Raw genomic sequence first — 60,948 nt, 5'->3', positions numbered from 1 at the left:
CTGTTCATTTTTTGTCAACGTGTAGATGATTGACAAAGAAAATTAGATAACACTCAAAGGGTATGTGTTTTTCCAAATGCCACTTAATGGCTGGTTAACGGTAGGTATTAAATAGTACATTTTGAAAGTTTGTGTACTGAATTGTTGAATTTTACCAAGCCCAAAGTACAGGATACTAATAGGGAATTTTTCCTTTATTCAAAATTTCAAACAATGACTAGTAAGTGTTTGGAGGCTTGGAGCAATGTGTAACTATAGTATACCTTTTGATAAGAACTATAACTAAACTTTTAGGCTGTTTGTGATTCGAAAGGAAAGGTAAGTAAACCTATATAAGGTTTGTATAGGCTTCCTTACCTTTCCCTATACTTCCTTTTTAAATCAATTATGACCTTACTGTTGAAAAAGTCACTTTTTTTTTTAATAATTAATCGAAAATGAACTTTCTCTACCCTAGCCTGATGGTCCAACTTAGGGGGTGCAAATAGATCAGATCATTCAGAAGTTTTCATCCTATCTTGTCGGATTTGGGTATTCCCATTTCGAATCTTCGGATCAGATATATGATTCAATCATAAATCAAATCAAATTCAGATCACCTCCTTATCCTATCCGAGAGAATCAAATCCGATATATATATATAATTTATATTACACTTCCAATTTTGTTATTTTATTTATTTATAAAAAAACATGTATATATATGATGAAAATGGTTGAAAATATACTTAAACTTTTATTTTTCTTTATTTAAATTGTTATATTTTATTTTTCTTTTAATAATTTATTAATTATTTTAAAACTTTCAATTGGATTGGATGAGATCCAAGACTTCCATATACCTCATGCACCGTACCTCTTACAACTTGCCAGTTGCCAATTATTGTACACATGCTAGTCTCTGAGAGTCGAAAAATAAAAAAATAAATAACTTGCGAACTTTAAGTTGCCGTGCCGTTTGAACAGGTGAAGTAGCTTAACTGAATGTCAACGTTGAATATAAATGCATAAAAGACCAAAGAAGCAAAAAAAAATCTCCCTGAAAGGTTACTGAACTGAATTACGCATTCATAAAATAATTTAACAATGCAAATTTTTGGCTTGTGAGAATGTATTTTATATAAACAAATGAATTCAAGGTATATGTACATATCCGGAAGAAGTAAATCAATTTTTCTCTTTCGGCTGCAAAGAAGCAGCAAAGTTAAAATTCTGACGAAAAGATGAAACTCGCTACTACCAAGTGCCCCTCAGCCAATCAGAAGCCAAGACGTCTGATATAATGGAAACAAATGATGAAGCACCACAAGACAGATAGAAAAATCAGTTACCACATTCTTGCTCTCAAAAATCATAATCTATGTCTGTTATGTTCTGGGAAACTGAGCGTTTAACAAGCCGTTCTTGCTCATCATAGCGATCAAAATTCTCACATGGAGCGGGGAAGATAGTCCCGATGACACGACCTTGAACAAACGCACACTGGAAAATATGCTTCTTCTTGTATGTTATCCCCACCGACATGTCACGGAAGGTGACATTTCTCACAGGGATCTCTTCGCTGCCATGGATTCGCACTGGGACACGGACACCCTGGCCATGGATTGCAGTGAAGCTTATATCTCCAAGGACTGGAAGGGCCTTGGGGTCATACCCTCCATCAGGGTGCTCGTTGTAGTCAGTCTTGATGACAATCCCCACCCGAACATTGTCAAAGGTCACATTCCGATAGGTTATATGACGAACATATCCTCCTCTTCCAGGACTTGTCTTGATCCGAACACCCCTTCTTGAATTCCAGACATAGAGGTTCTCCACTGTAACATTTGAGACTCCACCTGACATTTCACTGCCTATTGATACTCCAGCACTGCCAATAGTTCAATGAAGGTATATTTTAGTTACTACCCATGGATTAACCTCGAAACATGCTTGAAGTTGAATATATTCAACTAATAAGCACTAATGGGGCTAAAGTACCACAATGGCATGCAATAATCGATATAAATTGCACTACAATATATAAATTATACTCTATCTTGGAAGATGCTTTTTGTTGAGAGGAATTGAGTTTCTATGCAGTTTGAAGCTTTAAGAGTTGTGAAGTTTGTGAATGGAGAAACTAACTTTGTTGTTACTGTGGTCCAAGTTCTGCGCATAGGAGAGGTTTTATTAATTGAATATAATCCTATGTATTTCCGTGATCTTGTACATTGTGAAGCTACCTATGGAAGTAATCATTCCTAGCCTGACATGTCCGGGCCTGCACCAGGCCCAGAAATTAACAATCTGGGCCTGGGTCTATATTTTAGGTCCAGAGTGTGAACCGGGCAGGGCCTAGGCCTAGGCCTAGGTTTAGCCCCTTACCTAAGGGACTAATAAACGGAAAGTCCAAATTGGCCTTTAATTCCCTAATTTAAAACAAACTCTCCAAAAATTAAAAAAAAAAAAAAACACTGATTCCACTCCACGTACTAAGAAAGGGAGGAAAAAGACCAAATAGGCCTTCCATTCCTTGACAATTGCTGGATGAACAACTTAGTAACAATATGTTTGGTTGCTATAATCTATCACAACATTACGAGGGAGATTTTTTCACAGGGACTCTCTAGAAAGTTACAAAGCTTATTCCACCAAACTAAAGTGGCTGAGCCCTTAGCAAGCAAAAGTCCACCAGGTTCCATATAAACGGAAATTGTTTCCATCCAAGACCAACGCAAACTTGCCCATATGTGTTTCGGTATATGCACACATGCTTACATCTATAAATATTAAAATCAGATGCTTGTAACAGAAGACATAAATGGACATGGATGCATGCATATCTTATACCGATGCAATTACAGTAATAATGACATATTTTTCCCTGCCTCATCATATACATACCATGACATGAGTGGACCCATGCAAGTTTTGAAAACACCAAATAAGATAGGGACCCCCCTCTCCAAAATGTAAGGTTTACACAGTCCTCTCTCTGCCCCTGATGTTTTAATACAGGAGCCATTACCCTCAGGGCATGAATTTATGCATTTCCATGCTGACTAGAAAATGTAAGGTGGAAAGCTGCTCACCTCACCATGGAGCGAACAACAAGGTTCCTGATGAGAATGTTGGCAGATGGCTGACCATAATTAACTCCATATTGATCCCAACCACTTTTAATTGCAATTCCGTCATCTCCTACACTTATATAACAGTTCTCTATCACCACATTTTCACATGAATCTGCATAGACAAAAAAGTGATCTGAATTAGAAACAATGAGTTTAAAACTAAAACCACATTTTCTTCCTTGGGTTAGCTTTGTTTTCAGGTTCAGGCTTAGATTAAGCATATGGCCCAGATCGAAGAGACAATTATCAAGAAGCTTTGGAGTCAAAAGTAAAACTGAGGGGAGGAAGGTTCAGACCATATTGTTGGTCCTTTTGGAGGGAGGTAATAAAAGAAAGTTCAAAAATAAGGTCAGTCTTATGCTCATTATCTATGTCAGAGTCCTTTTCAGACCAAAAAGAAATTTGGTCAATGAGATTTAACAGAACATTCTTTAGATCTTATACTCATCTCTTTCCCTACCACTTACAAACATGGTGTAAGATACTGGACTGATTCAGATCAATTATTCACTTAAGCAAAGCTATTTGTATCAGTTTAAGTGCTAATCTTCAGGAATAATAGTTCAAGGGCAAATTGGGCAAAGATAAAATATAGGAAACTTCTAGAATCCTAAGAACCCAAAATCATTATAAATAGGGCCTATACCCATATGGGGACCCATTAATAACAAACCCATTATGGGGGAGGAGAAACCTGGATTTTCACTCTCCCCTCCCTCTTGATTTCGCACTGCCTCTCTCTTGTCCCCTGTAACCATTGCCATTCCCTGGACCTTCAGAGTCAAACCACCACCACCGCCTCACTGAAGCCAGTTGGCTTACACATGGTTTGGGACAGAGTCCTTAAGGGAGTGCTGGTTGAAATTTGATGGTATTTCTTAAGGCAGGGCATAATCACTGTCATAGTTGGCCATTGGATAAAAAATGAGCCAAGAGTGTGCTTTTCACTACAGATGATGAAATCAGAAATTGGCAATCAGTCACTTCTTCCTCTACTAGAAAACCAGTAGTCTCCAGGGATTAGTATCCTCCTTAGGACACCCATAAACAAACCTTTTGAGGTGGTTGTGTTGGTAATCTGGGAAATTCAGGAATAGTGAGTCATCAGAGATCATCAGGAAGAGGTTGTTCTCTGGTATTCTTGCCTCCATTGGAGTGGGCAACTCAATCCAGGCAGAGCTACTTTCTTCTCTCCAAAGCCTGAAGATCTGGCCCCATTGATTATAGTTCCTTAGGTAAGCAGAGGTCATCAAAGATTAGCAGTTCTGTTCCCAATAGGGCAAGGAACGTGCTTAGGGCTTTCTGGAATCACATAGAAGTTGTTCACTCCACTAAACAGATGCTATGCCCCTTCTAGTTGGACTTGGGAGTAAATATCTGGAGGTCTTCTCCTTTATTGATGGAGATTCTGCAAAAGGTATCAGCTAGTACAAGGATTGTAGAACACTTGGTGACTGTCTCATGCACTAAATGAGATACAATATCCTCATTGATCCAAGGGGGCTGAATGCTATGGCAACTAACTTAGCTAGAGCATGCATTTCAAGTAATTATGTGTATAGTAAATCCTCACCTTGGGGAGGCTTCTCTACCGTAGCTTGTACAACTTTGAGATGGGCTTTCCCCTTTTGTTTGATGCTCTTCTTATACATCATATTCTTTTCCACTAATAATTAATGCAATCCCTTTTCATTTTCATGATTCAACAAGGAAGAGGAAAAGGATACAATGCCTAAGACATCACTTCAGCATCATCATATATATTTATTTGTTGAAAAGGAGAAACTGATAGACAGTAAGGAAAAAATATGGACAAAGCATACTCACCAGGATCTATCCCATCTGTGTTTGGGGCTTCAAAAATAGGAGCCAAGATGGTAACATTTTTGATAATTACGTTCTTGCAATCATAGGGATGGAATGTCCAGAAAGGAGAGTTGCGCAAAGTTATATTGGATATCTGGATGTCACGTGAAAACATGATCTGCACAAGTGGGCCCCTAGTGTGGTTGAGAAGCTTTTGACGATACTTCACCCACCATGCTTGACCTTGTCCATCAATGGTACCATTATGCCCTGTTGTCAAAAGAACTACCCCTTTTAGATCATTGAATTCATGATGAGCACCAAACTTACCTGGCCATCTAATGCAACAAAGCTCTAAACAGAAATTTAATAGAAGAGAAACAAAAATACTCATCTACAGTCAATTGAAGAATATGCATAAAACCAGAGAAAATGGCATAATAAAATATGAGTGCACATGAGCAGTGTTTGGGATCTTTTACAGCCCTAAAACCTTACAAAACTCTTTACAAACTCCCTAAACTACCCTTGGCAAATTGACAGTAATAAATAACAAAACAGACCTCTTTGTCGTTCAAATCTAATTAACTAACTATTAGACTAAAGTTGATGAAACTTAGCAGAAATTACTGGATTCGTGGCCTACTCAACTGGTGGGGTCCAAATGGTCAAACTTTGATTTGAATGTGACCACTACCGACAGTCCTCAGTATCTGACATTCAAAAGGTGGCTTGATGAAGGCCAACCACTTGTCTGATCAGCCCTATGTTTGTATGGCTTATATATTCTTTCAACTTCAATATATCCAAAATCCAGCTCAATCCAAAAGTTGGATTGAGAAAAATTGGTTCAGTAACTACTGCCCAGTGCCCAAAAGTTACCAAGAATTTACCTTGAGCATGAGGGAATTTAATAATCTAACAGACTTCCTTGAGTTAAAGGAACCACCTCTTTTACAAGCCGATTTTACTTGGTCAAACTTCCAAGCCATCCCAATTTGCTCAAAACTGGACGGTTTCTTATTTTCAGTAGATTGGGAAGAATTGTGGGGAAATATAGTTGCAAGAGCTTTGCCTAGAGTAACCTCAGACCATTGCCCTATTTGCATAGGACAGGAGAGTTCGTTTCGTGGCTCTTCACCTTTCTATTTTGAAAATATGTGGGTGGGTACCCTTCCTTCAAAGAGAGAATCAACTCTTGGTGGGGTGATGAAAGACCATACAACAGGAGAAAGGGTGTAAGGTTTACAAGAAAATTGAAAAAAAAAAATTAAAAGAAAAGATCAAAGATTGGAATAAAGATCAGTTTGGAAGACATAGAAGATGCCCAAAAGAGAGTACTTTCAAAGATTGAGGTTTTCGATAAAAAAAGAAGTTTAGAGAAAAATTACTAAGAAGGAAAGAGAAGAATGGTGGAAGTTGAAGATAGGGTTAGAAGAGATTTTAAGAAGAAATTTCTTTTTTTTTTTTTTTTTTGATAGATGGAAAGAAGAAATTTCTTGGAGACAAAAATCTAGATGTAAATGGCTATTGGAGGGGGATGAAAATACAAGGTTCTCACTCCCTAGAAAATGGGAGGAGGAAGAACTAAGATTTTCATGGATCACTTTAAGGGTATCTTTTCAAGATTGGAAGAAAGGAGTATAGAACTCCCAGATCTAGAATGGAATAGGGTGACAACTATCCAATCTATGACCATGGAGAGAAATTCAGTCTTGAGGAAATAAGAGAGGCTGTTCTCTCTATGGAAAGATAAAAAAACCTTAGGTCCCAATGGATTTTCTGTGGCCTTTTATCAGGACTGTTGGGTAACTTTGAAATATGATTTCTCTTTGATGAATTCATTTTTCCACCAAAAGGGGAGATTTCTCCAGAAGCAAATGCCACTTTTATTCCATTGGTGCCTAAAAAGGAAGCCAAAACCCCAAAGGATCTTTGAGAAGTCTTTATAAAATCATAGAAAGAGTTTTTTCTGGCAGATTGAAAAAGGTTCTATCCACAATAATTTCAGAATTCCCAAGGCTTCTTTGTTGAGGGTAAGGGTGTCAATGGACCGGTTTTGGATTGGACCCCGTCCAGTCCAAAATCAATTTGGATGGACCAATAAGACATATTGGATTGGACCAATCCGGTTCAAAATATTTATTAGATTAGATTGGACCTGGTTCGTCCGTAACAAATTTATATTGGATTGGGTTAGATTAAGCCAATATCTAGTCCATTGATATAAGATAAGAATATATGTGTCAATGGACCGGGCTTGGGTTGAAACAATCTAAATCAAAAGAAATTTGAACAGATTGGACGGTCCAGACATTGAATTGGACCGATCCAAATTGGTCCAAAACATTCATTGGATTGGACTGGACCTAGTCCATTTATAATGGACTCACATTGGACTAGATCGGATTGGACCAAATCCGGTCCAATTGACACCCCTAGTTGAGGGTAGGCAAATTGTAGACCAGATTTTAATGGCAAATGAGCGTGTAGTAGAGAAAAAGAAAGGTGGGGAAAAGGGGTTCATTTGCAAACTAGACCTAGAGAAGGCATATGATTTAGTGGATTGGTAATTCCTTCTTAAAATCATGGAGAAAGTTGGATTGGGCAAAAGGTGGAGATTGTGGATAAAAGGTTGTTTAAGCTCAGTGCATTATTTGATCCTAATAATGGAGCTACTAGATATTTTTTCCTAGTAAAAAGAGAATGAGTTTTGAGACAATGAGATCCTTTATTCCTTTTCCTATTCACTTTGATTGAAGAGGTTCTAAGTAGAATGATCATCAAGGCTGACCCAGATAACTTGATTAGAATGATCATCCACTTTGATTGAAGAGGTTCCAGTAATACACTTGTAGTTTGCTGACAATATAAATCCTTTTGAGATGGATACAAACAAAACTCCCTAAGAAATCCTAAGGAACTTATTTGCACCTTTGAGAGTGTCTCAAATTTAAAGGTTAATTTGGGGAAAAGTTGTGTTCTAGGGATAAATGTGCAAGAGGAAGAAATTCATAGGATAACAGCGCTCTGGGCTCTTAGTTCGTGAGGTTAGAAGTGGGCCTCTAGAACAGCTAGGCCTTCCCTTGGGTGGGAACCCAAGAATAAACGGATTTTGGAAACTGGCAATAGAGAGATTTGCTAAAAAGTTAGCCCTTTGGGAAAAAAAAAACAAAAAACAAAAAACAAAAAACAAAAAAAAAACTAAACTACATCTCAATGGGTGGGAGAATAACCTTAATCAAAGCTACTATGGATAATCTTCCTATCTACTTTTTGTCCACCTTTCGTATTCTGGTTAGAAAGTTAGAATAGCCAGACATAGAAAAGTTTAGAAGGGATTTCCTGTGGGAATTAGGGGATGAGAAGAAAAATCACTTGGTGAAATGGGAACAAGTTAGTAAGCCTAAAGAAAAGGGTGGGCTTTGAAATAGGCAATATGATCCATAGAAATACAAAACTTCTAGGCAAATGGTAATGGAGATTTCCTATAGAAAGAGAAAGGTTGTGGCACAGGGTAATTGAAAGAATACACGAGTGGTTAGATAATTGCTAGGATGCAAAGGTGGCTCCTCATTCAACTTCAACTTCTCCTCTTGGAAAGCAATACAAGAGGTTTACCCAATATTTCTTAACCATAGTCATTTTGATGTGGGGTGTGGGAACAGAGTTCTGTTCTGGGAAGATTTATGGATAGGTGAAAACCCACTCAAGATTCAACTTACTTTGCTTATGCTCTCTCTAACGACAAATCTAAACCCATCACAAAATTTGGGATTTATTTTGTTTCTGGAATAAACCAGGACTTTAGGGTTTAGGAGGGGTCTTAGTCTTAGGGAAATGGAATGTGAATCCCTTATTTATCTATTTACCAGGTTAGAATCAATTTTCTTGGACCAAAACACAGAAGACACTATGGTCTGGACAATATCCTCTAATGGTTTCTTTACTTGTGCCTCCTTCAATAACTTCACACAACCTAGTCCCATGGAGGTGAACTTCTCAGTAAAAGATCTTTGGAGCAAGCCAATTCCTCCTAAGATTTAGGCTCTGTGTTGGGAAGTCTTCCTTGGAAAGATAAACACCTATAACATGCTGCAAAAAGGAAGGCCAAAGACAAACAAATACCTTTCCCCTCTTTTTTTTTTGATAGATAATGATAATGAAAATTTTATTAATTAAAGAACTAAGTATACATCATACAATTCCCCACTAAGAGGCATGAGGTGCAGCCTCCAAACTACATCATAAAGCTTACAATTGAGCCCAAAAGAGCTGATTCCTATGTACTCCTTGTTTAGCTAGGTCTGCCAGCCCATTTGCCGATCTTCTTTCCCATTGAACTGTGACTGAAATATTTGAGGTCAGCCACTTAAATCTTCTCAAAGCCCCCCTGTACAGCCAGGCTGCCGTCTCTAGTTCTTTTAGCCATCCAACAACCAATTTGGAATCACCTTCAATCATTAAATACTCCACTGCATATTCTGCTCCTTGTAACACATTTCAAGTTCTGCATTTACGGAGTCTCCCCACCCTATAGGACCAGAAAATAGAACTACAATCTGACCCTCATCATTTCTAAAGACTCCCCTTATTCCAGATGGCCCCGGGTTGCCCAAACTACTGCCATCAAATTTTAGTTTAATGACACCTGCATCAGGAGACTTCCAATCCACCACCGTCTTGCTTCTGACTGCGGAACTTTTAGCTAGTTGTTCCCAATTTCTCTTTATGTCATCGAAAGTGTAGGAGAACAGATCCAAGGATTTTACCCAACTTATGGCCCTACATAAGCTACTTTCTAACACATGTTTGATCCCTCTCTTTGTCATTAAAGATTCTAGCATTTCGTTCCACCCACACAGTCCACACCAAAGCAGCTCTAACACACCTCCACAAAACTCTTCCTCTTCTCTTTGGCCACCTAAAAGTTGTAGGCTCAAAAAGATTGCAAGTCTTCTTTGTAAAGCAAGCGGTGAGACCATTCCCCATCTTCTAATATTCTGTTCTTTTGTGCTCTGTGTTTGGGAGCATTTTTGTTCTCTTTTTAGATGCAAGTGGATCCTTTCTTAGGATGTGGTGAGTCTTTTCAATCCAAACTTCTTAAGGCAGCCAAAGAAAAGAGGAAGGACAATGAGGGAACTATTAAGAGTTAGTGTGGTAGTGGTTTGGAGCATATGGGAAGAAGGGAACTGGAGGCTGGAGGATATTCAATGAGAAGAGCAGGATCTGAGGAAACCATAGATTCCATAAAGATAAAAGCTGCACACTGGGTAAAGACAATGGAAGTCTTTCAAACTTTCTTGGAAGTTGGAAGTGAGAACTTGGACATAAATGACACACTCTACTAAAGAAGAGAGTAATCATGGAACGGAAACCTCCAACAATCAACTTATTTTATAAGTGAAAGAAGGGGATTTTATTAGAAGGACATCAGAAAAGAGTCATACAAAGATTTCCCAAGGGGAGGCACAAGAAGTTGCCCACCCAAGCATCACACCGTTACAACTGAGCCCAAAACAGATGATTCCTTTGTACCCCTTGCTTAGCTAAAGAATCAACTATACCATTGGTGAACCTCCTTTCCGATTGAATTCTTACTGTCATATTTGATGTCATCCTTTTGAATCTTTTCATTGCATCCCTATATGCCCACACAACAGAATCCGGATCTCTAAGCCAACCAATTATCAGCTTAGAGTCCCCTTCAATTGACCTCCTACAATCAACTTAATAAAACTGGATTTTGATGGGAGCTCTTGAGGTATTCAAGGGATGGCTGGTATAGGGGGTTGTATTTTGGGATTCATCTAGTAAGGTGTTGGCTTTATGTTCAGGCCCCATAGGATGAGGTAACTCACTGAAAGCTGAGTTGATGGCACTATTGCATGGGCAAAGGTTTTTCATAGTATGGGTTCCGGCAATTGGAGTGGAGGGAAACTCCCAGGCGGTTGCCTGGACAAGATGCAATAATCAAATTACTTGGATCTACAAGCGCGCCTTTAGGGTAATTGAAAGCCTATTAAGGAAGACAAGTATTGCTTTTAAGTGGGTGAGAAGAACTGCAAATGGGATGGAAAATGATGAAGGAAGATTTGGCCCGACCTCACAGTTATGCGACACGTGGCAGAAACAACAGCTCGGCAAAAAGGCCAGCCTAAGGCGTGAACACCAAGGGGAGACACCAGCGGACCGAACTCCCTACTGGGGGCCCGAACTCACCCTTGGCCCAAAACCAGAAAGTAATCCGAACTGGCCTACCTTCAGTTCGGGATATACCTCACCGAACTGGCCAACCTTGTAACAGTTCGGGATATACCTCGCCGAACTGGCCAACCTTGTAACAGTTCGGGATATACCTCGCCGAATTGGCCAACCTTGTAACAGCTCGGGATATACCTCGCCGAACTGGCCTGCCTTGTAACAGTTCGGGATACACCTCGCCGAACTGACATGCCCTATAGATACCTCCGAACTCAAGACTTTGCCTCGCTCACCACTCCGCATCACCTTCTGGGCGCCAAAACCAAACAAGTCGTACCATGCCTGACACTGAGGAAGTCCGTGCCCGAGGGCGCCGCACCTGACTGACTTGGGATCTGATGCTTAGCGGCCGCACTCTAAACGGCCACCTGCCACCGCCACTGACACCGCCATCTCCAGTTAGAGAGACGGTTAGGCAGTGACGGTTCTGTCCCAGCAGAAAGGACGACGGCCGAATTGACAAACGCAAGGGTAATCATACCCGACCTGACAAGGGCCTCGGAGCGAGTGCGCGAAGTGATTATAAGAGCCCCTTGCCCCCAACAAACAAGGTATGCAAACTTTGCGCTATCTGGTTTTATCTTGCTTTTGAAGGATTCTAACTTAAGCTTCGGAGCCGTTACACCGGGTTCCCCCCGGAGCTTCCTCATCTCCTCCATTTCAGGTTCCCTGCTATTCAGTTCAGAAGCAAGGTCGTTGACAGCTAAGACCGGCCGGATCGCGCTTCATCAGAAAATACTCTAGCAAAACAAGAGGTTAATGGGCAACAAATGTTTTGGGCAAAAGTGTAACTCTTTTTGTATTATGGGAAGGCTGAATCTTCCCAGATTGTTGTAATCTTTTAATTTTCATAATTAATAAAATCTTCTTTGCTGATAATAACAAGTTGGATTGCTGACTTTAATTGCAACAGCTACTTGCAACCTTCTCTTGAGTTTATTCTTTTGACTTTTTTGTCATCGCTTTCTTAAACCTATCTGCATTGCTATCCATGTGAAAATACATTACCAGCCAACAACCTAGACTGTCTTATAAAGAGTTAAAACGCAACTTAGACCCAACATTGGCCAACCATTGCAGTTTGATGCATAAGACACTTTAACAGTTTCTGGTACCAAGATGATACTTTTATCAGAATTATTAGAAAATAATTTTTTTTTCCTTTCCTGCATGCATGTTTTCCTCTCTCCAAAATTTTGTGCTTAAGAACCAGAAGCTTAGAAAACTAGGTCCACCCAATCAATGAAAAGAGTAATGTTGAATTTATACTTTGTCAGGATTTCACATGCATAGCTCTGACATATTCATGACACCATGAAAGAAAATACTTGTTTTAGAATTCTAGTTCTGTCATCTTCCAAGTCAAGGCTGGCTGACAATACAAAAAAGGCTGTCATAAACCCAAGTGAAATAGAAAAACTAGAAATGATAAAAGAAAACTGTCTAACCTGTTATGACAACATCTTTTAGATTTTGGCCATGGATAAGACTTCCATATCGGGGTCCAGGATGCTCTCTCCCATATCCATATGATGGCAATGGAGGCATCAGCGGCCACAGTTTCTCATCCTGTTAAAAAGTGTGTTCATAGAATAATACTAGAGCAAGCAATAACTTGTATACAGCTAAGATAGAAGCAGTTATAATCCACCCAACTTCTTCTTTCTTTTTTCTGTTTTTTTTTGGAGAATGAATGCATTAAAATAAGGTATGGAGATATATTTCAGATCCTATGTACCATAAACATCTATAGAGAGTTTTACCTTTCCTTGTTACTTTCTCATTGGGATTTTTTTGTCTTTTTGAGCCGGACCAATTCACCCTTTCAAACTTAGCAAGCTCCCTTAAGTTTTTTTTTTCTTTTTTTCTTTTTTTTTGAGAAAAGGTAAAGGTAAATTCATTGGTTCTCAACAAATCCCTGTTCAATAAGAGGCTGTACAAATGCAAAAAAAACTGCCCCTGCAGTGTTAGTAAGTGTTGAGCGGGAGACCAAGAAGAAGAAAACAAGGAGAAAAGAAGAAGAAAGGAGAAGAGGAAGAAGAATAAGAGGCAACTGAGTTAAGACCTCAACAAAACTTAGCTTCAGTCGAGTGAAGCTTTCTATTTATACTGTTCTGACCGTACATAACAATATGTCTATAGAATTACGAAAATACCCCTGTGGGTACTAAGCATGTGTACAGTACATATAATACACCTGTTAACACTCCCCCTCAAGTTGGGGCATAGATATCAATCATGCCCAACTTGTCACAGAGACCTTGATGTCTGGAATAGTTTAGCCCTTTTGTAAATAAGTCTACAAGTTGATCTTCAGAGCTGATGTATGGAGTGCATACTTCGCCTGTGATGATTTTCTCTCTGATGAAATGCTTGTCAACTTCAATGTGCTTTGTTCTATCATGTAGTACCGGGTTGGCAACAATACTGATAGTTGCCTTGTTGTCACAAAGTAGAGTCATGGGTTTACCAATTGAAAAACCCAACTCTACCAATAGATTCTTTATCCACATACCTTTGGCTACTTACCTTTGGCTACTACGTGTGCCATTGCACGGTACAAAGCTTCAGCACTGGATCTAGCTACCACGGTTTGCTTCTTACTCCTCCAAGTAACAAGGTTCCCTCCTACAAAGGTGCAGTAACTACTAGTAGACCTTTTGTCACTTTGAGATCCAGCCCAATCTGCATCTGTGTAAATTTCAACCCTCAAGTGTCCATGTTTCTGGAATAATAAACCAGCACCCGAGAACTTCTTAAGATACTGTAGTACTCTCTCTGCTGCTTCAAGATGGGTGGACCTAGGTGCATGCATGAACTGACTGAGGACACCAACAGCATATGCTATGTCTAGACGAGTCATAGAGAGGTACAACAATCTCCCTACAAGCCTCTGAAATTGCTTCACATCCTTAAGTAGTTCACCTTGACTGTCACTTAACTAATGATTGGGATCAATGGGAGAGTTAGCTGGTTTAACCCCAATCTTTCCAGTGTCCTTAAGCAAATCTAGGACATATTTCCTTTGAGAGATGAAGATACCCCTTTTTGATCGGGCAACATCAATCCCAAGGAAGTATTTGGCGGGACCTAAATCTTTCACCTTGAACTGAGTGACAAGGAAGCCCTTCAAACTTTGAATTTCATGCTTCTAGTCACCAGTAACAATTATGTCATCCACGTATACTATTAGGGCACCCATTTTACCTTCTACTCTTTTTACAGTGTGTGATCTGACTGACATTGCTTATATCCCCTCTTTTGGATTGTAGTATGAAATCTGTTGAACCAAGCCCTTGGTGATTGCTTCAGCCCATATAAAGACTTCTTCAACTTGCACACCTTTTGTTCACCTCCTTGAGCCAAAAAACCGGGGGGTTGAACCATATAAACTTCCTCTTCAAGGTCACCATTCAAGAAGGCATTCTTGATGTCGAGCTGATGTAGATCCCAATTTAGATTGACAGCAAGAGAGAAAAGGACTCTAATAGAGTTCATTTTGGCAACAGGTGCAAAGGTTTCTGCATAATCAACCCCATATTCGTGAGTGAAACCCTTTGCCACTAAACGAGCTTTATACCTCTCCACGGTTCCATCAGCCCCGTGCTTAACAGTGAACACCCATTTACATCCAACTGGATCATTTCCCTTAGGAAGATCAACAAGTTCCCATGTGCCATTCTTATGAAGAGCATCAATTTCTTCCTTCATGGCTTTCATCCATTCTGGTACTGAGAGAGCTTCTGCCACATTCTTGGGAATAGGAATATTGTCAATGGAGGTAAGAAAAGTACAAAATGAAGGTGAGATGTTCTCATAGGAAACAAAGTTGGAAATGGGGTGTTTGGTGGTGCACGACCTAACACATTTCCTGTGGGCAATGGGAATGTCAAGATCATTAGCAACAGGGAGGTTGGGAGTCAAGTTACCTGAGTGAATATGATCTTCCCCCAAGGAATCTGATGGCATTTGAGATACAACTTTTGGATTCTCCTCAGCTCTTGAACCTAATTGGCCTTTACGACGATGAGAAAAAACACGGAAAGGTGGAGGATCAGAAGGAGGAAGGCGAGAGGGAGAAGGAGAAGGAGTAGGAAGAGGAGGAAGTTGAACCAATTTCTCCAAAGGAGAAACAGGAAAGAAGGGCCCATCCTCAAAGAAGGTAACATCCATGGAGACATAGAATTTCCGTGAAACGGGATCAAAGCAACGATAGCCTTTCTAAGAGATTGAGTAGCCAAGAAATATGCACGGGATAGCACGAGAGTCCAATTTTCCCCGGGTGGGGGAAAGGTTTTGGGCAAAGCACTGACAATCAAAAACGCGAGGAAGTATAGAAAGAATAGGGGCCTTAGGAAAGAGAAGTTGATGTGGAGCTTTGTACTCTAACCAACGAGAGGGCATTCGGTTGATGAGGTATGTAGAACAAAGGACGGCCTCAAGCCAAAAACGTTTGGGAACATTCATGTGGAGTAGTAAACCCAGTGCCACTTCAAGAAGGTGACGGTTCTTCCGTTCAGTCACACCATTTTGTTGTGGCGTGCGGGCACAAGAGCTCTGGTGAAGTGAGCCATGTGAAGCAAAGAACTCCGTGAGGTCACTATGAAAAAACTCCTTTGCATTGTCTAATTGAAATATTTGAATTTCATACTGAAATTGGGTGAAGACTATCCGCTGAAAATCTTGGATAATTTTGGTACTTCCTCACGGGTTCGCATTGGATATACCCAAGTGTATCTAGAATAATTGTCAATGAAGTTAATAAAGTACTTGTAGCCACTCTCAGAAGGTAAAGTAACAGGGCCCCACACATCCGAATGCACAATGTGAAAAGGAAACTCAGATTTATTATTTCTTTGAGGAAATTGAGTTCTACAATGCTTGCTTAACTGACACGTTTGACAAGAAAAACTGGAAACGGACGCGGACTTACACAGTTCTGGGAAAACAACTTTCAACGACTCAAAAGAAAAGTGACCCAAACGACAATGCCATAAATACATTTTACTCTTTCTGAACTGACTCATAGTCTCTGTAACAGTTTAAGGAATTTGTAACACTACTAACTGAAAACAAATTCATAGGAAATTTTGAAACATGAAGAACATTAGAAAAAGTAAGGCCAAGGGGAAGAGAGAGAGTTCCTTGACCAGCTATGGGAGAGTATGATCCATCAGCTAGTCTCACTTTATCTCTTCCGGAAAGAGGGTGATAAGTTTGGAAGAAAGAGGACATACCAGTCATGTGTTTTGACGCTCCAGAATCAATGATCTATGGAGAGTCAAGGTCGTGAGAAGCAACATGGAAAGCTGTGGCAGGATTACCTGATGTGGATGCAAAAGAGGTGGTGGGAGGAGCATCCATCTGGCGAATTGTTCTACCATAAAGCTCCAAATGGTCACGGAAGGAGTTGACAATATCCTCCCTTGGGTCGGATCCAGAGTAGTTATGTTGGCCATGTGGTGGTTGAGTCACAGTGGAGGTGGAGGGCTGATTCTCCCGAGTAACCATATTGGCCATGTGGTGTTTTTTGGTACCTTGCTGCCTGGGTCTTCTAATACCATCTGAGCCTTGCTTCTTAGGTAAATCCTGAGCCCACTTCGGTTTCCCATAGAAATCCCAACAAGTATCTTTGGTGTGTCGGGGCTTTTGACAATTAGTGCACCACAATTTTTCCTTATCTTCTGATTTCTTCTGGAGATCCCCTCTCTTGAAAGAAGGTCCGCCACTAGTAGAGGGACCCCCCTTTGCCGCCAACAAAATTGCATCCCCTCCGGTGCTGTTCATCAAGTTCCTTCTGCTCTCTTCAGACTGGATAAATGCATAGACCTCCTGAATTGAAGGAAGATCCTTAGAACTTAGAATTTGTACTCTGATGGGTTCATAGATAGGATTGAGACCATGTAAAAAGGCAAACACCCTTTGCTGTGAGACAAGTTTCTTATACAATTTTGCATCTTCCTCACACTTCCACTCAATATTCTGGTAATGGTCTAACTCCTTCCAAACAGTTGTAAGGTCAAGAGTAATAAACTGATAAACTCCTCTCCCCCTGTTTACAAGTAGATGAAGCTGCTTGCAGTTGATAAATTTTGGCATAGTGTCGAAGTTCAGAATATGTGGACTTTGCCTGATCCCATATCTCATGTGCAGTTTCAGCCCACATGAAGTTCTCCTTATTTGCGGTTGCATGGAGATCAAAAGCCATGACATAACCATACTGTTCTCCTGATCCCATTTATGATGTTCTGCATTTCCAGAAGGTGGTTCTTTGATTCTTCCATTTATGCAGCCTACTTTTCCCCTTGCAGTTATGTATAGTTTGATCCCCCTTGACCACTCTAGATAGTTTAACCCGTCAAGAGGAACAACAGCCATAGGGAAGGATAGATCACTGTTCCCACTCATTCCATTCAGCATTGTGGAGATTCTGGATGTAGTTGAATCTTCACTACTCATGATTCTCAGTTCAGAAATACACAAAAACAAAGCACAGTTTTACAGAACTGCAACAGTCCACAACTAGACACTTGCTGATTTTCGTCCTCACAGAGAACCAAGCACAAACACTGCAACTGCAGTACTAGGGTTTATCACCTACACTATGTAGGAGTCCACAGAACAATATACGAACTGCACATGCAGTGTAACCAGGTCTGAATGACCTACAGTTCACAACTTTATACAGCTTCTCAGCCCCCCCCCCCAAAAAAAAAACATAGTAGAAGCAGCAATACAAGTGGTGAGTTACCACACCTAATCGGCTGATATCCACTTTCCAGGGCAGCCGAACAGTCAGTCAAGTTCTAGGGTTCATCAACAGCCCCTTAGAGTGCAGACTAGGGCAACATACAATCGGAGGAAGGGGAACAGTCCCTACTCAGATTCTGGAACATTAACATCGTGCAAGAAGCCATAAACAGGGAAAAAAAAGTTCAGTACCAGCAATAGGCAGTACAGTCATGAACTCAAACTTCCCTTCAAGTCAGAACCTTCCTTCAAACATCTGGGATGGATTTCTACAGTCCTCTTAGCCGAAGCAACCCAGTTACCAGCAAAAAATACATGTAGCCGAACCCTTTTTCTGTGCTAGGAAGTTGAACAATCAGCATACTTGTAGCAGAGCCCTACTCGGCAGTGGAGACTAACCACAGCACTAGAAAAGCTTCCTCTTCCTTGTCTTCAAGCATCAGTACTATAGCTCCTTCGCAGGAGAAGAGAGAGACCTCAGCTAGTTGTTTTCTAGGCCTGGACGAACCTGCTCTGATACCATGTTGAGCAGGAGACCAAGAAGAAGAAAAAACGAAGGAGAAAAGAAGAAGAAGAAAGAAGAAGAAAGAAGAAAGAAGAAGAGGAAGAAGAATAAGAGGCAACTGAGTTAAGGCCTCAACAAAACTTAGCTTCAGTCGAGTGAAGCTTTCTATTTATAATGTTCTGGCCGTACATAACAATATGCCTATAGAATTACGAAAATACCCCTGCGGGTACTAAGCCTGTGTACAGTACATATAATACACCTGTTAATAGTAAGATATGCCATTGCAATTTACAAAAAAAAAAGTCATTAAAAAAGGGCAATTTCCTTAAACTACCCCTACTGTTTGCGAAATTGACTAACTGTACCCTTACTGTTTGACTATTGTCTAACGCTACCCCTACTGTTTCTAACAATTGACTAGCTCCACCCCTACCGTTAGCATCCGTTAATGCTCCGTCACAATCTATGCACATGTGACTCCACTTGACCTATAAAATTTTTTCAAAACCCAATATTACCCTCGTCCCCCTCATCTCAACACCGGCATCGTTCAGAAAACCTGCTCCAGCAGCACCTGCTGAACATTGATCCTCACTTCTTTGGCCATGCTTGATCTTCAAGAAAACAACCAGTAGCACCCACTGCAAATAAGTCCTGGACAGTCCTCTGAATAGGAAACGATACAGTACTTGTCGTTGAAGTTCTCAGACCTCCCCCTCTTCCTCCGGTCTCTCTCCACTCTCCCCCCCCAACCTCTGCTCTCCCCTATTTCACAAAGAGTCCCTTCTCTCTTAGCCTTCTTTCTCTATAATAAAACCGGGATAAATGAAAATCAGTGGAGAACCGATGATCTATCAAATGGAGCACCGGCTTTAGCTCCCAGATAAACACAAAGAACAAGACAGTGTTTTTTTTTTTTTTTGGAAGAGGTAAGGTAATTTTATTCAAATCAAAAGCACATACAAGCTGGATTCAGACCCAGAAGGGCAGCCTGAAAACCACAGCAGTTACATTCTCCACCAGGAGTTAGAGAAAGGGAAAGAAGACAATTTCAGACTTTTGAAATCCTCAGATACAGACACCCAGATATCAGCTTGCCCACAGCACTCTGAATGATATCTTCAGGACTTTTAGCTTTATTACAGAAAATTCTACTACCCCTCTCAGCCCAAATGGACCATAAGACAGCAGCAGGAATAGTCCTCCACACCAGGCTCCCTTTCTTGCTTAGGCCTTTCGCATTCCAACAACAGAGAAGCTCCTTAACCGATCTATGCATTACCCAACTGAAATCCAAGGCTTTGAGAAAGTGTCCCCAAATCTGAAAGGAAAATGGACAATGAATACACAAATGATCTGTCGATTCAGCATAGTACCCACAAAGACTACAGGAAAGATCCATAACATGGATGCCCCGCCTCACCAGATTAACTCTGGAAAGACATTTGTCAAGGGCCATCGTCCAAATCAGAAAGTTGGCTTTTGATGGACTTGTAGAATTCCAGATCTGTGAAGCAGGAAAATCAGTGAGACCCAAATAGCAGATTTTAGAGGCAAGGGATTTGACAGTAAATTCACCATCTGAATTCCATTTCCAACACCATTTGTCTTCCGACTGCAGATCAATCTTCTGCTTCTGAAGAAGAGCCATCAGATCCACAATCTCTTCTAATTCCCAATCAAATAAATCCCTCCTAAAGATGGGAGTCCAAGTAAGAGATCCACCAATCGAACAGCCACAGAAGTTTCTTGGTTAGAAGCACACTGAAAAAGTATAGGAAAAGACTCAGTTAGTGTCCCATCCAAACACCAAGGATCCTTCCAAAATTTTGTTCTATCCCCTTTACCAATCTTGACTGAAATCCCTTCCATGAAAACAGAGAAATTTTTCATGATAGCTTTCCAAGGGGAACTACCCCAACTTAGGGGAACACCACTGTCTTCACCGTCTTCTGGCGGCAAAACACACAGTTCACCAGAAAAAGGGATCAGGCATCATCATCGGAACTGCTCATCAGTTGGGTTTTATTTTGAAATTTGAGGAATAGTAGAGGGCAAATTCGATATTTTGTTTCCTTCCTTTAGCACTTAACGGCGATGTCAATTTTTAGAAACAGTAAGGGTACAGTTAGTCAATTTTGCAATCGGTAGGGATAGTTTAAGGAAATTGCCCCAAAAAATGTATTATGACTCCATCATTTGAAAGACTTATGAATGGCTAGCCAAGAGTGTAGTTTGCCCAGAATCCTTTGGAAAACTTTGTCTACTGAAGCTGCCTTATCCTTGAAAATTCTGGAATTCCTTTCCTGCCATAGGATACAGAAGACAGCTGCTGCAACCATATTCCAAGAAATTCTTCTCCTCTTGCTCAAGCCATCCAACCTCCATCCTTTTAAAAAGTCCACTACAGCTTATGGATGATAACCCTTCAATTCAAACAGCTCCAAGCACTGCCCCCAAATGGCCTGAGCAAAACTGCAGTGCAAATGATAATTCACAGATTTGGCTTCCTCCCCACTAGGGGTGCAAGTTGCCAAGTTGGGCCAGGTTAGGTCAGGTTGAGGTCAACCCTAACCCAATCTGAGTTGTTAAATCCAAACCCTAAAACTTTGGGTTGGGTTCAGGTTAGGCTCAGGTTGACCCAACTTCTCTACTTCCTTTTGCCAAATGTACTTATTTCCTAGACTCTAAGGCTGTGTTTGGTTTGAAGGAAAAAGTAGGGAAACGAAGGGACACCTTTACAAACCTTGTATAAGTTTCCCTGCTTTTTCCTTCAATCTAAACATAGCCTAAGGGTACATGTTAATTCAGTATTAGCATAATAGCATTATTATGTATAAAAGAACATAGTTATGATGTTTTAGAGGAAAAAAAGAATAACTTTAAACTTAATATTTTGACATACGATATACATGCAAACATGTATGGATAGATAAATGCATTTTTACAATAAATACTTGAGGTGAAAATACATAACTATATGGATGCATAACTATATAGATATATACATTTATGGATGCATAGAAGCATATCCATACATGCATGAATAGTGAACACACATATACATAAGTACTTAATGTACAAATACATATTTGTATAATATTTATATATGCAAATGGTTAAGTCAGGCTCGGGTTGGTCAAATTCTCAACCTTAACCCAACCCAAAGTTAAAATCAGGTTCATATGTTTCTACCCTAACCCTATCCCGTTTTCAGAGCTGGGTTCAGGCTAACCCGGCTCAAGTTGAGGCCTTACTCCCTACACAGCATGCATTAAATGGACACAGACATATCCTTCCTTGATAGATTATCTTTAGTAAGTATTCCGTTCAGGTAGGCGGTCCACACCAAAAAAATAATAATAACAATAAAATGCAACCTTTGATGGGATGTTACTACCCCTGACTATGTTATTTAATAGGGACCTCTGTCCATCTTTTGTTTCCAAATGATCAGTAAAGGATTTTAGCAAAAACTTTCCTGACCTCTCCCATACCCAAACGCTACTCTCTGCCGTGGAAGGATTCACCTGAGTGCTATGATGTTTTTGTAGCAGCTCCACCATAGATCTAACTTCCCAGTCATTTAAATTCATTCTAAACTGTGGCACCCACACCAAATTTCCCATTCAGCCGCTGAAAGCACTCAGCCACACTTACCTCCTTCTCAACTGCCATCTCCCATAACTCTCCATTATAATTTGTTGAACCAAGTCCTAAACCAAACTTCCATCTAGAACCCAATTTTTAGAACTTTCAGGTTTTCTCTTACGAAAAAGTGTGTCCATTATTTGGTGCCCAAGCGTATCAAAACCCATTCAAATTGATTTGCTCCATAGTTTTCACAATTCTAAGATTGCAGACAAAATTTTATAGAAAAATTCCCACCCTAGATCTAAGTAGCACACCTCAGATGGTTCTTACCTCCTACATCTACAATTTTAGTTCTTGAGTAATTTGCAGGGGCTGTTGCATGGTGAATGGTAAACTCTCGGGTTGACAAATATGAGAATGCAGGGTTGGATCTAAGAGTAGCTACTTTGTGTAAAAGAAATGCCATGGTTGGGACCGTATCCAGTTCACCCCTCTCAGAACTCCAAATGGCTGTGACCAACATTGGGCTCCCAATAGGGCCTACCTGTCTTCCTACATCAACCAAATCTCTCAAATTCTCCAATACATTTTTCTCTCGTTTCCTGTTTACATACCGACAATACTCCGGATGTACCAAGCAATCAAGCATATCAGTCAATTTAATAGCCTTAAACAATTATTTCTTCATCCATGCCATTCAAGAAAATTTGGACCCAAACATCTTAGGTCTATAGAAAGTGAAATAACAGGTAGCCAGTAGCCACATTACTTTCTTACCTTTTTTTTTCCTCTCTTCCTTTTTCCTTCTCAAAGCAAAAAATTCAACAGTCACACACAGGTAAGGCTAACGTCAATTATCGTTGTGTCAAGACATCCCTCATCCCATCCTGTGGAAACCACTCGTAACCTAAATACCTCTGAGATTGAACAATTACCTATGGATTCATGTCTACCAATTCTATTAAACATTATATCTCTTCAAAGACTCTAAGAGAACCAACTTAAGTAACCCTCACTAAACTAAATCGCAAAGAAGGGGCTCCAATCCTCAGACCAACCAAATCAAAGACACTTACAGCAGCTTGTAAGAAAATAAAGGAGGAAAAAGAAAAGAAAAGTCCACCTGAATCCCAAGGATAACAGCATCTTCAGCGAGAAACAGAGTCATATGACTAGTGAGATTGAAGGGCCCCGTAAGCCATCGGCCAGGCTGCACATTAAGCTGGCCACCACCTTTGCTTCCGAGCTTCGAAATAGCAGTGACGGCCCTGTCGAACGCCTCAGTATTCACGGTCACGCCATCTCCGACGCCACCAAAATCCGTCAAATTGAAAGCCACGGGGCGCAGCCTCGGGATCGGCCGAGCAGGGTGGGCCCGACCGAAAATCCTGAGCCCATCGACGATGCTCCGCTGCCAGACAAAGATCGAAGCGAAGGCAACGATCCAGAGGACTGTGAAGAGCGTCTTGTGCGAAGATATTAGCGCCGAAATCCACCGTTTGAAGTCGAGCCTTCGATTGTCGAAGTGGAAGTGGAACCGGCCCAAAAAGGTCTCCACCATGATCAGAGCAAGCGCTTCTACGGGGTTCTCGGAAACTGAAATTGGAGGGAGGGGAGAGTCAAGAGGGTGACAGTGTTAGTGATTCTTAGTGCAACGGACAGGTTTCAATGAGGGGAATGAAAGGTATGGCAGTGGGAGAGGAGAGAGCCGAGGATTAGGAATTGGGGATCGAATTAGGGTAGAAGATGCGTCTGTATGGGGAGAGTTTGGAGATAGAGTACATGGAATGGAAGGGGAGATATAACGAGAGAAAACCAGAACGAATCGCTGGTATGGTTTGAACTGAAAACAGACTGTACTGTGTGTGTGGGAGAGGAATTATATTACGAAACTACTCTTATCATTGCTTAGGAATATAGAAGAATACCATTCCCTCTCGATTCCAGTGGAACTCGAATTCAGATAATTGGCCCTGCGACAATTTGGAAACCGCCCACTGATGAGCTTCTAAAATAATAGATCCAAATTCCAAATATAGATCCTTACTCCTCAAGACACCACCTAGACCTACTTACAGTTACAGATTCAGCACTCATCTTACACAGCAGACATCACAGCTAGATGATAGCTTGTTGTGGTTAAGTGAAACCCATGAATGGGTGACTCCGGGTCTGGTCCAAACAACAATCAACTAGCTATAAGATGAAAGATACATATAATCAGACAAAAGAAAAAAAAGAAAACGAAAAAAAAAAAAGATACATATAATCAGACCAACTGTAATAAGAAAAGAAAACAAAAAAAAAAAAGATACATATAATCAGACCAACTGTAATAAGAGGCAGGATTAAGTCAGAGCAAAGTCCATTGGAACAACTATAGCCTTGCATTGGGAATATCTTCAAAATAAAGCATATTAAACCTTTCTATCTTTTTTACCATACATATATATTTGGGCCTTTTTGTTATGATCCATTTTACTTGGGGCTTTGTTGCATTAGTGGAATGAAGTTAGATCCTGTTTGATAATTAATGTCTGATGAGCCAATGGTTTTAAAGTCAACCGAATGAGTGACCTCAGCCTTCAGCCATTAGGGATCATTATTCTTTCCAATTTGATAATAAAATAATGCCATGCACATCACCATTTTGCTCCACTTTGCCGGTATATTATCACTACTCACTAAGAGCGTGTGTTAACCATGTGATTGGTTTTGTTTTTGAAAAGAATTTACCTTGTATTTGGGGTTGTGTTAAGTCAGTCTTCGGTTATACATTACTCTGAATTTTCAAAATGTGTCTAATAGGTTCTTATTATTATTATTAATTGATCGTCACTCAAGACATAAGTGCACATTAAATAATTTTAAAATGATAAAATTATCATTTATGGTATTTTTTTACCATATTAGAGGGAATACCCAAATGATGCAAGTTGCGATAAAGTAACTTGCGATAAACTTTACTCCTGCGCTAAAGCTGCGACGAACCTCACTCAAGAACTTATGCGATGAAGCTGCGATGCACCTCACTCGAGAAGTTATGCGATGAAGTTGCGATAACTTCATTTGGGACCTGAATCTGGTGAGCCAATTGCTCAACCCAATCAGTATAAACGACTTGTGGGTCGTCTCCTCTATCTCACCATTACAACACCAGAACTCACTTATTCAATTCACATTCTAAGTTAGTTTATGAGTGGTCCTAGACAACGACATTTGGATACTGCAATGCACGTCCTCTGATACCTGAAAGCTACACTTGAACAAGGTATACTTCTTCTGGTTGATTGTGATCTCCAATTGCGACTTTATTGTGACTCGAAGGTTGCCCAACCAGTCAGAAATCAGTCACCGGCTATCTCACAACTCTAGGACAATCTCCATTGTCATGGAAGAGCAAGAAGAAAGCAATAGTGGCCCGCTCTTCTACTGAAGCAGGATACCATGCAATGGCAGCCACTACCAGTGAACTATTATGGCTGAAGGAAATCTTCTCGGATCTTGGTCTTTCTCATCCACAACCGATGCAGTTGTACTATGATAACAAGGCAGCACTCCACACCGCTGCTAATCCAGTGTTCCATGAGCATACCAAACACATCGAAATAGATTTCCACTTCATATGATAACACCTTCAGTTCAAAGCTATAACTATTGTTCATCTACCTACATCAGCTCATCTTGCAGATATTTTCACTAATGCAGTTGGTCGAGATAGACTTGCATCTTTGTTACCCAAGCTGGGCATTTTTAACCCTCATGCTCCAACTTGAAGGGGGAGTATTAGAGAAAATTCCCAGATGACGCAAGTTGCGATAAAGCAACTTGCGATGAACTTTACTCCTGTGCTAAAGCTACGATGAACCTCACTCGAGAAGTTATGTGATGAAGCTGCTATAGCACTGAAGCTATGATGCACCTCACCTGAGAAGTTATGCGATGAGGCTGCGATAAACCTCACTCTTGAGAATGAGTTTGTTATCATCCGTTAATTGGTCACTGATTTAGTTGCGAATATGTTTTGGTGGTTTCCTTTGTAAATGCCATGTCACCTCCTTGTAATAATTGCCTATATATACTTGATTATTTTAATGAAGAAAAACAACATTTCTCTTCGTCAATTCTACATCTCTAAGTTTTATAGACCACTTTACCAATTTCATCTAAGTGTTAAAAGAAGGAAAGGAGGATAAGGGTTATGAAACCAGACACCGATCAATTGTTGAAGTTCTTGCTCCCTAGACATTGAAAAGAAGACCGTAGGAACTCAACATTAATGAATGCAAAGATTCTCCTTCACAATCGTTGCATCTTAAGTGCTACCATTTCAAGTTGCTAAGCTCATGAATTGGTTTATGTGGAAGTGGTAGAAAAAGAAAATTAGATGGTACCTAATGGGTATTTTTGTTATTTCACTTATCTATTAACATCTGTTAACGAATAGGGATCTATTAGACACAATTTGAAAGTTTAGGGTACTGTAGATACACGTTTTGAAGTTTCAGGGACTGACTTGACACAACCCATAAAATTCAAGATACTGATCATGAATTTTCCCAAATAATTTTAATAAAAACAATACAACTTTAATGATATAATAGTTGTTTTTGTTCTTAAAAACAAAACCAACCATGTTGTCAAACATGCAAGCAATAGTTGCAATTTCCAATAGAGTAGTGAACACCAAGTAGTTGAAAGAAAAAGAAAACCAACTTACTCAATTGTTTGAAAACATGACCTGTTATGCACACGAAGGAAGAGTTATCACATTGGTCTACCAATGGAGCTGAACTGATTCTCAGTTCTGCTTCTAAGTTTTGTTTCCCAAATATAATTAGGTTGGGGCCGGTTTTTTGTTATTGATTAAACAAGGTTTTCGAACCATTGTTGGCCTAAATGGTTGGACCATTTAGACCGGAAATCGGTCGCTTGAATGGTTCCATTTTTACCATGAATCATCGTCCAGTCCAAAACCATTGAAATTGTTTAAAAAATTATTGACCTAGATAGTCGAATTGTTGACCTGTTCAACTTGGGCAACAGTTAGCGGTTTGACATTTAAATTTATATTGATTTATTATTTTATCTTAAAACTAAAATAAAACAAAAAATAAAATGACAAACATGTCCCAACTTCTAAACATTCGACCAAAGTCCGAACAACCACTTGCCAGCGACCAAGATTTGTAGCATCAATTGACGAACACAATGGAAGACTCTGGTTTGGGGTAAAAATCCATACTCCACGGTCCAACATCTCTTGAAGGGAACGATAACAACACTAACACCTATGCTTTCGAACATCCAACCTTTGGTGACCAAGATTCGCTACGACTGTCAGCGACCACTGTGGAAGGATTACAACAACGATTATTAGGTAAAAAAACTTGCATTTTTTGTGTTTTTTTTTTCATTTTTCTCTCATATGATCATATCCAAAAACCACCACTTATATCAGCCAATAAGTATTGAGCTGTGGAAACTCCATTAGAGTCGAGAGCTATTGCAGAATTGCATCCCCCTGTTTTCTACTTTTCTTTGATGCTTAAACTAGTATATTATTGTATTCTTTGAAGCTTAAACTTTGTATTTATATCATACCACATGCTTTGTTCAAAAGGTTAAACTAGTATATTACTGTAGAATCGCATCCTCTGTTCACTATAACTTGTGTTTGATGGATGGGTATATATTTTATGTTTCATAATGCATATTATTTATTAGTATCTAATGTATTTCTAATTTCTTATGCCACTACATCTTACTTTTTCATTTGTGATAATAACTTGTATGAGACAAATTCAAAAGTTTGACCTAATTGAAGATGATGATCATATTGATATTTTGGTAGATTGGGTGATACATGAGGACAAGAATCCTCCATTACTTGACAATGCTGAAAATGATAATATGTTTTGTGGTGATGGTACAACAAATCTAATATTGGAATTTCAAGCAAACAAAAGATTTATGGATGAAAGTAACTTGGTTAATATCATCTCATATTCTTGGTTTTATATTCTAGCCTTGAGTCTTGAACCTTATGACTAATGTGTATAGAATTCTAAATTTATCTATTTATTTATTTTTAGATGACTATAATTTTTTCAATGAGAGTTGGGGAAAAATTCAGGACATGGCCATCTAGATGCAGATGAAGATGAAACACACCCTAAAGAGGGAGTCATAAAAGGCATTTTGACCCACTGATGCAACTCACCGTGAGCCATTACTTTATGGAAAATTGTTGGCGTAAGGTGAGTCTCTTTGAATACCATTTTGTCTTATTTTCATATTCTGTATTTATGAATCTCATGCATAGAACATAAAAATAAAAGCTTTGAGTGAAAGTAAAGCTTTTAGCAAAAAGAATAAGAGGGTAGATTCATGAGGATGCTATTTTAATTTTAGGTCATCAAATGAAGGTATACAATACTTCATTTGAAATAATCCAACTTTTGAAAGGAATGGAATATCATTTTGTTTCACTCCATTGAAATGATATGATTAGTGGGTTAAATTCAAAGTATGAAACTAATATGATTAGTGGGATACGTGATACTTCATACACTTGGAATTATGAAACATATCTGTATTTTTTTCTTTTCTTTTTTGCAATTTTTGTGGGATACATTTTATAGGTTTACTTTTGCATAAGATTAAGGCATGAATCATGAAATTCATCATATAACCTTAGAAGGTTAAAACCTCAAAATAATACTTCATACACTGGAAACATATCTGCAATTTTTTATTTTGCAAATTTATGTGTTTTTTCTATATTTTTTTGGATTTTTTATTTTATTAATTTTATATTTAGACATTTTTAGCTTTTCATATGATGCCCTTTTTCTTATATTTTCTGAATTTTATTTAACTTTTATGGTATTTATTATTATATATAAATATTTTTTGTTTTTTAATTTATTTATGATGTCATGAGTCAAATCATTTGACCTGGATGGTTGAACCACCAAACCAAAAATGGTGCCTAGAACAGTTCCATTTCTGAGTTGGTTTCTAAAACCTTGCGATTAAAACCTAAACTGATAATGTAATTAATAATATATAAAAGTCTCAGTTCATTTTGTTATATTTTATGTCTAAATGTTAAATTTTATAGTGTATATAAGATACTTTTAGAGTTAAAACTTAAAAGAACTTGGTTTATCAACATATAAAGTTATTATTTTTTATTAAGATTATATTATTAAAAATGAAGTTCCATGTTATCATATTAAAGATATAAATTATAATTAGATCAGGCCCGATTGTCTCGATTCATAATTGATTCCGTTCATATTTTGAGTCTTGTGTTCTCATTATAATTGGGTCAGTACTGGTTCCATCGTTGTCTAGGACCCAATCCGACCGATTGGCAGCTTAAGTAAAGGTGCAATTTGGATATCCGACTTGAGAAATTTACAAAACATCAAGCCTGAGCCCATTCAAGTTATAACATATCCCTAACTCGAGCCCGCCCATGTTGCAACCCAATTTTACTAGATTTTCTTTCTTTGTACCTCTACCTAAATGTTATTGAAGCGTTTGAATATTTGTAGTGTAATATTTGAAAATAGAATGTTTTAATCAATGTTTTAAAAATTGTCTCAAAGGCCGAACTGTTTGTGCCTTCGGGTTGTTGTCACTGGTTCAATCGGCTGGGTTGAATGGTTCAGATCATGCCATATCAGCACATATATGTGTGTGTATGTATGTATGTATATACATGTATATATATGTATGTATAAATATATATTTTAACAATAAATAATGTATAAATATGTTTTAGATATATTATATGTATTATTTTATATTTAATTTAATTTTTAATTATTTATTTATAAAAATATTAAAAATTGCAATTTGAAGCTAAAAAATGGTTTTTTTTTTTGTGAAAATAGTAGGGAAAAGTGCCTAGGGCACTTTGGGATGCATAGATCTCGAAAAATTATCCAAAATAAAAAAAAAAAAATCAACCCAATCAAACATTGGAATGTAAAGTTATGACCCCTAAATATTTTGCATGCATTGAATGTACAACTCAACTTAATCATTGGGTCGAATGGATCAAAGGTCAAACTGGCTAAATCAAATAATTCTTGACCAAATCAACAATTTTTGATCATTTGACAGGTGTTGACTGAACCGTACCCAAAATCCTGACCAGATAACAATCGAACGGTTTCACCGGCCGAATCAAAGGTGGATTGAAAACATTGGTTTTAACATATAAGTTTGATAAATCTAGCAAAATTAGCCAGTGATCACTTAAAGAAGAGGTAGGCAAACAAAGTAGCCCATGTGCGCCGATCAGCGAATAAAATAGCCCATGAGATCACTTATCAGAAAAGGATTCATATGATTGGCTCAATTTAATACTTCGGAAATCATGGATAGAGATATAAAAAAGAATGAGTAATTAAAGAAAGACATTGGAACGGTAGAGTACAATGTACAAGCTCCTGCGGTGGGCGGTCCATTCCAACTTCCAACAACAAGCGAAAATAAAGAGAGACGTTTGAGAAAAAAAAATGTAAGCTAGGTTTTTACTTTTTAGTAAAAATATAGGCACATCTACGATAAGAACAAATGTGTAGTGTGCTGGAATTTTCATAAATAAAAGTATAAAACACATGAGCCTCAAGAAAATGTTAAGTTATTAATGGTGATTGGTGATGATGAGCCCTGCCCCAGGGCCTAATCCTAATGATTGAGTAATGAGGTTGATGAGGGCTGAAGGTTATTGATCAGATTTGAGGGTGGGTAGGTGGGCGGGGCCACAGCCACAGCCACCACACCAAAATTCTACCAACGTTAATCAACCGTTATTTTAGTACTTGTTCGCTGACTTGGTCAGAGGCAGGTCCTCCTCATTTCTCTCTTGCCTCAAACCCCGTCCTATTCTTAGTTTGTCTTCTACTGGCCACCTCCTTCATCACAGCCCTTCCAAAAACCACACCACGACGGGAATGGAACAAGATAAAGAAAACCAAATACCCACCGGGAAAGAATTTCTGATCTGCATCCCTTGGAACAGCGGCCCGTTCCTTCCCGGGGAGGACGCAAATTTCCGGCCAAGCAATGGCCGCTGTTCGCTTTCTTTGTCAGTCTCTTTTTCTTTTCTTTTCCTTATCTCGTCTAGCATTAGGATCATCGTCGGATGTGGAGGCGCTCCTCAAACTCAAAAAATCGTTCGTCAATACTAAGGCACTCGATTCATGGACCACTGATTCATTTCCTTGCACTGGGAATACCCCGTGGGCTGGTGTAGTTTGCTTTAATGGCTTCGTCACTGGCCTCCGGCTAGCCTCTATGGGTCTCTCAGGAAATATTGATACAGAAGCCTTGAATGAAATCCCTGGCCTACGTACTCTTAATTTTAAGAGCAACGCTTTCACGGGCCCGATTCCCGCTTTCAATCGCCTCATTGCTTTGAAGGTCATTTACTTATCTGGGAATCGGTTTTCGGGGGGAATACCCTCCGATTACTTCTTGAATATGGATTCCTTAAAGAAGCTCTGGCTATCTGGAAATGAATTTACAGGGCAAATTCCAGAGTCATTGGCTAAGCTGTCTCATCTCATTGAACTGCATCTCGAGGACAATCATTTCTCAGGGCATATTCCAGATATCGGACAACCATCATTGGTATCCCTTAACATGTCGAACAACAAACTGGAAGGAGAGATTCCAGCAAGCCTATCAAAATTCGGCAGCAGTTGCTTTGCGGGCAATGGCGGGCTTTGCGGGTCACAAGTGGGCAAGAAATGTGGTGTGGATGCAATGGCGGAGGATTCAATCGGAGCAATATCGAACAGATCAAACCCAAATAATGCACCAAAACACAACAATGTGGCAGCTGCGGCGCTGACGTTGGTTATGGTGGTTCTTTTGCTTGGGGTGGGTGCAATTTTCATCCTGAGAAAAAGGGAGGATAAATTCAACGTTCTGGGGAGGGAGAACCTAGATCACGCAGTAGAAGTGCATGTCCCGTCATCGGTCCATAGCAAAAAGGGCGATTCTGTTCGGAGAGGGGCAGACTCATCAAGCAAAAGAGGGTCACAGAATGGTAAAAGTGCAGCATCAATGGGCGAACTGGTAATAGTGAATGATGAGAAGGGTGTGTTCGGGCTACCGGATTTAATGAAGGCGGCGGCGGAGGTGTTGGGGACGGGCGGATTGGGGTCGGCATACAAGGCAGTAATGAGTAATGGGGTGACGGTGGTGGTGAAGAGGATGAAAGATATGAATAGAGTAGGAAAGGACGGGTTTGACATGGAGATGAGGCGAATTGGGGGACTACGCCACCCCAACGTCTTGACTCCCTTGGCTTACTATTATAGAAAGGAGGAGAAGCTGCTGGTCTACGAATACATCAACAAAGGAAGCTTGTTATATTTATTACATGGTATGGTATATAATATTAATATATGCCTCTTGATCTTCTTTTGCCATCATCATCAAATTAATTAATATTCATTAGTTATTCTTCTTAATTCTCTTTTAATTTAGATTATCTTATTCCAATTCATGTTTGTTGTTTGGTTGGAAATTGATCAGTATCAATAGAGAAAGAGAGAGAGAGTGAAATTAATCTGCAATCTCCATACATAAATACTTTGTTAACCAAATGCACATATGCATTTTTTGTTTTTCGTATGTATATATATCAGGCGACCGTGGACCTTCCCATGCAGAGTTCAACTGGCCTGCCCGTCTAAAGATTGTTCAAGGAATTGCTCGAGGAATGGGTTATCTCCACACAGAACTTGCTTCGCTTGACTTGCCACATGGCAACCTCAAGTCTAGTAATATTCTTCTCAGCCCTAATGACGGCGAGCCACTACTGTCCGACTATGGGTTTTGCGCCGTGGTGAGTCCCACTCAAGGCGCGCAAGCCATGTTCGCCTACAAAGCCCCTGAGTCCTTACAATATCGCCACGTCTCTCCAAAATGTGACGTATACTGCCTTGGCATCGTCATTCTTGAGATACTAACAGGAAAATTCCCTTGTCAATATCTAAACAATGGAAAGGGTGGGACAGATGTGGTGGAATGGGTGCTATCTGCAATGTCTGAGAAGAGGGAACGTGAGTTGTTCGATCCAGAAATTGCGAGCGCTACAAATTCGCTTGGTGAGATGGAACGGCTCCTGCACATCGGTGCAGCTTGCACGGAGAGCGTTCCTGAACAACGGCCTGATATGAAAGAAGCCATCAGGAGAATAGAGGAGGTGCAGGTTGAGGGATCCAACAATGAAGGTAGATCACTGCAATTAGCTACTACTCCATCATCATTATCAATGAGGAGAGATGGGTATGCCCAGTTGCCATTGTTGTCTCCTTCCGGTGCACCAAACCTCCTGCACCCTGCTGGTGCTGGTGCTGGGCATCAAAATCATACCTTTGCCTTCACCATTTCATAGTACCACTCATTGCTGGAACAATGGCATTTGGCATGCACTATAATTAAGGAATTTCTTTCGTCCTCCACGGAAAACCAGGAAAATAAAAATAATTAGAAATGAAAGTAAAAACAAAACAAAAATTCCTTCAAATCTTTGCCTGATATCAAGTCAAATGAAATGTAAACATGAGGAGGACATGGATTCAAAACCTGCACAGATGATAAACTAGCTAGTAACTGCATGTGAATTGCAAAATAGATAGGGATAAGGCGACGTATATATTTGGGAAAACCAAACAATAGGAAGGATGTCCATCCAACCAAAACTGGTTTTATTTGGGCATTTTCTTTTCTTCTTATTTGCATTAATCGTATCAGTGGATTAATGGAGAAAACCGGTTCTGAATAAAGGCTATGTTTGTCAAATGTTGAAAGTGGAATTAGATTTATGCCGTTTATTGGTTTAGGCAATGCTTTATTTTATTGGCTTTCCTATAATTTTGCAAGTTTAGATTTTTCTTGTATTTATTTTTGCAATGAAATTTCTTTGTAACTTACATTTATCTACTTCTTTCAAAGGTATAGAATTCAAATTATTATTTCCTTTTGCTCGTATAGTTTTAATAGCAAAATTTTTCCTTCTCGAATGCTTTTTCTCTCTATTTATTTTCTTAATTAATTTCATTCTTGCTTTAATTAGTTTTTATTAGCTAGCTATATGTGCCTTAAAGTACTGATGGATCTGTATCTCAGATGAACCACCAGTGTTATTTCCCTTTGCTTAATTTTATTTTTTTAACTAGTAGAGAATAATGAATCCTATAGGTCAGGAGTGCTTCCCTTAATTCATGTGTTATATCAAACACATGAATTATATCACTATAGGGCTTCAGTTCACAACTTCTACTGTATTTTCTTATTTTTTGTGAAGCCAAACACTGCCTTATATCCCATTTGGTGGAACCGAGTTGCAATTAATAGCACATGTCAAATAGGCCAAAGCCCATACTTTCACACAACCCTACCTATGAAGATTATTACTCTAACTTTTATTTGAGAAAGGCAAATTAAAAACTAAGCATAGCATAGTTATGAGTTGTTCTTGGTCTAGAGGATTAAATTAATTGAATCAATTCTTACATATATATATATATATATATATATATATATATATATATATTTTTTTTTTTTTTTTTTTTCTTTTCTTCTGACATACAGGAGGCGGTCTGCAGTCTCAGTGGATGGTCTAGGCGGTGTACATATGCTTGATGCTTCCACCAACTGGGCATATCTAAGCATACAGAAGGCGAAGCTATACTAACAATCATTTTTGAGCTGGTGCTTCCATAGATGCGACCAAGTAATTAGTTAATTAGATACACGTCAATATAAAGGTAGGAAAAACGAATGCACACAATTTCTGATGGGTTTCTTACATTACATGACTGTATAGAAAATTCAAAGCTCGCTAGCCACCTCTATCTCAAACAACTCAAATTCTGATGCTTCCTTTGTTTTCTTCAAAATAGACATTTTTTTTCTTTTTCTTTTTCTTTTCAGGTAGAAATACTTGATATATCATTTAGTTTCCGCTCCTTTCAATGAGACAATGACATAGACATACAGGATGCTGAGAACCTGCATTTCTATGGGTTCGAATCCGCACCTCCTCAAAGGGAGGAATTAATTAATGCAAACTTACCATCTAGACTACACAGTCATTGGAAATATTTTAATTGTTTTTTATGTAAATGAAAAGCAGAGCAATGAGCAATGGTTGGTCAGGGATGAAAATTTAAAAGTTTTGTGCCCATCTTTATAAAGAAAAGAAATGTAGGCATGCATCATCACTATTGTCTCCAAGAGCAAGAGGGCATCAATCCAACACTTTGCCAACTTCTGTTACCCTGTCTATCCCTGTTCGATACATTGTGAGCATTTTTAAACAGAGTGACAAAATAGAGCACTTGGCATGAACTATATCTATTCTAGGATTTAAATGTTGAAAGAACGCATCGTTTCTTGTTTCCCAAAGGAATCATAACGTACGCATAACAAAATTTAGTTCTATACTCCAGTCTAGACTATCATGGTTTAAAGTTCAAACTTCCTTGGATTTGTGAGATCGGAGCTGATGAATCAATTTTTGGCTAAGTATCTCATCATTTGGTCTGTTTTCAAGTGGCCGATGACTCAGAGGCCGAAGTAGAGAATTTTGCTGGGTGAGGAGGCTAGGTGCCAAGCTGAACAGGCTGAGTTGGGGGCAGGCTAGGTGTCGAGTTGACTGGGCCGAGCTGCAGATTAGGTGCCAAGCTGACCAAAGGGTCGAGCTGCATGTTAGGTGCCGAGCTGACCAGACTGCCGAGCTAGATTGATTGTTGAGCTTCGTAATTCTTTAGAGACCTGCAAGGAATCAATGTCAAAGGACCCGGGGTGGCTAACCCGACGATGTCGCTCCGATGCTTAAGTCAATACTCTCGTAATAGATTGCGAGCTAAAAATCATAAAGTATGATGGGTAGAATATGCTTACTTGCCCCCCCTCCATGCCATTGGGGTTGGTGCCTTTATATAGGCATTGTCTGGCGTGGGCTTCACGCACCGTATCCGAGATTTTTGAGAGGTCGCCTAAGTGGTCCGAGATTCCCGGAGGCAATCGCCATGCACATTGACCACCCTCCGGATCGTTCGGTACGTGGGCCAACTTCCAAGGATCGTGGGAGTGTTGGGATATGCATGCTGAATTTGTCGGCAAGCACGTCTCGTAGGTTGCCAGGTCGGCGCCTGTGCCAGGCTGCCAGGCTGCCAGTTCGGCGCTTGTGCTAGGTCGCCAGGTCGGCGCCTATGCCAGGCTGCCAGTTCGGCGCCTGTGCTAGGTCGCCAGGTTGGCGCTTGTGCTAGGCCGCCAGTTCGGCGCCTGTGCCAGGCTGCTAGTTCGGTGCCTGTGCCAAGTCGCCAGTTCGGCGCCTGTGCCAAATCACCAATTCGGCGCCTGTGCCAAGTCGCCAGTTCGGCGCCTGTGCCAGGCCACCAGCTGTGACACCATCCTCTTGGCTAAGGCAAGTTGTTGCCTAAGTGGTTCCGGATGTCACCTAGTTGTTCTGAGATGCCATGTGTCACAATGTCATTGGAGGGCCAAATCCGCCCTCATCATTTGCCCCCCACTCTCAGGATGAAAGTAAATCGGCGAAGGGAGTAGATTACTCCTTTTGTCCTGGAATGACTAATTCGATGAGCTCGTAAGCGTCAATCCAATTTGCTTCTCAGGTCGGAAGAGCCCAAGTGTTTGCAGCCTTGGAATCTGGGAGCGGCTCGTAGTCCACTCTCCTTACCCTTGATTTTGCCCATGCTGAAGAGGTGACTGGGTCTTATGTGGTGACGAGATCTTTTATCAGCTCGGTACTTTAGCCCTTGGGCTATGGGAGCGACTCACAGTCCACTCTCCTTACCCTTGATTTTGCCCATGCCAAAGAGGCAACTGGGTCTTATGTGGTGCCGAGGTCTTTTATCATCTTGGCACTTTAGAGTTATGGTTGCGCTACATCAGCCTCGTTAGTGACGTCGGTCACCCACTCCTACAAAAAGCTACTGGGAGCTCGACCTACGGGGGCAACACTACTGACGTTAGGTCACCATCTCGCGTGGGAGCCCTCGAATGATCGACCAGCAAGGGCGTCCGTGCTGTCCGTTGGCTGCCAACTCCCGTGGGAGTCACGAAGAGCTCATCTTGTAGAGGGCACCTTGCAAAGATGACTGATGAGGCTTTATCCGAGTTGAAATAAAGTCGGCAGAGCTATTGGCCATCAGTTTCCTACTTAGTCTTTGAGTTCATAAAAAATGGAAATTAGAAAGTAAGAGCTTTAGTTTCTAAAAGGTGAGAATTTAGCTTTTTGGAAGAAGAGGACTTAGCCTTTAAAAAGATGAGAACTTAGCTTTTTGTAGCATTTCCCACAGATGGCACCAATTGATAAATCAAATTTTGGCTAAGTACCTCGTCATTTGGTCTGCTTCCAAGTGGCCGATGACTTAGAGGCCGAAGTGGAGAATTTTGCTGGGTGAGGACCTGGATGCCGAGCTAGGAGTAGACTAGGTGTCGAGCTGACCAGGCCGAGTTGGGGGCAGGCTAGGTGCTGAGCTGACTGGGCCGAGCTGTAGATTAGGTGTCAAGCTGCATTTTAGGTGTCGAGCTGACCAGAGCGAGCTGGGAGTGAACTAAGTGTCGAGCTAACCAGGCTGAGCTGGGGGTAGGCTAGGTGCCGAGCTGGATTGATTGTTGAGCTTCGTAATTCTTTAGATACCTGCAATGAATCAATGTCAGAGGACCCGGGGTGGCTAACCCGGTGAGGTCGCTCCGATGCTTAAGTCAGTACTCTCATAGTAGAATGCGAGCTAAAAATCATAAAGTATGAGAGGTAGAATATGCTTATTTGCCCCCCTTCTCCATGCCATTGGAGTTGGTGCCTTTATATAGGCATTGTCTGGTGTGGGATTCACGCATCGTATCCAAGATTTTCGAGAGGTCGCCTAAGTGGTCCAAGATTCCCGGAGGCAACCACCATGCACATTGACCACCCTCCGAATCGTTTGGTACGTGGGCCAACTTCCAAGGATCATGGGATTGTTGAGATATGCATGTCGAATTTGTCGATGAGCACGTCTCGCAGGTCGCCAGGTCGGCGCCTGTGCCAGGTTTCCAGTTTGGCGCCTATGCAGGTTGCCAGGCCGCCAACTGGGACACCATCCTCTTCGCTAAGGCAAGTTGTTGCCTAAATGGTTCTAGATGTCACCTAATTGTTTTAAAATGCCATGTGTCACAATGTTATTGGAGGGCCAAATCCACCCTCATCAAGAGCATTTTTGAAAAGTCTAACGCCATTAGCTCTTAATGGTTGTTAATTTTAAGGACTTAGATCAAAGTGTGATGTTTTCATTCAACCCAGCCCAGCAACCAAGTGTAAAATTTTTGCAAGGCCTAGCTTATTAATCCTTTCCTCCCACATGTATGCGGCATCTAGCACTAGCTCTAGCAGAACTGTCACATTAAACAGCTTTCATCAAAATTTCCATCCACTTGCGGTTGGGCTTTTTTGAGAAATTTTATACTTTGATCGTCAGCCCATAGGAGATCGAGGCAAGAGGAGGCCCAATGGCCCATGCAGCGTTTGTGAATAAGGAGGAGGAACAAGGGAAAAAAAAGGGTCCTTTTTTTTGGCATTCACTTGTTTATATTAAAATAAACGTGAGCATTCTAGTCCCTTCAACCTCACCTCCCGCGCCTTAATTAATTACTTGTCCGTCGAGTTACAACTTACAATAAAGCATGATGAATTTCGATCTACAACGAAGCTCGAGCAGTGCAATATAAATATATAATTGCCTGTGACAATGGATCTGGCTCTATAAAGGTGAGCGAGCGATGATCATCATCTCATTTTAATTTGCAATCTCTTTTTTATTCTAAATTAAGTCGTCAACAATCCAAAATTAATAGCTAGTAGCTAATGAAGGAATATAATTAATTTTAATTCCGGTGTGTATACGTAGGCTGGTTTTACCGGAGGTGACGGGATCTGTTCCTGACAAATGGGCGCCTCACAGGCACCTCCTTCAATCAGGGTGAGACTGGTGGCTAGCTCCTCCTGATCGAGCTGGAAGTAGAAGTACAGTGCGTGTGTGGATCGGTGCCTCCATTTTGGCTTCACTCAGCACTTTTGAGCAGGTAATTTAATTTCTCAGTTTCAGGCTGTTTTAGTATTATTAATTTCTTGTTTTAAACTATTAACCGATCCATCATCAACTGTTTTTTGGTGGTGGGGGTTGTTGCAGATGTGGATTGTCAAAGATGAGTACATAGAGTCTGGTCCTTCTATTGTGCATATGAAATGCTTCTAGTATAATTGGCAAAATTATTCCTCCTTGTAATTCCACCATTTACTGCCTGCGCCCTTCGCAAATCACTGAATTTTGAATATTACTGATCAAGTGGGATGAATTACAACCCTTGGATCAGAAACCTCTGGTTGATGTGGGCAAGTGCCAATATGCCATCTGGGTTCAGAGTAGTCAAACGTGAGGGTGGATGGTTATGACTTGACCAAACAGACCCCCTTCAATATTGATGAATGATTTACATTGCTTATTGTATTGCATTAGCGCAAGTGTAGGGGATCTGGACTGAACATAAATACCCCTAATTGCTAACCATCTCTCTCTCTTCCCTAACCTCAAAATACTTGTACAATCAATACATTTTCATCTATTTTAATTTTAGGGTAAATTGCAGATTAGCACTCTATAATTTAGGATAAATTGCATATTAGTACTCTATAATTTAGGGCTAGTCTCAATTTAGTATCAGAATTTCAAAAAAGGTGCCACTGTACGTAGTATTTCAACTCCTGAAAACGGTTAGTTTAGTCCAAAATCGCTAATTAACGTTATGTTATATATAAAAAGACAAAAATGTCCTTTGAGTGTCATCTAATTTTTATTATCAACCAATTAATCATATTGAATTCATTTTATCCTAATTCTTTTATTTCTCTCTAGTATCTTGCTGTTGCTTCTGCTCATTTCTTTACAATCTCATATCCAGAGAAGAAGAGAAGACCATTACCAGAGGTAGTAACCAGAGAATTTTTCCTTTCTCATTTTCTTGTTTCTTCTATTGTTAATGGTCCTTGTGATTAATGAATAAATTCTTTTTTTTTTTAATAAGTTTATTTATTTGAGAATGACACGAGCTAAAAAAAAACATATTAAAATCCATAGGGGAAACATTTTTTAGGTAATGGCTATAAACAATGATGGTTTGGGACTTTTAGGTAATAAGTTTAGTCTCAAAGAAGAAGATAATGAATAAAGTAAGTTTAAATTTTCGAAATGTTATAAATCACATGTGACATCACGTGCATCAAATAACTAACGAACTACTAACACTGGACACTAAATTGATAGTTTTCAGGAATTCACGTATTATAGTGGCACATTTTGAAATTTGGTTTGAAATTTGGATATTAAAATGAGACTATCCCCAAAGTAGAGGGTATTAATCTACAATTTACCTATATTTTTATTTATCAATTATTCAAAACACACTCATATATCATAAGAACAATAAGCAGTGAAAACATTGAATTGGTTGTCCAATGGTATATTCAAATAATTAACTGCCCATTAAAATTTAATGCACTGATGGAATCTGTTCCTCACATACAGCACCTCACAACAACCTCAGACACATCTCACCGTGCATTGGAAACATCTTCCGTAAATAATAATACATAAGTACGAAAGATGTTCTCAATGCACGTTGGGATGTGCTTGTAAGGTCATTGTGAGGCGCCCTATGTGAGGAGCAGATCCGGTCTCCTAACATTGATATTTATATATATGTCGTCGTGCTCTACGATTTGTGACTTTCAAGTTTCAACAATTCACTTGTCTTGTATGTTAGTAGCACTATACGTAGAACTGTTATTTTGGGGTTCCTTCACCCCGCATATAGGTAAAATAGAGTAGTATAAGGATACCTTTTGGTCCACTTTCTCCTTTTTTTTTTTCATGGAAAAGTACAGACAGGCCTATTGTAGATTTCTGATTTCCACTATAGATCTATAAATATTCAAAATGTCCATTACTCCCACTCTACACACCATTGCCCGCCCATGAATTGGCATCAATTCCGAGCTGACACCTACCCAAATGTATTTTGGGCCTAAAAACTCTGACCCTGGACTAAACCGTTATTCTCCCATTTTTTTCATGCTTGTACGACGACCACCCTATACTATGGGGTCTATGACAAAGACCCCATTGTACTATGACCGTGAGACAAAGACCCCCTTCTGTTAGCTTTTCGTTGAAATACGCCGTTGTAATATTTTTTAATCCCCAAACTACCCTTGTAATAACTATTCAGACAATTGGGAGAAAAACATTGTTCATCTTCCCAGACATCACTACTTCTCTCCCTCTCTCTCTCTCCCTCGATCTCTCTTCCCCAATAGGAACAACGTTAACACCACCATCAAAGCCTGAACTTGTAAAGAGATGAATTAAGGAAGAGAAAAGAAACCTAGAAAACAAAGTTTCGCAACCACATTTGTATTCTCTGGTTCCGCGTGTCTTCGAATGCGCCTTCCAATCGGACCGGATGGCGTATTTCTTCGAACACTTGTTGCATTTCCATTTTTTCTCTCCATGCTTCCTATAGAAATGTTTCTTTATTCCTGTAAGATCGCCCAAGGTTCTTGACGGATTGTGATGAACACATGAAAGCTCGGGGCAAACATACACTCGCTTACAAACTTCCTTGCTCGATCGCTGCCTAAGCTTCCAGGGAAGATTGTGTCCTTGGTGGTGAAGTTGCAAGTTTTGATCTCGCTGGAACCCCTTATTGCAGATCTCGAACACGAATCTATTTGTTGCCATTAGGGTTTTTGGTGACAGAGTGATCACCTATGCTTCTGGATCTGCAACCCAAATAAAAAATAGAATGAAGGAAAGAAACATGGCAAAGGGATGCAATTTTTTTATATTAATTAGATGTTTATCTTTAATCTTACTCGGGGTTACAGGAAGATTGCACTTTTTCTTTGTTGTCGTTGACGGCAGGGCTACTTGGTTGCCGGACAAAGACACACAAGCTTCTATTGAAGCTGTAGAAACAATAATGGTAGACGAATTCTCCAACTCGACAGGCATGTTTCTCAAAATTCTAGGATTCTTAGGAAAACAGAATACGACAGAATCTGGAGTTCTATGTTTTTTTTGTTTTTTTCTTCAAGCGGAAGAATAGAAAAGGAACTTCAATAGGTAACCTAGCCTCCTAGGGTTTCTTTTCAGCTCTTAAGTCTTATCTACCTTTTACAAGCTTTGATATCTCCACCTACCAGTTCTGATATGTCTCCGACAAGTAATGTAACATAAACTAGAGCTTCAACGACCATTCAAATCATCGTTAAACTCGAAACGCTTACCAAAGGAATACAAGAAGCAGCAACAATAGAAGCTAATAAGGTTCCACTTAAACCCAAAATAATGGACATCGAAAACTAGCACCACTTGTCTCCGGTCACAACAATCTGATCTAGCTTCCAACCCCAGATATCGAGTCAAATCTGTCGGAATCCTATGCTTACTGTAGAAAAATATATATCCTGAAAACAACCAAATCACCAAACAAGAAGGTAAAATACTTTTGAAACTTTATCAGGTTTCTAACATTTCTCATGCCAAAAATCTAGCCATTTTACCACAGCGTACGAGAAACCGAAACACTTCGACGAATAATCTGATATTTCGAGGAACTAATCTATGTGACGAGATAGAGATAAGCAATGATGTATGCATTGTTCGTGTATCATGAGATTGGGGAAGATGAACAGTGTTTTTCTCCCAATTATCTTAAATTAAAAATATTGCAACGATCAATGCAAAGCTAACGGAAGGGGGTTTTGAGTCTTTGTCACAGACCCCATAGCATGGGGGGGTGTCTTTGTAATTTGCCCTTTAAAAAAACAGCGTGCCGATTGCTTCGTAGGGGAGGATTTAGATAATTTTCCTAAATTTTGTTTACATACATAATCATATATTTAAATTAGGGAAAATCAATTAAATTGGCATTCGACAGGAATGGATCCATATTTCATCCAATTATAAACGGATCGGATATCCATTTAAACCATTTAAATATAATCAATTAAATTGTCCGTTCAGCTCGCTCGGTATAGCATCTGATTGATGGGAATAGGAATTTCCTGTTTCTATGAGAATAGGTGATTAGTCCCGCGAGCGGCAGCTACCTGTGCGGTATGCACAACTGACAACTGAATACATGTATGTATTCATGAGCGGCAGTATTCCCCCGGTACGTTCTTTTCTTCTTCACTAACGACACGAGAGAGAGAGAGAGAGAGAGAGAGAGAGAGAGAGAGACACATGAGTTCGACTAAGAAAGCTTCGGAGATTGCAACAATGTTGACTCTGCAACCTCACCCGGAAGGAGGTTTCTTCTCAGAAACTTTCAGAGATTCTTCGATCATTCTCCCCAAATCTCTACTTCCACCGCAGTGTAAGCACCAAGAAAATCCCACTTTTTTTTTCTTAAACTGATCTGATCTGTAAGATAGCTTCCTTTCGGAACATCCACAAAAAGAAAATAATTTTTTTCCTCTTACTGATGGTGTACATTTCTGGGTCCTTATTAATGGGACACTTGTTTTGTTTCTTGATCTGTGTATATGTAATTTTTCCTTCTACCTTTTGTTTTTCTTTTTGCTGGATTCTGGTATTCAAATTTTAGTGCTGTGAAGTGCATTAGTGCCTGTCTTCTTGTATGTGAACGATTTGATTATTCATTCTTCTGTGTGTTTGGTGCTTAGGTTTGTGATAAATATAGTCTGATTACAGGGAGACCGCTTGAAATAGGGAACTAAGTCGAAGATAATATTGATATGGGTCTTTAAACCATCCAGTGGACATGATGCGTTATCAACCTGTGAAGTGCAAAACGTGATGGTCTTCAATTATATGATCAGTGTTAGAAACATTTAAATAATTTGAACCAAAATCATTTGTTTATAGTACAAGTTAAACTTGTTCATAAAATTGGATATAGATTCTGGTTATATCTTGAAGTTTCTCTTGACCTTATTGGTACTTGTTCATGAACTTAGGTTTGTTCACTGCTAGCTCTTTGAGTATGTTTTCGCTTACATTCTTCTTAATTTGATGTGTTGGATTTTGGTCTTAGTTGTATTGTAGATAAATAGGTATAGGTACTTGTGCTCACATACTAATTTAATTTTTCTGTTATCTGTTTTGATTGGCATTTCTCAAGTTCTCTGATCAGGGCTTACCATCTTACCACACTTTAGTTAACTATCCACAAAATAATTTGGATGTTCATTCTTATGGTTAGCTCATGTAGCTTCTGCAACTCAGCTGTTTTAAACAGATAAAATCTGTTAAAGCTCTTAGGTCTTTAAATGAATAAACCATTGGTTTATTCATAGCATGTTTAAGGAGTTTAAGGTGTTAAAATTTCTTCATTTTTATAGAAATTAGGAGTGATGCTAGATGATATGCCTTTTTCCTATAGCCCTAAGCAGGTGGCAGGGGGTATGCTGGGGCAGCCATGCTTCTCTCCCCTCCCCCCTCCCCCCTCCAATTTTTGAGAACTCCACATGGCTTATGATGTATAAGGTAGGTCCCTCTGAAGTCAAAATTTTCAGTACACTGGCCCCTTGTCTGATTCTGCCTTGAGCTGTTTTGCCATGTTATGCTTGCATTGTACATGGGGCTACACCCTTTCTTATAGTAATGCATTTTTTAGATGAAAAAAAATATATAGATAGCCATTGATTAATGGCTGGTTTCTATAGTTTAAAATTTTGGTAGATTCTGATGTTGAATTACGTACATCCCCCCAGATGAGCTCTGTTTGTATTGCATGAGTTTGTGAGTCTGCCTGTGTATCTAGTGTGCTTATGATATTATTTTATTTTATAGGGAAAATGTGAGATGGCATGATTTATTATTACGGAGATATGTAACATCACATTTGCATCAGATGTGGAAACTTTGGAACTCAGTTTCTATTAGACTAGTTACTATAATTGATCAAATGTGAAGGTTGTAAACCAGCTTGTTTTGGACCTATTATGTTCCCAAGCTTCAACCAATTTAAAGTTTGGACAGTGCTATATTTCCTAGCCTCAAGGTCTTTGCAATAATTTTTCAGGATTGAAGACAAAAAATGTTTCATATTTGGGCCTCCTTTATTATCCTTTACCTTATTTGTGGTTAGAACATTTTGCCATCTGAGTAAAGCTTATGTGCTATGTGCAGATAAAATTGAGCGCATCTCCTTCGCACCCCATGCGCAGAAACCTGGCACTTTTACATGGGAGAGCCTCTCATGGTACGTGGATGGGATTTTGTTTTGCTCAACTGAATTAGGCCATTCCCACCCACAATTCAGATGGGTGAATCATTGATCCATAAATTTTTATATGATGGAGTAGATTGGAGTACTTGTTAATGGGATATGGATCATCCTACCTTATTAAGTTCCTTGGTCCCAATAAGATGACTTGTAGAAAGGTGCCCTACCAATTAGATGGTCTTAGTGAAACTGAACAACCATCCTGGTTCTGAATAGATATGCTTTTTGATAGTTCAGAGAAATCAGTACATGAAATAGCAATTTTGATTTTCTTATAGAACGTTGCATTATATTTTGTTTTTGGTAGTTAATATTGCCTGGAAAAGTAAATAGATTTAGATTATGATATGTGAAATATATTTTCTCTTAGAAACAATATAAATTCTTTTACCATAAAATATCCCTTTCTTCTTCAACTATTCTCTTCAAAAACTTAAATATATTTTAGCATTAGATCAAAACCACAAGTGTTTTTTTTTTTTTATTGGAAGAACCACAAAGGATTCCCTAAATAACAGAAGTTCCCCCTTCCCCCTCCACAATAAAATACAACTTTTCTGTCAGGTATTGGAGCTGAGCGATGATGGGATGATAAAGATGACCAACCTCGGGAATGACCTAGAATCTGGCCAGCGACCACAATACACTGTAGCCCCCAATGTGTGGTTTGGTTCATTCCCAACAATGGACATTATCATTTCTGAAGATGGAAATTCATTTGTGAAGGCTCCAGCCAGGGAGGCTGATAGCCATTACTCTCTTGTTGGGTGCACCTGCGCTCCTGCTTTTCAATTTGAGGACTTTGAGTTAGCAAAACGTTCTGAACTTGTATCGCGCTTTCCTACAAAGGAAAATTGGATCTCTTACCTCACTTTACCTGACTGAAAATTGCACATCTTTAGTACTAATGGGATTTTGTACTTGAGCTGTTCTTTTTCGGGTGATCTTAGTCTGGATGCTATGCACTTGCTACTGTTAAGAATAAGGAATGACAACACGGGAGATGTATCTTTCCTGGGTTTAATTACTATCAGTCTTGGGTCACATGTCAGTCTTGTTTGTTCAAACTCAATCCTTTGATCAGATTTCTGCCTCTATGAATTATGTGATTATGTTAACGTTTCAGTTAGAATCAAAAGAGCGAATTATCAATCCTCGCATTAGGGCATTACTTAGCATTATCTACTAAAATATTATGTGTGTGAGAGAGAGAGAGAGAGTTGTCAGACTGTGATACATGGCTAATTCAACCATTTATCAGATAGAGGATCCCCTTATACCTCTTGTATTTCACTTTGCCGGAGGTTGCATACTCTTAGCATCCATTTGGCATCGTTGCCGTTGCTCTAAAAAATGGTGCCACATCAGCACCACATAAGAAAAAACAGTGCTTCAGGAAACAGTCATCTGTTTGGAACCGTTTTTTCCATAGAAAACGGTGCTCCAAGTCGTGCCTTAGTAAGACATGGTTTGGAGTACTGCTAAATTTGGCGTTTCTTGGAGCTGTAGCTTGTTGCTGCCAATAGGGCAGTAATGTGACACTGGATAATGGGTAGAAGTGCAAAAAATGTTTCTTAGAGCATTAGTACCAAACAGAAAAAGTTGTTGCTCAAGGAAACATCTTAATTGGCAGCAATGATTCCAAACAAAAAATGTATCAGAAAATGGTGCTTCCAACCCACACATCATTGCCTTTCGGTTATCGTCAAGAATTGCAATTATTTGAGACTGAATTAGTTTCAATTACCGCAATGGATCCCAAAATTTATATTTGATATACTGGTAACCACTTGTCCTCTTTCAATTTAGATCAGGTAAGCACAACGTAAGAATGTTTAATAAGCACTTGAATTTTTTTAATACCTTTAGTCCACCCTTGAAAAAAATTAAAACCCACTTTTGACAGTTGTTGCTGATCTTTGGGCACCATCGAAAAAGGCCTGCAAGTCTGCAACAAACGCCAGTTCTATCATGAACATGGGAATCAGGATGAATCAATGGCTGAAAAAGTGCTCCATTTTATTTAGTATTATTAAATTTAAAGGGAAAAAAACACTAAGGGGAATCAATGAAGCATTATTGATAATTGCACAATACCGCTTTTTTTCAGGGTAATTAGATAATTGTTAGGCAAGAACTTCTGATTAATAGAGAACTTTCGCAAAAGCAAGGAACAAATTTTTCATATTTTCATGTTTTGACTTTTGAAGAATGGGTCGTTGGAGCCATCCATCTCTTTCAGGAAGGTGAAAATCCAATTCCCCTGAGATGGAATTGAGCGCTAGATGCACGAAAAAGAAAATAAGGAAAAATAAAATCGTAACCTTACCAAGCAAAAAATGACAGACAAATGGACCGAAGCCTGATCATAAAGTAACGACCGCTTAAAAAAAAAATCACATAGTAACGATACAATGATCACGACGGTACAACTTGAACCCATGTAGTAAACATTAACAAAAAAATAAAGATACAAAAGCAGGAAAAAAAATCTCCCTGTCATCTATTCCAATTGAAATCTTCTCTCTATGGCATCTGCTAAGCAGCTAATCTAAAGGTACAACACGAGTCGGAGAGACAACGAAAGTAAGCGTAGTAATGATGTGGGCCGACTCCTATTCTGTTTTGTCTTCCTCCAGATTCTCATCCTGTGTCCCATCACTACTATGCAGAGGTCTGGTTTCCAATGAGCTCTGAACATCCTTAGATAGAGGAGTGGAAGGTTTTATGAGGGTCAAAGTATCTTCCTTGTCGAACTCCTCACTTGTATCCTCAGAGTACGCATACCTGTCATGCCCATAAGAAACAACATTAAAACTGCCATGTGCATTTTCGAGCAGATAATTCTATGCAGTAAACAAGCTATGATGGCCAGATAACTGTACATTCCCTATAAGAAAAAACAACACCATCATCTTCATCTTTAGTGTAGTGGTGTCAGACACGAAAGGTACGATGGACACTTGCACGGAATATACCATAATACCAACACTTATAAGTCGGTACGCTCTAACAACTAATATTACCAAAAAATATGTGCAAGGCACAATGAAAATTAGACAAGATATAAGTATTCATAAATGAAATTGAGCCCCAGAAACTAGGTATAAACATGACATATCCGTTGACAATCTTGGTTAAGTATATAATCAAAATGGTGAAATAGGATTCCTGTAGCTCATTCCATATAGTATGATGATGACGAGATTTTTTTTTTTTTTTTGTATTGAATCATTGTCTTGTGCTCCCATAGGGGCCGTATTTCATTTTTTTTCCTTGGCATAGCACAGCACCTTTTCAGCAACAATCTTAATAACTCTTCTCAAAGGTGTGGTTGGAGTCGATAGCGGGGCTCGAAACCACATATCTTCTGGGACTACCCAGTTTACGTATCAACCAAGCCACCACTCAGTTGGTATGATGACGATGAGATTTATAAATCAGTTCTCTCTCTCTCTCTTTCTTCGATCTAATTTTTTAGCTTCTGTTCTCTTTTGGTTCCTAGAATACTTTAAAGAAGTCATTTTGAACTAGAAAACAAAATGGTATCAGAGCATGAAGACTATGTTGATAATAATTAGATGTAAAGTTGATTATGGTTAGATCTTAACAGCTAAGTTCTTTTGGTGTTTGTTCTTCCCTTTGCTATCATACAATATTGTTCTTGGTCACTCTTCATTCAGTTTATGTTTGTTTATTTATTTATTTTTTATGTATTCAATCTTTTCCTTGTTAGTCTTGTTAGTTTCATCTCCCTATTTCTAAATTTCTGCCTCCTCTTAGGGTTCCTGTTATCAGATATGGTCTTCACCATAAATAGTAAGTTCCAACTTTACAATGAATAGGAATTACAAGAATTATTTGATTGGTGAAATATAACAGGAATTACTACTGAACAGAACAGAGTGGCAAAACAGAATTCATGTAGCCAACCCCTATAGATTGGGGGGGGGGGGGGGGGGGGGGGGGGCAAGGCTTAGATTATGATGATTATAAATAACAATTTTGTAAATTCTACAAATAGTAATTTTGTTTTCTTAAAATAGCAGTTGTTTGACATCTTTAAATTGCCTAATTTTTAAAAGATTTTTGGAGAATATTTTAGAAAATTTTAATGCTTAGGAATGGTGCCCTAGAGATTTTGCCTAATAATCCAAGAATAAAAAGAGATCTGCCTATGTTACGTACTTGACCAATATGCCAAAAGCCTTAAAGTTGGAATGCAACAAGCCAAGCCATTTAACCTTTAGGATCATAACATACCACCATGCTTCCGCAGCTGATGTCTCAAAAGCTTTACTTTGGGCAGCTCTCAATCTAATGGCAAGCAACCCTCTCCATGACAACTCTCACTCTGGTGATAGGTATCCCTTTCCATGACAGCTCACGCTTAGGCAACAGTTAGCTTTTTTCCCTCTAGCACCTTTCACTCTACTCTACGTAACCCTTTTCATGACAGTAGGGTTGTCAATGGGTTGGGGTCTACCCAACAAAATCGAACTGACTGAACCAATTATATCAGTTCTGGTTCCATGATTTTGCCCCTATCAATAATTGGGTTGAGACTAGTTCTTTCTGTTCCTAAACAATTCAGACCTGAATCAATTATATAGTTAATAATACATAAAGATTCTCCTTTATTTTGTTATATTTTATATCTAAAAGAGTAAATTTCATAAACAGTACATAAGATAATTATGGTTAAAAATACATGTTTTATAAGCATATAAACAGTTTCAAAATGAAGTCCTAAATTGTTTTTTTTTTATCAATAGAAAAGTGATTTTATTAAAATTTGGAATGAAGAAATGATAAATACAACTTCTTAGTCCACTTTGCTATTCCAGATTACAAGGATGCCCAAAACAGTTCTTGCCTCATAGCCCCTTGTTTAGCTAGGGTGTCAGCTAAATCATTTGGACTCCTAACCCATTTAAATTCAGCCACTATTTCTTCTGCAATCGTTTCCACTTTCCTCAGAATATGCTTTAGGGACCAAGGAATACATCTAATGGATTTAGCCCAGGATACGACTACTTGTGAATCTCAATCCACCTCAATCATCCTAAATCCCAGCTGCTTAGCTAACCTGAGGCCTTGCAATAGAGCCATCAGTTCAGCCTTCAAAGAATTTCCAAAGCCAATTGGTCCTCTGAAGATAGCCAAGATTCACTATTCCAGCTACACCTGGGTTTCCAAGAGAGCTCCCATCAAAGTTCAGTTCTACTTTGCTGCCTTCTGGAGGTTTCCAATCTATCCTGATTCTGTCCTATTTTGGTCCAGGCCCTGAAAAATCCATTATTGTCTATCACCTCTTCCAAACTCCGGCTCTTTTCCAAGGAAATTCTACCATTCCTCTTATCTTCTCTTCCCACACCACCTTCCCCCTTTTCTTTGGTTGCCTCAAGAAGTTAGGATTGAAGAGACCCTTCACATCTTGGGGTGGGACCCTCCTGCAGCCAAAAAGAGAACAAAAAATCCCAAATTCTAAGCACAAAAGGATAGGAGAAAAGTAAATGAGATAAAGTCTTGCCATTACCCCTACAAAGGAAGGACATGTGAGGAGAGAGGCAAACAAAAGGCCTTCTTTTCTACAGCATGTTACAAGTATTTACCTTACCAAGAACAATTCCCAACAGAAAGCTTGAATTTTGAGCGGGATAGGCTTACTCCAACTTTCTTTAACTGGGAAAGTCTACCCCTTGAAAGCTATATAAGGTAAGGGATTTAAAGATGGATGAGCAAGTAAAGAAGCCGTCAGGAGAGGCCAACCAAATTCTAGAATCCTCAAGGGAAGGGCCCAAAGAAGCCTGCTTTAAGGTTTCAAGTAGGAGAATCAAAGACAAACATTCATTTTCCCTTAACCCTCTTCTAAACCCCAAATTCCAGTTTAAACCAGTTGGAGAGGGTGTTCCCAGCGTAGAGATGGTCTCTCCTTTGAAACGAGAAATGGAAAAGAGTTCAGGGAATTGGTCTTTAAGTGGACTTGGCCCCATCCATAAGTCCTAGAAACATATTTTGTCACACCTTCCCACATCAAACCTGAGAATTAAGAAAGATTCGGTAGACTTCATGACTTGCTTTCCACGGAGATAGAGGAGGAGCGAGAATTGTTATTATCATCGATAATTATAGGTGCCATGTATAATTGGGTCTTATTGGGTCAGACACAATTGTCCCAATTAATAAAGTTGAAAAACACAAATTCTTGACAATAAAGCCAATTGAAAACAAGAGATAAGAGAAGAGAAGGATAAGAGAAAAAGAAAGAAGAGAAGAGGTGAGATTGGCGACAATGGAATAGTGTTGGCGGCGCCAACATCTATTGATATTTATAGGGCGTCTAAATTAAAAGGGGAGAAAGATCCTTAGGCCCTTGATATAAGCAAAGTACAATAACATAAAATAAAAAGAATTTAAACCAACCAAGCAGACCCTAACAAGACAGAAAATAATAAATGAAATATAAAATAAACTATTTTAACACTCCCCCTCAAGTTGGAGCATAGATGTCAATCATGCCCAACATGTCACACAAATCATTATGCCACACATGTTGAAGACCCTTGGTGAAGATGTCTGCAAGTTGTTCCTCTAAGCTGACATATGGAGTGCATACTTCTCCACTCACAAGTTTTTCTCTAATAAAATGCTTATCCACTTCAATGTGTTTCGTCCTATCATGGAGGACTAGATTAGCAACAATATTGATGGCAGCTTTACTGTCACAATAGAGTGACATGGGGTTGTTGACTGCAAAGCCCAACTCACCTAATAGGATTCTTATCCACACGATTTCAGCAACTCCATGAGACATAGCCCTGTATTCTGCTTTAGCACTGGATCTAGCCACCACACTTTGCTTCTTACTCCTCCAGGTGACCAAGTTACCTCCTACAAAGGTACAATACCCACTGGTAGACTTTCGGTCTTCGATTGCCCCTACTCAATCAACATCAGTATATACTTCCACCTTTCTTCACAAACAGAGTGTGGTCTGACTGGCATTGTTGGAACCCCATCTGTTGAACTACCAAGTGAAACTTACTAAACCAAGCCCGAAGTGATTGTTTCAACCCATATAAAGATATTTTTTAACCTACACACTTTCTGCTCACTGCCTTTGGCACAAAAACCTAGAGGATGGGTCATGTACACTTCCTCTTCTAAGTCACCATTCAAGAAAGCATTCTTAATGTCCAATTGGTGAAGTTCTCAATTAAGATTTGCTGCCAATGAGAGAAGAATCCTGATAGAGTTCATCTTGGCTACTGGAGCAAATGTCTCTACATAGTCCACTCCATATACCTGTGTAAAGCCTTTTGCCACCAGTTTGGCCTTGTACATTTCAACAATTCCATCAGCCTTGTGTTTCACTATGAACACCCACTTGCATCCCACTAGTTTCTTCCCTTCAAGAAGATCCACCAACTCCCAAGTGCCAATTTTGTACAGTGCATCAATTTCTTCCTTCATTGCATCTGTCTATTCAGGTTTGGATAAAACTTCTGCCACATTCTTAGGAATAGGGATACTGTCAACAGACAAGAGAAATGCATGACATGAAGGTGAAATATGGTCATAGGACACAAAGTGAGAGATAGGGTGATTAGTGGTACAGGATCTAATACCCTTTCTCTTGGTAATAGGAACATAAAGAGCATCAATGGTAAGGGAATCAACATTGAGAGGTTCAGGCATATCAATAGGAACAAGTGTACCTAGCGGAGGAAAATGATCTGCCTCCGAAGAATCCGATGATGTTGGTTGCATAGTGTCAAGTTCCACAGTTCTTTAACTCCGTTGGCTTTTGTGGCAGCGAAGAAAGACACAGAATGGAGGATGATCAAGAAGATGAGGTAGTTGAGTCTGAGCCTAGGTGTGTTTCTCCTCAACCCTACTCTCCCCCTGAGGAGAAACCGAGAAGAAAGGTTGATTCTCAAAGAATGATATGTCTACAGAGACAGTATTTGCGAGAGGTGGGATCATAGCAACGATAGCCCTTTTGAGATAAAGGGTAACCAAGAAAAACAAAAGGAATAGCACGAGGATCAAGTTTACCCAGAGTAGGAGATAGGTTATGAACAAAGCAACGACACCCAAAAACACGCATTGGAATGGGGGACAACGGAGTTGAAGGAAACAAAAGTTGATGTTGGGCCTTATACTCTAGTAACCGAGATGGCATATGGTTTCGGAACAACCAAAACTGTTTTGGAACAACATCTATCCAAAACTGTTCTGAACATTCATATGGAGTAATAAGCCACGAGCTACTTCAAGAATGTGACGGTTCTTCCTTTCAGCAACACCGTTTTGCTGGGGTGTCCTAGCACAAGGGCTTCGTTGAAGAGATCCACTCGAAGCAAAGAATTCCATGAGATCACTATGGAAGTATTCCTTTGCATTGTCCGACTAGAAAATATGAATTTCAGTTTCGATGAAATTCAGATCTTTTATTTCTTAAAGGAAAAAAGCATCTACAATATTTACTCAATTGACATGTCTGACACTGCAACTGACTAACTGACAAAAAACTTAAACAACTTTGGAAACACAACTTTTATTGACTCAAAAGAAAGATGACCAAGATGACTGTGCCATAAATAGGCTTGACTCTCACTGGACGAACCCTAGGACTTTGTAGCCACGAGACCGACTTTGTTCTCCAACACGTAGAGACCATCCACCATGTTTCAGGTTTTGGCCTCGTCTTCCTCGAGGCCGAATCCTGAAACAAGCATGAAGATAGAAATAAAACAATTGAGCAGTTCAAGGAATGAATAATACTACTAATGGAAAGCAAATTTATAGGCAATTTAGGAACATGCAACACATTAGAGAAGGTAAGGCCGAGTGGGAGAGATAATGGTTCCTTGGCCGGCTATGGTGGAGAATGAACCATCAGCTCGTCTCACCTTATCTCTCTCAAACAAAAGTTTATATGCCTAAAATAAATTTGACTTAATGGTCATGTGGTTTGAGGCTCCAGAGTCAATTACCCAAGGGGAATCAAATGTATGAGATGACACATGGAAAGCAGTGGCAATGTTACCTAATGTAGACGCAAAGGAGGTAAGAGTAGGACTATAATCCATCTTGAGAAGAGTCCTACCATATAACTCCAAATGGTCACGAAAAGAGTTGATAATCTCTTCCTTAGGGTCAGAACTGGGATGCCTTTCCTGAGTTACCATGGGGCTAGTCTCTTGAGATGTCAATATTAGTTGAGTTATACTTTTTCTGATTCTGCTGAATTGGTTTCTTACCCTGATCAATTGTTGACTTCTAACCCAAATCCTGTGCCTATTTAGGTTTTCCATGGAGATCCCAACATGTATCTCTGGTGTGTCTTGTCTTCTGGGAGTGAATGTACCAAAGTTTACTTTTGTCATATGTTCTCTTCTGATAATCACCCTTCTTAAAGGAACCTTCGATATTAGTATCTGTACTTCCTCGGACAACTAGGGCAATTGGTTCCCCCTCTGTACAATTCATCACACTTTTACTCTCCTTTGACTGGACTAAAGCATAAACCTCTTGAACTGATGGCAAGTCTTTACTTCCCAAGATCTACACCCTGATGGACTCATATGAAGGGATTTAGCCCCAAGTGAAAAGCAAATACTTGCTGTTGAGAGACAAGAGACTTGTATGCCTTTGCATCTTCATCACACTCCCCATTCACATTCTGATAGTGATCCAGTTCTTTCTAGATTGATGTCAGATTTGAATAGTACACCGGAGACTCCTCTCCCCCTGGTTGCAAGTAGAGGATTCAACTTGCAGTTGGTATATCTTGGCATAGTGTCTCTGCTCTAAATAGGTGGACTTTGCTTGTTCCCATATTTCACAAGCAGTTTCAGTCCACATGAATGTCTTTCTTACCTGTGGCATCATAGAAACCAAGAGCCATGACATCATCATACTATTTTCTTGGTTCCACCTATCATATTCAGTACTTCCGTTCTTCGGTTCCTTCACTTTACCGTTGATGTATCATATTTTCCCCCTAGCAATGATGTAGAGTTTTATACCCCTAAACCATTCAAGGTAGTTTAGACTGTCGAAAGGAATAACAGCCATGGGAAAGCTCATATCCATTCCCCCGCTCACTCCATTTTGACTTCCTGAAACCCCCGAAATAGCAGAATTCTCAAAGGACATGATCAAAACAGAATTTCAGTCTCAACATTCAACTTAGGATCCCTCCTTATATTAGGAAAAAAAATTGCTCCACACACAAGTGACCAGTCCACACACTTCGGTTTTGGACTTAATCTGAGCACAAGAACAACACCAGTTTCCAGAAAAAAAGGTATGATCAAACTGATTTTCAGACCTGTACGGGTTAACAGTCCCAGCCTACTAACTTTCCAGAAGGTCTACGAGCATTTATCATTAAGAGAGATCCTTACACACATGAAATCAAGCCAAAAACCAGAGAAAACAGGTCATCCGTGACCTATAGTCACCTTTTCACAGGTACAGGATCACACGATCCAAAACAAAAGATGTATAAACCTCACAAGGGTCTGACGACATTCAGTAGTTCAGATTCATTCGTTTTTTTTTCTCTTGGTACACGACCAAGGAAGGAAAAGAAAGAAAAAAAAAAAAAAAGAGCTGTACCAGTCGCAGATCAGTTTCGATCAACCCAGATTCAGTTCTCTGTTCCACCCAAATTCAGCAAGTTGAGGAAGAGAGAAACTTTATCGATCTGCTCTCACAGTCAATAATCCCGCTCTGATACCATCTTGACAATAAAGCCAATTGAAAATAAGAGAGAAGAGAAGAGGTGAGATTGGTGACAATGGAACAGTGCTGGCGGCGCCAGCATCTATTGATATTTATAGGGCATCTAAATTAAAAGGGGAGAAAGACCCTTATGCCCTTGATATAAGTGAAGTACAATAACAGAAAATAAAAAAAAAATTAAACCAACTAAACAGACCCTAACAAGACAGAAAATAATAAATGAAACATAAAATAAACTATTTTAACACAAATAATTGGTTTGGTTCTAGGTCCCTCATATTGTCCTGATTAATAATCAGAATAGGACCCCTACACCCTGTCACGAACCAGATCCAATCCATTGACAGCCCCATATGACAGTCTTCACTCTACTCCAGGTAGCCCTCTCCACGAAAGCTAACTTTGCTCCAGGTAGCCCTCCTATTAAATTTATCATTCATCTATTACAATCAAAAGAATATCTAGACTCAGTGGGCCCAGTTCTCAAATATAAGTTTGGCTTTTAAGCCAGATTTCTCCTCACCTTGTAACTCCAGCTTTCTCTAATCAAGTTAATAAATGCAGAAGATTAAGAAAAGAAATTATTGGAGGATGGATATTTATCAAAAAAAATGATTGGAGGATGGATATTTATCAAAAAAAAAAGAGTGGATGATGGATTAGGATTTTTTACCGTGTAGAGTTCTGAGATGGAGCCCAAAGCACACAAATGACACAGAGAAGAGAGAAAGATAGAATCTGCCATAAGGCAGGAATGATCCATGCACTCTGCCACCGCTCATTGTATACATCACTTGATTTAAAGTAAAGCTGCAGAAGGGAAAACAATTTCTCGTATTAGTTCCTATTTGGATTTAAAAAATGGTAGGGAGGAAGAGTATTATTAAAAAGACTGATAAAAAAAAGAGTATTATTAAAAAGGGATTCCATAAGAAAAGAATGATGCAGGGGATTAACAAAGGGACTCTAGTACAAGAATGTTGCAGGTCCAATACCCACTTTTCCAACACAAGCAAAAACCAAAATACCGAGCTTATTGAGTACACGCGCACAGACACAACATACACAGAGTAAAAGATAAAAATCTAGCAATGTTTTAGAGCATCAATCATAACCTTTCTGAAAATTTCCATGGATTTCCTTAACAATAAGCACATTCCATCATGTCTAACAGTGCTCCAAAAAGAAGAGAGGCAAGTGACAGAACCTCCATAAATTGCTTAATTTTCTTAAAGTTGTATCTTTTTCGGTGCAGGAAAGGCAACAAGTATTAGCTGAAAGATTTCAGACTCGGCTTCTCCCAGATTTAAAAAAAAAGAGCTAAAGGAAAAAAAATACTAAAATGAAAAGGGGAAAAGGAAATCAGAAAAGTAACAAATAACTACACTTACCAATAAGAAAACTACATTTTTGTTTTGATAAGTCTAAAGCTACATAAATAATTGTCATTACATAAAAAAATAAACTTAAAGGCAAAAACAGCCTCAAATAAAATTAATCAATATCATGGTTTTTTATTCCAACAAGCATTTGTAATTGTAACCAAGTTAAGAAAAAAAGATCTGCATTTTTTTCCAAGACTACAAAACCTTTAATGTCTACGAAGACATTTATAATGTGAAACAAAACCGAAAAGTTTTAAACAAGCCTAGAAAGCTTAAATAAATTCATAATAAGGTTCAAGTAGTAACATCAATGTTTTAAATCTCAGTTTTGTGATGAGAATCTTACTTTTTATCAGATACCAAGTGCACCTCCTTAAGACACTTCATGTGGAACATAAAAAACTGATCAAATAATTGAACTAGGCCATTAATGGTCAGCTACCCAGCTGTAGCTCACTCCATAGCTTAGCAAAAGGTGGTCTACATAGAAAGATTTTGTACAGAAAAATGTTTCACACAAAACATTTTTGCATATTCAGCTTGTTCTTCATATTCTTCTCTTTAGTCATCAGGATAAAATGGAAAGAAATGTATTAGAAGAAAAGACAGAAACATGCCATCTTTATTTACCAAATTATCTGCAGATATGCACCAGTTCTTTTGTCAATACTCAATGATCTTAACTGAAGACACGATGTTGGACACAATAGGCCTTGACTCAGACAGAGAAAAAGAGGCCCACAACCCACAAGAGGTATCACCACTTTTAAACTCTCGTCTCAGCCTTAATTCCAACCATTTGGAGAAGGCTATACAAATTTTATTCCACCATTTTTCTCTATCAAAAGTTATGTTTTATGTCAAAGTAAAAGTTTTAATATCATTTTTTACCACTTTAGACCACATTTTCTTTAGCCTTCCTCTTGCTCTTTTGGAGCCTTCTACTTGCAGAGTCAGTTCTCACCAGTATAGTCACTGGTTGTCTATGCATGTGACTAAGCCATCTCAGTCAAATTTCTACCATCTTATCACTAATTCAAGATGCTCCTAAGCCTCTCTAATGCACTCATTTTTTATGTTATCATGCGACTCATCCATCTCAACATCCCCATATGAGCTACACTCTTCGAAATTGTTTCTTGATTTCCCAGCACTCTGTCCCAAATAGCAATGCTAGTCTTGTAACTGTCTTACAGAAAGAACAGAGGAAATGCACCATTAAATTGTCACAAAACACCTGAAGTAGAATTCACCAGATCACAAGCTAATTTTTCCATATAGAAACAATATGTAATAAGATGCACCAAAGGAATATTACCTCATAGCAGATCCAACCAACAGACACAATAACAGCTACTGCCAGCGCATTGGTGAATTTCCTGTAAATTTCTAATTTGGCCATCATTCGTCTTGCCTGTTACCAACCACAAGCAGAAAACTACCGCATATCAGCTATTCCTCCCCTCAAAAGCTTTAGAAATAAGCTCTCTGCATTTGTTGAAAGCAAATCATATTGATTAAAGAGTTACTCTTCTTTAATGCAAACATACCATGAAATATTTTTGCACACACACCTTCAGTCTAAAAAGCAAATAAGAACATGTTCAAGCTATTCAACCAAAAGCCCAACCAAGGAGATCAGAACAACTGGAATTAATGCAAGTATGCAACAACGATCCAAACCACTAATAAATGTACTTTACAAAATATTGAGTACTTGGTTTTGCATGGAATAAGTCCATTTACCAGATATTGGCAACATTGATTTTTTTTTTTTCATTTTTGAATAAGGAAACATGAAGTCTTATGCTCTACTATATTATATTTTTTTGATAAATGCTCTATCATATCATATCAAGAAATACGTTTCCATTTAAAACATGCAAGCATCTTGATCTTTACTACCATTAGAAAAAAATACTAAGCTTGTTAATATATTATGAAGATGAGTTTGAGAGGAGAATGCACAAAAGATAAATCACAATAGAAGTGTATTTACCTGAAGCTTATTCAGAGTCATGGAGAGAGAAGTAAATATCCAAAGAATGAAGAAAGCATCCAAGATGGCTACAGGAAGAACCAGAAAAAGCTTTGCCTTCCCAGAAAGATCATTTATGGCGCCAACATTCTCTACCAGTTCGAGCACTTCAGATGCTATAAAAAATGTCCCCCCAAGCATAATCACCTTTGATGTCAGACCTCCTAGTGTAGGTCTCACAACTCCATAGCCCATGGAAACCATCAGGATGATAAGACGTGCAACTGTGCGTTTAACAGTCCCAAATGTGACAGCCCATATGGTTATCCCAGTTGGTCTGATTCCTGTCTTGTTGAATTCAGCATACTCAAAGTACCACAATGCCATCTCAAACATACCCAATGCAATCACTAAGGTTATGCAGTTCTGAAGTTGAAGAATTTCTCTCCAAAATCTTGCATATTGAGAGAACCAGAAGATGCCAAGTACTACAAAGGCAAGTGACATGAGCCCATAGAACTTCATCAGTGGTGCCATCCTCCCAGGTAGATATCCAGTAGGGTTTTTCCATATGGTTTTCCCCTCTATAACCAACCCTTTAAGGTTTGGGTCACAATGAATGAAATATAGGTTATACATCCCGGTTTCTGTGATCTGTATGGACTTTAGTTGGAGCGTTGCAACATCTCCATTTAAAGGGACATGAAACACTTGAGGCCAGTTGGCATGTCGGGTTGATGGGCGGTGTATGACATCCCCTTCTGTGCATGCACCAAGCTTAGCAAGATCTGAAGTGCAACAAATAGCCCGTTGACCACCATAGGCTGAACCGCCAATTGTATCTCGATCTTCTACCTCAAAAACAATGGCATGGACCAAGCCAGGTTGGAACTGAGCAGCTTCCTTTGGCCTCCGGAAAGTAATCTTTTCAAAACTGGTTTCAATCAAATCAATACAAGTCAAATAATGAATCATGCAACTACGTCACAACAATAATTTGTGGTACCTTCCTTTTTCTATTGACTAGAACTTGGACTCCATAGATTACCTTTTATTTGCCAAATATAAAGGTAAAGGCTTTCATTTGGTTTTGGAATCCTGCTTTCATTTGAGGAGGCATATAGGAAAAGTAATGGCAACAAATAAAAAAAAAAAAAGCATAAGAAATCTGAAATTTCATTAACTATGCATGATCGATCAAAACTCCACATTATGAGATGGTTCCAGGCCGCATAGTTGAACAATTATGTGGCAAGATAAGTGGGTTCATGACATGTCCATCACCCATTAGTTTTAGAGCAACTGTGCTTCAACCTTGAAATCTGTACATCAACAGAATTCAATCAACACAACTACCGTTTCTTCTGTTTCTTTGGTAACGTTTTTTTCATTTGAGAGAAATGGGGAGAGCAATTCTGTGCCGTGACTA

The 60,948-nt window shown here is 39.2% G+C and overlaps 4 protein-coding genes and 2 long non-coding RNA genes across 8 annotated transcripts in view; 3 read left to right on the top strand and 3 right to left on the bottom strand.

Moving 5' to 3' along the window:
* Positions 1–1,092: 1,092 nt before the first annotated feature.
* LOC148846773 (putative polygalacturonase) lies at positions 1,093–24,347 on the bottom strand. The gene is made up of 5 exons (XM_088952474.1): positions 23,161–24,347; positions 12,634–12,754; positions 4,943–5,191; positions 3,074–3,227; positions 1,093–1,869 (listed from the first exon to the last, which is right to left on the bottom strand). The coding sequence occupies exons 1-5, from the start codon at positions 23,596–23,598 to the stop codon at positions 1,344–1,346; spliced, it is 1,488 nt and encodes a 495-aa protein (XP_088808600.1). The 5' UTR covers positions 23,599–24,347; the 3' UTR covers positions 1,093–1,343.
* Positions 24,348–30,994: 6,647 nt separating this feature from the next.
* LOC148846772 (pollen receptor-like kinase 3) lies at positions 30,995–35,178 on the top strand. 3 transcript variants are annotated; one of them, XR_016100423.1, is made up of 4 exons: positions 30,995–32,451; positions 32,717–33,304; positions 34,682–34,843; positions 35,010–35,178. XR_016100423.1 is itself a non-coding variant. In XM_088948643.1 (3 exons), exons 1-3 carry the CDS (start codon positions 31,125–31,127, stop codon positions 34,768–34,770), a joined length of 2,004 nt encoding a protein of 667 aa, XP_088804769.1. In that variant the 5' UTR covers positions 30,995–31,124; the 3' UTR covers positions 34,771–35,002. The 3 variants fall into 3 exon arrangements, 2 of the variants coding, with proteins under 2 accessions (XP_088804769.1, XP_088804770.1); XM_088948643.1 differs by lacking the exon at positions 35,010–35,178 and having other exon boundaries at positions 34,682–35,002; XM_088948644.1 differs by lacking the exon at positions 35,010–35,178 and having other exon boundaries at positions 34,668–35,002.
* Positions 35,179–37,547: 2,369 nt separating this feature from the next.
* Positions 37,548–39,650, top strand: LOC148846771 (uncharacterized). The gene is made up of 3 exons (XR_016100421.1): positions 37,548–38,853; positions 38,993–39,167; positions 39,275–39,650. It is a non-coding gene; the product is annotated as an uncharacterized LOC148846771 (long non-coding RNA).
* Positions 39,651–41,479: 1,829 nt separating this feature from the next.
* LOC148846770 (uncharacterized) lies at positions 41,480–42,876 on the bottom strand. Its single transcript, XR_016101405.1, has 2 exons — positions 42,016–42,876; positions 41,480–41,922 (listed from the first exon to the last, which is right to left on the bottom strand). It is a non-coding gene; the product is annotated as an uncharacterized LOC148846770 (long non-coding RNA).
* Positions 42,877–43,254: 378 nt separating this feature from the next.
* On the top strand, positions 43,255–46,442 carry LOC148846769 (uncharacterized). Its single transcript, XM_088949423.1, has 3 exons — positions 43,255–43,523; positions 45,313–45,374; positions 45,963–46,442. Exons 1-3 carry the CDS (start codon positions 43,391–43,393, stop codon positions 46,281–46,283), a joined length of 516 nt encoding a protein of 171 aa, XP_088805549.1. The 5' UTR covers positions 43,255–43,390; the 3' UTR covers positions 46,284–46,442.
* Positions 46,443–47,761: 1,319 nt separating this feature from the next.
* The window catches only part of LOC148846768 (uncharacterized), a 14,325-nt gene continuing 1,138 nt past the window's right edge, over positions 47,762–60,948 (bottom strand). Inside the window, exons 3-6 of the mRNA XM_088952472.1 lie at positions 59,541–60,453; positions 58,860–58,955; positions 56,830–56,966; positions 47,762–48,185 (exon numbers count right to left, since the gene is read on the bottom strand). Coding sequence (XP_088808598.1) covers positions 48,014–48,185; positions 56,830–56,966; positions 58,860–58,955; positions 59,541–60,453 — 1,318 coding nt within the window. The 3' untranslated portion in view covers positions 47,762–48,013. The remainder of the gene's footprint in view (positions 48,186–56,829; positions 56,967–58,859; positions 58,956–59,540; positions 60,454–60,948) is intronic.

Source organism: Nelumbo lutea, chromosome 6 (assembly GCF_056320005.1).
Source record: "Nelumbo lutea isolate HS-2025 chromosome 6, American lotus-T2T, whole genome shotgun sequence".
Lineage (NCBI taxonomy): Eukaryota > Viridiplantae > Streptophyta > Magnoliopsida > Proteales > Nelumbonaceae > Nelumbo > Nelumbo lutea.
The sequence above is the reverse complement of the archived record's forward strand: the minus strand, read 5'-3'. Positions and strand labels throughout refer to the sequence as shown.

Excerpts from the sequence above, each read along its gene's own strand:
- LOC148846773 (XM_088952474.1), bottom strand. The coding sequence starts at position 23,598 with ATGGTGGAGACCTTTTTGGGCCGGTTCCACTTCCACTTCGACAATCGA. Across the intron at positions 3,228-4,942 it reads CACAGATGGGATAGATCCTG|ATTCATGTGAAAATGTGGTG; the intron begins GTGAGTATGCTT and ends TTGTCTATGCAG. Across the intron at positions 1,870-3,073 it reads GTTGTTCGCTCCATGGTGAG|TGCTGGAGTATCAATAGGCA; the intron begins GTGAGCAGCTTT and ends AACTATTGGCAG.
- LOC148846772 (XM_088948643.1), top strand. The coding sequence starts at position 31,125 with ATGGCCGCTGTTCGCTTTCTTTGTCAGTCTCTTTTTCTTTTCTTTTCC. Across the intron at positions 32,452-32,716 it reads CTTGTTATATTTATTACATG|GCGACCGTGGACCTTCCCAT; the intron begins GTATGGTATATA and ends TATATATATCAG. Across the intron at positions 33,305-34,681 it reads TGAGGGATCCAACAATGAAG|TCTCAGTGGATGGTCTAGGC; the intron begins GTAGATCACTGC and ends GGCGGTCTGCAG.
- LOC148846769 (XM_088949423.1), top strand. The coding sequence starts at position 43,391 with ATGAGTTCGACTAAGAAAGCTTCGGAGATTGCAACAATGTTGACTCTG. Across the intron at positions 43,524-45,312 it reads ATCTCTACTTCCACCGCAGT|CGCATCTCCTTCGCACCCCA; the intron begins GTAAGCACCAAG and ends GATAAAATTGAG. Across the intron at positions 45,375-45,962 it reads ACATGGGAGAGCCTCTCATG|GTATTGGAGCTGAGCGATGA; the intron begins GTACGTGGATGG and ends CTTTTCTGTCAG.